Source organism: Salvelinus alpinus, chromosome 17, assembly GCF_045679555.1.
Source record: "Salvelinus alpinus chromosome 17, SLU_Salpinus.1, whole genome shotgun sequence".
NCBI classification, from domain to species: domain Eukaryota; kingdom Metazoa; phylum Chordata; class Actinopteri; order Salmoniformes; family Salmonidae; genus Salvelinus; species Salvelinus alpinus.
Window position 1 is genome coordinate 54991566 of NC_092102.1, and position 72089 is coordinate 55063654.

The 72089-nt window shown below is 43.6% G+C and overlaps 2 protein-coding genes across 2 annotated transcripts in view; one reads left to right on the forward strand and one right to left on the reverse strand.

Annotated features, from left to right (window-relative positions):
* Nucleotides 1-4761: 4761 nt before the first annotated feature.
* LOC139543179 (V-type proton ATPase subunit S1-like) lies at nt 4762-34136 on the reverse strand. The gene is made up of 10 exons (XM_071349443.1): nt 33874-34136; nt 20061-20187; nt 15622-15890; nt 15405-15445; nt 15129-15214; nt 13413-13574; nt 7601-7758; nt 7398-7448; nt 7060-7297; nt 4762-6785 (listed from the first exon to the last, which is right to left on the reverse strand). Exons 1-10 carry the CDS (start codon nt 34002-34004, stop codon nt 6576-6578), a joined length of 1473 nt encoding a protein of 490 aa, XP_071205544.1. The 5' UTR covers nt 34005-34136; the 3' UTR covers nt 4762-6575.
* A 33648-nt stretch (nt 34137-67784) lies between these two features.
* hsd17b10 (hydroxysteroid (17-beta) dehydrogenase 10) overlaps nt 67785-72089 on the forward strand; it is a 16903-nt gene continuing 12598 nt past the window's right edge. Inside the window, exons 1-3 of the mRNA XM_071349444.1 lie at nt 67785-67985; nt 69336-69500; nt 71801-71965. Of these exons, the coding sequence (XP_071205545.1) occupies nt 67962-67985; nt 69336-69500; nt 71801-71965 (354 nt within the window). The 5' untranslated portion in view covers nt 67785-67961. The remainder of the gene's footprint in view (nt 67986-69335; nt 69501-71800; nt 71966-72089) is intronic.

Below are 72089 nucleotides of genomic sequence, written 5' to 3' on the forward strand. Positions count from 1 at the left end.
CATTCTCCCGGCATCTCGCAAAGATTATCCAACCCCATAATTGGTTCTATTCCCGTAGCCATGTAAAATTATCCTGGTATTGTTACTGGTCCAATGTTCAATACTGTAGGTAATTGAATCGCCTTAGATTGTGCCCCTGTTACTCCACTGAATGTGATACCTTTTCCTGTCGCAAATTTAGCCAATTGTTCATCGTAAGGAATCAGTGATATTTGAGCGCCTGTATCTATTGGAAAGTTGTGAGACGTGACCTCCTACGTCTCCTTTCACAAACCGTCATCTCTATGAACCACTATTGATCGAACGGAGGCACTGCTATGTAAAATGTTCCTGTCCCGCTGCCTTCAAGAGGGTTTGTTGCTGCTCTTTTGACAAAGACAAACGCTTGTATAGCAGCATTTCCTCCAAAGGCAGCAGGTTCCATTAACACCCTACACTCCCTTTTCCAATGACCAACAGCACCACATCTAAAACAGGACTCTGTTGATTTTCCCTTGTCTTACTTGGGCCATTGAAACCACTGTTAGTGACTTTCACTATGGCAGCATTAACCACTCGTACAGCTGTGGAGTAAACTGAATTAGATTCTACTCTCAACGCTGCTTGCACTATGTCATCCCAGTGAGAATGCTGATCCACTACCCCTGCAACAGCCGTTTTGTTTCCAGGTTTCAAACCTGTCATCAAAGCTGACGTACAAATTCCTGCATTTGGATCATATCTGTCCCCATTGTCAGGTTAGTACGCAACGCATCATCCATCCGATCCAAATAATCCCCTATTCCTTCTTTCGCACCCCGAGTACAGTTACTAATTTTACTCGCATCTGGTCGAAACAAAAACATTCTCAACTGTAGTTAAGAATCCCTCAATTTCGTCATTTGCTGTCGCTGGGTCACACGCTTCTCGTCCTGGGGACCAAGCCGACGTTCGATATCCCTGGGCGAGTGTTGGCAACGTGGCAACAGCGAGCGTACAATATGATCGTAGTCACCAGCATGGAACACAAAAATTCTACCCTGTCTCCTCAAGAAACTGCTAAATTCCTGTCCCTCCCTTACTGAATCCGGTGCCTCTTTCGTCATACGACGTATTTGGCTCACGCTCAGTGGCTGATGGTGATGCTGTATCCGTACTTGGGGCTGCGTGTCATCTGGAATAGGGTCGTCCTCCCCTGGTACGATTTGTCCCGGATAATATGCAACTGGGGTGGTGTGTGTTCGTACGGGTCGCACCTCTATATTCACCTGGATCATGCTGATCAACTACCCGGGACCATTATGTCCGGACTCGTAATGTGCCTGTACCCTGCCTCTCGCAACCCATATAGTTCTTTTTCCTCTTTAAGAGAGGGGTATAATGGTGGCCCATCAGTTGCGACCTGTTTCACCTTGTAGCATTTGGCGAACGGCGGAGGAGTTGCAGTATATACTCCTCCACACGTATTCTGATACTGTTGAAGCGTAACCCTGAGTTGTTTAATTGGGTTTATTCCTCAAGGTCTTTCTCTAACTCTTGATTTAGGTTTTGACTCTTTTCTAGCTCATTAGCCAATTCCTGCTTCTGTTCATCTAATCTACGCCCATGCCCTTCGGATATGCCTCGCCGCAAAGTCTACAGGGAGAGCTTGAAAATTCAAGCCACTTTGGTGCTGCCATAGAGTTATATTACAAGTGCCCATCCAAGAAGGCTCAAGGTCATTGGCCACAGATAAAATGTCAAATCACATTATATCACGCGTAGCTTTCATTGGACTGATCATGTCAACATCATACTTTCAAAATCTTAGCTAGCAGGCTAGACAAGCAGTCATCATGAATCAAGTCGATAATCTACTGGCAAATCCTTTTCAATCCTTGTCATATGAAAATAAATTATAGATTAAACATATCAGTGGTCATCAGCCATTGGACATAAACATTACACAACAAGTTGGAAATCGAAAACTCAACAATGAATGGTTTGGAAGGAATCACTGGCTAACTGCAAGCGTTGCAAAGCAATCACTTGCCTGCTATTCAGTGGAGTGGGTGTGTGGTCCAAGTCTGGGTTTAAGGGTCTCATTTCCAAGCTTAAAGGATAAACATTCACACGCAACACCATGGGACATAACATGTTGAATACAGCAGGAGTGAATAAGAGGTTTTACATCTCTGTTAATTTACCAGTACATTTTATTCAGTGTGGACAGGCTCCCTGTTTGAAAGGGGACACTGTTTTGACACACCACCTGTGAGCTCCGTAGTTATTATTGCTCCAGGACAGGGAAAAAGACCGCTGGTCATTCCAACACCAGGCAAAACGCCGAGGAGGACAGCACTGCCGTTGATTTGGATCAAATTAGTTCATTAAAAGAGGTGGGTTAGGGTTTTGCATTGTAGTGAGTTTTCTATATTGTCAAATGCTCAACAATATAGGCTGAGATAATGTTGGAGCAAGGATGCAAAAACAATAACGGAGCTATAACGGTTTGTTGAGGCTATTATTATTATCCTAAAAGGTTGAATACATTGGCCATGCTCTCAATCCAACATGACTTCTGCCGTATTCAGGAAAATCTCATCTGGGAAATCTCAGACTTCAGTGAGTTCAAGACAACTGGGAACTGAAAAAAAAACAGTCATCCAACTCGGAATTCCCAAGTCAGGAACTCAGGCCTCTTTCTAGAGCTCTGACCTAAAGATCACTGACGTCATGTTTCAACCTTGTTTTTTTCAGAGTTCCCAGTTGTCTTGAAAGCAGCATAAATCCAGAGCATGCCAGACTTTGATGACAAAATTTGCCCACAAGGACCACCGTGCCACCTTCCTGTTCAAGTGAGCATAGCACAACAAGGTGAGTCCAATAATGTATTGTTTTGCTGCTCTATAAATGATGTAATATGCCAGGGAGATATGTATACTGTAGCTTAGAAAGTAATATTAAGTGTATGTTGTGTAGTAAGCTGTTAGTATCACATGTGCCTCACCCTAATCATTTGGTCCATTTCCCCCTCATAACTTAGCCTACTGTTCTGACTTGGTGGTGCACATCTAGCCTATAGCCTGTTTTAGAGAAATGCAATCATCGAATATAATCATTGTCTGCTTATAATTTATGTCCCGTTTAGTTATCCTACGGTTCTGACTTGGTGTGCAGGGAGAACACTGTAAGAACGGCCCATGTTCTGAATTCTGTCGCTGTACATTTCAAAAGTGCTGAACAAATAGTTATATTAACTACGTCCGTCCTAGCCTGCTCATTAATGTCTTAATCGAAATTATGGATTGCCTCTTATCGTCCCCTTATGCCATAGTTTGTACATCTCAATTGTCAGTAGAAACCACATTTGTTTAAGCACTTTAGCCATATCAGCTATGTTTATTAAAAGGCAGTAAATGAGGCTGAATGAACTGTGTCGCTGCCAGACAAGGCTCCACTGATAACCAGGTGTAGCAGAGGTAAGGATTCACTCCATGGTGCTGAAAGGAAAGCTCTGCTGTTGGGACAGCTTTATGTAGGCTCTAACAATTTGTGGGCACCGTTTTTGTCAACGTTACAGTGAAATGAATGTATTGTTTAGTGTTGTGTTGTATAGTGGCTTTGCTGGCATGCATCAAACATTTTTTGGGGGGAGTTAGCCCCAACAAGATTTACATGCTAAAATCGCCTCTGACTATTCCATATAAGGCACCCAGACTGTATGAAAGTTGCCCAGTATACCCTTAATCTGGTAATACATCACATCTAGTGATACATAACTTGCCATCTCTGTCATCTATTGTGACATTGTGGGAGGATAACCAACCTTCCAATTAATGGCAAAGCATTTCTTAGCAACTAGTAGCTACTCACTAGTAGTATTTCTCTCTCACAGACACAGTAGTATTTCTCGCTCACAGACAGTAGTATTTCTCTCTCACAGACACAGTAGTATTTCTCGCTCACAGACAGTAGTATTTCTCTCTCACAGACACAGTAGTATTTCTCGCTCACAGACAGTAGTATTTCTCTCTCACAGACACAGTAGTATTTCTCTCTCACAGACAGTAGTATTTCTCGCTCACAGACAGTAGTATTTCTCGCTCACAGACAGTAGTATTTCTCTCTCACAGACAGTAGTATTTCTCGCTCACAGACAGTAGTATTTCTCTCTCACAGACAGTAGTATTTCTCGCTCACAGACAGTAGTATTTCTCTCTCACAGACACAGTAGTATTTCTCGCTCACAGACAGTAGTATTTCTCTCTCACAGACACAGTAGTATTTCTCGCTCACAGACAGTAGTATTTCTCTCTCACAGACAGTAGTATTTCTCTCTCACAGACAGTAGTATTTCTCGCTCACAGACAGTAGTATTTCTCTCTCACAGACACAGTAGTATTTCTCGCTCACAGACAGTAGTATTTCTCTCTCACAGACACAGTAGTATTTCTCGCTCACAGACAGTAGTATTTCTCTCTCACAGACACAGTAGTATTTCTCTCTCACAGACAGTAGTATTTCTCGCTCACAGACAGTAGTATTTCTCTCTCACAGACACAGTAGTATTTCTCTCTCACAGACAGTAGTATTTCTCTCTCACAGACAGTAGTATTTCTCTCTCACAGACACAGTAGTATTTCTCGCTCACAGACAGTAGTATTTCTCTCTCACAGACACAGTAGTATTTCTCTCTCACAGACAGTAGTATTTCTCTCTCACAGACAGTAGTATTTCTCTCTCACAGACACACGTGTCCTGTATTCTCTCTCACACATACTAACGTTCACAGAGACTTAATTGACGTTGTTCATTCAAGGCTTTATTGGGGTTAATCACAGCGTGACACTACTAATAGTAGAATATATGAACCATATTTCAACGATATCATGACTCTGTCCAGGAAGACCAGACAAGCCTTCCTTTAACAACAACTCATATAAGCCACAGAACAACTTGAAATCAGTAAACACAAGGTAGGCCATCTAACCCTAACCTCTGACCCCCGTCTGGTTCGTCTCAACCTTTTCTCACATTAACATTTAACCCTTTAGTCCCTTGTTGGAGCCTGGAGTAACTCCTGGAGTAACTCCTGGTGATACTGCACACATTAAACAACCTTAGTGAAACCTAGGCCACGTCTCAGATGGCACGTCCCTATGGACGTCCCTATGGGCCCTGGTCAAAAGTAGTGCACCCTATTCCCTATGGGCCCTGGTCAAAAGTAGTGCACCCTATTCCCTATGGGCCCTGGTCAAAAGTAGTGCACCCTATTCCCTATGGGCCCTGGTCAAAAGTAGTGCACCCTATTCCCTATGGGCCCTGGTCAAAAGTAGTGCACCCTATTCCCTATGGGCCCTGGTCAAAAGTAGGGCACCCTATTCCCTATGGGCCCTGGTCAAAAGTAGTGCACCCTATTCCCTATGGGCCCTGGTCAAAAGTAGGGCACCCTATTCCCTATGGGCCCTGGTCAAAAGTAGGGCACTATACAGAACAGGGTGGCATTTCAGACGTGGCCCTAGTTAACCTATACGCTACTAACCTAGGCTACGATAAAGACACAATCACAAGGTCAAACACAATATATATATATATAGACACTGAGCGTACAGAACATTAGGAACACCTCCTTCCATGACAGACTGACCAGGTGAATCCAGGTGAAAGCTTATCGATGTCACCTGTTAAATCCACTTCAGTCAGTGTTTACAACATGGGCTGTACTCACTAAAAAACAGCATGTAATAACCTTCACACCAAAATGACTAAAGACCGGAATGATGGACAGACTGACACCCTTCAGTAACAGATTCCTCCCTTCTCTACCATAAATATTCATCCCTTCCCCCATCCATTCTTTCCTGATCCTTCCTTCCTGTTTGCTGAGCATTTTTGTTGGTAAATAAAGGAATGACAGGGAAAATGTAACGGAAATAACTACAAGTGTGTCTGCGTCTGTCTGTCTGACTGTGACTACGTCTGTCTGTCTGTCTGTGACTACGTCTGTCTGTCTGTCTGTGTGTCTGTGACTACGTGTCTGTCTGTCTGTGACTACGTGTCTGTCTGTCTGTGACTACGTGTCTGTCTGTCTGTGACTACGTGTCTGTCTGTCTGTGACTACGTGTCTGTCTGTCTGTGACTACGTGTCTGTCTGTCTGTGACTACGTCTGTCTGTCTGTCTGTGACTACGTCTGTCTGTCTGTCTGTGACTACGTCTGTCTGTCTGTCTGTGACTACGTCTGTCTGTCTGTCTGTCTGACTACGTCTGTCTGTCTGTCTGACTACGTCTGTCTGTCTGTCTGTGACTACGTCTGTCTGTCTGTCTGTGACTACGTCTGTCTGTCTGTGACTACGTCTGTCTGTCTGTGACTACGTCTGTATATGTCCGTCCGTCTGTGTGTCTGTCTGTATATGTCCGTCCGTCTCTGTGTCTGTCTGTCTATGTCCGTCCGTCTGTGTGTCTGTCTGTATATGTCCGTCCGTCTGTGTGTCTGTCTGTATATGTCCGTCCGTCTGTGTGTCTGTCTGTCTATGTCCGTCCGTCTGTGTGTCTGTCTCTATATGTCCGTCCGTCTGTGTGTCTGTCTGTATATGTCCGTCCGTCTGTGTGTGTGTTAGTCAGTCTGCGGTACGGAGATAGCAGGTCCCTTGGGGTCATCAAAGCGGTCCATGGTGTGTAGCTGCATGATCATATGGAGGCCGTAGGTCAGAACCAGAAGCATCAGTAGACTGGTCAGCAGTCCCATCCAGATACCGGGACTGAAGAACCCTGCACAGTCACTGGCATAGGAGAACTCTCCCCCTGCCACGTTGAAACCCTGGATCTAGAGAGAGAGAGAGATAGAGGGCGGGAGATAGAGAGAGAGAGAGAGATAGAGGGCGGGAGATAGAGGGCGGGGAGAGAGAGAGAGAGAGAGAGAGGGCGGGAGATAGAGGGCGGGGAGAGAGAGAGAGAGATAGAGGGCGGGGAGAGAGAGAGAGAGAGAGATAGAGGGGGGGAGGAGAGAGAGAGCAACAGTAGAAAGTGTTTCAACGGTCTGTTCGTATTGTACGGTCTGGTTTCAGACACACTGCATACACAGAAACACGGCCCCCTACCTGGAAGTCAGTGAATGAGACCCTCCACTGGTTAGCAGGGTCTTTGGAGGTGCGCGGTACCAGGACGGGGTATCTGAAGTTAGTGACTGACTGACAACGGTAGGAGTACTCAGCCGGTGCGTACACGTTACGGCTCCCGTTAAACGTTGCTTTCTGACCGTCGTATTCTATCTCCACGGCGTCTAGCGTGAACCAGCGGCGAGCTGACACCTTGTAGTGGCGCTGGGACATGGCAAACCTGGAGACACACACACCCAGACAGACAAGCACAGAATGAGTTCAAAAGAGTTTATGTATGTGTTTGTTTGTAACAGTGTGTGTGTGTCCAGTCAACTCACACTAGTTTGAAGGAGCGGTGTCCCAGGATATTCTCATAGTTTAGAACCAGACTGACAGAGAAAGGTGAAAGAAAAATATTTCAATAAAAATGGACAACATAATAATTAATTCCAATCATTTCCAAATTCAGCAAGGCTGCTGTTTCCATAGCTTCTAACAAAGGACTGTTCACAACTTCCTGTCCAGCTCTAAACCCTCTGACCTGGAGTGTGATTGGTTGCAGAGGGAGCCCTGGAGCCTAGGGGTCACGCCCTCTCCAAAGGTCAGAGAGGTGAGGTCGTGTCGTTCCCAGCGACCACCACGGAGCACGCTCACGGTCAGGTTCTCCGCCCACAGCATGATACAGCCGGCTCCGCCCTCCTGGGGAGAGAGAAGATCAGAAATAAATCATATATCAGGAAATCAACTCAAACAGCAGTACCCACGGCAGTACCCACGGCGGTACCCACGGCGGTACCCGCGGCGGTACCCACGGCAGTACCCACGGCAGTACCCACGGCAGTACCCACGGCAGTACCCACGGCAGTACCCACGGCAGTACCCACGGCAGTACCTACGGCAGTACCCACGGCAGTACCCACAGCAGTACCCACAGCAGTACCCACAGCAGTACCTACGGCAGTACCCACAGCAGTACCCACAGCAGTACCCACAGCAGTACCTACAGCAGTACCTACAGCAGTACCTACAGCAGTACCTACAGCAGTACCCACAGCAGTACCCACAGCAGTACCTACAGCAGTACCTACAGCGGTACCTACAGGATTAGGGTCATTGCTGACGATGGAGCAGCAAAGGATAGTGTGGGGATGCTATCTCAAAAAAGGAGGTTGTATTCACCAGTAATGACCTTTAGTACAGCAACTAGTGAAGGGGGTGTGGGGGAGAGAGAGTAGAGAGGAGATGGAGAGTAGAGGGGGGGGGGGGGGGGGTGGGAGGGGAAGGAGAGAGAGAAAAGGGAGAGAGGAGTGAGAGAAGAGAGAGAAAAGGGAGAGAGGAGTGAGAGAAGAGAGACAAAAGGGAGAGAGGAGTGAGAGACAAAAGCAGGAGAGAGAGGAGGGAGAGAGTGAGAGAGAGAGAGAGGAGGGGAAAAAGAAGAAGGGAGGGAGAGAGAGAGAGGAAAGTTCTCATCCTGGAACATACAAGGTCTGAGGTCATCTGCCTTTGGCCTAAAGAGCAGGAACCCAGACTTCATCTAAGAAATCAGAAATACAGACATTGTCGTCCTACAAGAAACCTGGTATAGAGGAGATGGACCCACTGGTTGTCCTCTAGGTTACAGAGAGCTGGTAGTCCCATCCACCACACTACCAGGTGGGTGGTATAGAGGAGACGGACCCACTGGTTGTCCTCTAGGTTACAGAGAGCTGGTAGTCCCATCCACCACACTACCAGGTGGGTGGTATAGAGGAGACGGACCCACTGGTTGCCCTCTAGGTTACAGAGAGCTGGTAGTCCCATCCACCACACTACCAGGTGGGTGGTATAGAGGAGACGGACCCACTGGTTGTTCTCTAGGTTACAGAGAGCTGGTAGTCCCATCCACCACACTACCAGGTGGGTGGTATAGAGGAGACGGACCCACTGGTTGTCCTCTAGGTTACAGAGAGCTGGTAGTCCCATCCACCACACTACCAGGTGGGTGGTATAGAGGAGACGGACCCACTGGTTGCCCTCTAGGTTACAGAGAGCTGGTAGTCCCATCCACCACACTACCAGGTGGGTGGTATAGAGGAGACGGACCCACTGGTTGTCCTCTAGGTTACAGAGAGCTGGTAGTCCCATCCACCACACTACCAGGTGGGTGGTATAGAGGAGACGGACCCACTGGTTGTCCTCTAGGTTTCAGAGAGCTGGTAGACCCATCTACAAAACATATTTTTTTGACAAAACAGGAACATTTTACATCTGGCTAGAAATGAATAAGGAAATGATCTCAACAGAGAAAAATATCCTCATGTGTGCTACCTATATCCCCCCACTAGAATCCCCATAATATAATGAAGACAGCTTCTCCATTCTGGAGGGGGAGATCAATCATTTCCAGGCCCAGGGACATGTACTAGTCTGTGGTGACCTAAATGCCAGAACTGGACAAGAACCTGACACCCTCAGCACACAGGGGGACAAACACCTACCTGGCGGTGACAACATTCACAACTGCTGCAGCTCTGTCGAACACTGGGTCTGTACATCGCCAATGGTAGGCTTCGAGGGGACTGTTACAGTAGGTACACCTATAGCTCATCTCTTGGCAGTAGTACAGTAGACTACTTTATCACTGACCTCAACCCAGAGTCCTATGGTAGGTACACCTACAGCTCATCGCCTTGGCAGCAGTACAGTAGACTACTTTATCACTGACCTCAACCCAGAGTCCTATGGTAGGTACACCTATAGCTCATCTCTTGGCAGTAGTACTGTAGACTACTTTATCACTGACCTCAACCCAGAGTCCTATGGTAGGTACACCTATAGCTCATCTCTTGGCAGTAGTACTGTAGACTACTTTATCACTGACCTCAACCCAGAGTCTCTCAGAGCGTTCACAGTCTGCCCACTGACACCCCTATCAGATCACAGCAAAACCACAGTCTACTCGAACAGAGCAATAATCAATCATGAGGCATCAAAGCCAAAGGAACAACATAATATTAAGAAATGCTTTAGACTGAAGGAAAGTAGTGTAGAAACCAACCAAAAAACAAGTAGGCAACAACAAATTCAATCCCTTTTAGACAACTTCCTGGACAAAATGTTTCACTGTAATAGTGAAGGTGTGAACTTGGCAGTAGAAAACCTAAACAGTATATTTGACTTCAGCTTCCCTATCAAATCTAAACATTTCAAACTACCTAAGAATATTAACAACGATGACAAATGGTTTGATGAAGAATGCAAAAACCTAAGAAAGAAATTGAGAAACCTGTCTAACCAAAAACAGAGAACCATAAAACCTGTCTACTCCTTCACTATGGTAAATCACTAAAACAATACAGAAATACACCACGCAAGAAGAAGGAACAGCACGTCAGAAATGTAATTGAAGAATCCATAGAATCTAACCACTTCTGGGAAAATTGGAAAACTCTAAACAAACACAAAGTTATCTATCCAAAACAGAGATGTGTGGATAAACCACTTCTCCAATCTTGTTGGCTCTATAACAAAGAACAAACAGCAAAAACATATACATGATCAAATACAAATCTTAGAATCAACTATTAAAGACTACCAGAACCCACTGGATTCTACAATTACCTTGAATGAACTACAGGACAAAATACAAACCCTCCAACCCAAAAAGGCCTGTGGTGTTGATGGTATCCTACATGAAATTATAAAATATCCAGACCACAAATTCCAATTGGCTATACTAAAACTCTTTAACATCATCCTTAGTTCTGGCATCTTCCCCAATATTTGGAACCAAGGACTGATCACCCCAATCCACAAAAGTGAAGACAAATTTGACCCCAATAACTACCGTGGGATATGTGTCAACAGCAACCGTGGGAAAATCCTCTGCATTATCATTAACAGACTCGTACATTTCCTCAGTGAAACAATGTACTGAGCAAATGTCAAATTGGCTTTTTACCAAATTACCTTATGACAGACCACGTATTCACACTGCACCCTAATTGACAAACAAACAAACCAAAACAAAGGCAAAGTCTTCTCATGCTTTGTTGATTTCAAAAAAGATCGACTCAATTTGGCTCGAGGGTCTGCTATACAAATTAATGTAAAGTGGTGTTGGGGGAAAAACATACGACATTATAAAATCCATTTATCAAACAACAAGTGTGCGGTTAAAATTGTCAGAAAACACACATTTCTTTCCACAGGGCCGTGAGGTGAGACAGGGATGCAGCTTATGCCCCACCCTCTATATTCCTAGTGTACAGTATACCCAGTGTATATTCCCAGTGTACGGTATACCCAGTGTATATTCCCAGTGTACGGTATACATTCCCAGTGTACGGTATACATTCCCAGTGTACGGTGTATATTCCCAGTGTACGGTATACTCGGTGTATATTCCCAGTGTACGGTATACTCGGTGCATATTCCCAGTGTACGGTATACTCGGTGCATATTCCCAGTGTACGGTATACTCGGTGCATATTCCCAGTGTACGGTATACTCGGTGCATATTCCCAGTGTACGGTATACTCGGTGCATATTCCCAGTGTACGGTATACTCGGTGCATATTCCTAGTGTACGGTATACTCGGTGTATATTCCTAATGTACGGTATTCTCAGTGTATATTCCTAATGTACGGTATACCCAGTGTATATTCCTAATGTACAGTATACCCAGTGTATATTCCTAATGTACAGTATACCCAGTGTATATTCCTAATGTACAGTATACCCAGTGTATATTCCTAATGTACAGTATACCCAGTGTATATTCCTAATGTACAGTATACCCAGTGTATATTCCTAATGTACAGTATACCCAGTGTATATTCCTAATGTACAGTATACCCAGTGTATATTCCTAATGTACAGTATACCCAGTGTATATTCCTAATGTACAGTATACCCAGTGTATATTCCTAATGTACAGTATACCCAGTGTATATTCCTAATGTACAGTATACCCAGTGTATATTCCTAATGTACAGTATACCCAGTGTATATTCCTAATGTACAGTATACCCAGTGTATATTCCTAATGTACAGTATACCCAGTGTATATTCCTAATGTACAGTATACCCAGTGTATATTCCTAATGTACAGTATACCCAGTGTATATTCCTAATGTACAGTATACCCAGTGTATATTTCCACACTATAAGATTGGAATAATAATGTGAAATGTCATAATTGACCGTATGAAAAGAGGTGTTTGAAAAGACTGACATTTCAGCCTGTTTTGGTTGGATGGAGGCCTGGTGACATCACTAGGCGGTAAATTCGTTAACTTCTCTAGGGTAGGGGGCAGCATTCGGAATTTTGGATGAAAAGCATGCCCAAATGAAACTGCCTGCTTCTCGTGTCCAGAAGATATGATATGCATATAACTGGTAGATTTGGATAGAAAACACTCTAAAGTTTCCAAAACTGTTAAAATAGTGTCTGTGAGTATAACAGAACTGATTTGGCAGGCGAAAACTCCATTCGGGAAGTAGTTTTTTTGGGGGTTTTGTAGTTTTCTATTCAATGCCATTACAGTATCCATTGACTTAGGACTCAAATTGCAGTTCCTATGCCTTCCACTAGATGTCAGCAGTCTTTAGAAATTGTTTCAGGCTTGTATTCTGAAAAATGAGGAAGTAAGAGCAGTCTGAATGAGTGGATCCTAAAGTGTCACAGAGCTTTTTCATGCGCACGACCGAGAGAGTGCCTTTCTTGTTTACCTTTTATATTGACGACGTTATTGTCCGGTTGAAATGTTATCGATTATTTAGGCTAAAAACAACCTGAAGATTGAATATAAACATCGTTTGACATGTTTCTATGAACTTTACGGATACAATTTGGATTTTTTGTCTGCCTGTTTTGACTGCGTTTGAGCCTGTGGATTACTGAAGAAAATGCGAACAAAACTGAGGTTTTTGGATATAAAGAGAGACTTTATCTAACAAAATTAAGCATTTTTTAAATCTGACACCGTGGTTGGATTCACAAGAAGTTAATCTTTAAACCTATGTGAAATATGTTATGTTTTCTGAATTTTTATAATGAGTATTTCTGTATTTGAATTTGGCGCCCAGCAGTTTCACTGGCTGTTGAAGAGGTGGGACGCTAACGTCTCATGTACACAAGAGAGGTTAATAGACCAAAAACAGCTAGTTTTCAGTTTCCCCACTCAGACCCCTCCTTGGAACATTCTTCTTGCTAAGAAGCTATTTTTGTTTCTTTTTGACCATTTTAAAAGAAAACAAAATCACAGTAAGGTACTTAATTGTTACCAAGAAATTATTTGATATTGAGATAAAAACGGCCGCATTGGACCTTTAAACACATTTAAACAAGTTAGAGAGAAACAGATCTTACCTTAAACTCAACTGGAGGGTAGACTCCTGTCTTCTCCTTGACTTGGTTCTCTCCTCTTTCTCTCTCCCGCTGTCTGTCCCTCTCCCTCTTTCTGTCTCCGTACTGCAATAGGGAGCGCCCTCCTCCCACACTAGCCTTCATATCCAGAGACGATGACACCTCCTAGGGAGACAGAGGTGGTAACCACACACCATAGAGACAGAGAGAGAGGTGGTAACCACACACCATAGAGACAGAGAGAGAGGTGGTAACCACACACCATAGAGACAGAGAGAGAGGTGGTAACCACACACCATAGACAGACAGAGGGCTCTGGATGGATAGCATGGACGGTTCCATTTGCAAGGACGCACGCACACACACACACACATACATTACATACATACATACATACATACAGGACCAGTCAAAAGTTTGGACACACCTACTCATTCCAGGGTTTTTCTTTATTTTTTACTATTTTCTACATTGTAGAATAATAGTGAAGACATCAACACTATGAAATAACACATGGAATCATGTAGTAACCAAAAAAAGTGTTAAACAAATCTAAATATATTTTACATTTAAGATTATTCAAAGTAGACACCCTTTGCTTTGACAGCTTTGCACACACTTAGCATTCTCTGCACGGGATAAGTTCATTAGAGTTACCAGTCTCAGAAAGTAGCAATTAACTGCACCTCAGATTGCAGCCCAAATAAATGCTTCACAGAGTTCAAGCAACAGACACATCTCAACATCAACTGTTCAGAGGCGACTGCTTGAATCAGGCCTTCATTGTCGAATTGCTGCAAAGAAACTGCTACTAAAGGACACCAATAATAAGAAGAGACTTGCTTGGGCCAAGAAACACGACCAGTGGACATTAGACCGGTGGAAATCTGTCCTTTGGTCTGATGAGTCCAAATTAGAGAATTTTGGTTCCAACCGCCGTGTCTTTGTGAGACGCAGAGTAGGTGAACGGATGATCCCTGCATGTGTGGTTCCCACCGTGAAGCATGGAGGAGGAGGTGTGATGATGTGGGGGTGCTTTGCTGGTGACACTGTCAGTGATTTATTTAGAATTCAAGGTACACTTAACCACAGCATTCTGCAGCGATACACCATCCCATCTGGTTTGTGCTAAGTGGGACTATCATTTGTTTTTCAACAGGACAATGACCCAACACACCTCCAGGCTGTGTAAGGGCTATTTGACCAAGAAGGAGAGTGATGGAGTGCTGCATCAGATGACCTGGCCTCCACAATCTCCCGACCTCAACCCAATTGAGATGGTTTGGGATGAGTCTGACCGTAGAGTGAAGGAGAAGCAGCCAACAAGTGCTCAGCATATGTGGGAACTCCTTCAAGACAGTTGGAAAAGCATTCCTCATGAAGCTGGTTGAGAGAATGCCAAGTGTGTGCAAAGCTGTCATCAAGGCAAAGGGTGGCTTCTTTGAAGAATCTCAAATATATTTATTTGTTTAACACTTTTTTGTTTACTACATGATTCCATGTGTGTTATTTCATAGTTTAGATGTCTTCACTATTATTCTACAATGTAGAAAATAGTAAAAATAAAGAAAAACCCTTGAATGAGTAGGTGTCCAAACTTTTGACTTGTCCTGTACGTCATAGACAGATTTACAGTTAGAAAGTTTAATAAATGTAAACTCTCTTTCCATATATATGACAAACAAATAAACACACAGACATGGATTAACACACACTTACCCGTGAGGGTCTCAATGCAGTGTAGATGGCAGTGTAGGGGACAGACTGGCTCTTCATAATGCTCATCACCTGTCCAATCACCTCATCTAACACACACTCAACAAGTTAGTCTTCAGCAATCTGCACCATACTGTAATAAGGAACACAGTGAATGTAGGTGATGTTTGTCCCAGCAGAGCCACCGTACAGTAGAACAGTAGAATACACTACCAGAACAGTAGACCGGTAAAACGGTAGACTGGTAAAACGGTAGCCCGGTAAAACGTTGGAACTCACCATTCCCATTGAGAACCTCCTTAGCAGACATCAGATCAGACCTGTTAGAAACCAAAATCAGGTAAACCACACCCATATCTGTATAAACCACACCCATATCTGTGTAAACCACACCCATATCTGTGTAAACCACACCCATATCTGTATAAACCACACCCATAAAAAACAGACCAGTGAGATAAGCAGAATCGTGTGTGTGTTATATATATATATATACCCGGTGCTGTAGGGTAGTCTGAAGACCAGCAGGGCGGGGGTAGAAGTGTTGAGTCGTAGCTGGCTGAGTGTCTCTGGTTCCATGAAGAGAGGAGAGGTGTCTAATTGGTCCTGGAGCTGACCGATCACAGCACTGGATGCTGGCCAGGCCACGGCAGGCAGGACCAATGGGGAAGGGCTGGAGAGGAGCGCCTCCTCGAGGTTAGGGAAGGCACTGTCCTGCTTGTTGCCAAACGCCCCTCCGTACATGGTGAAGTCCTCAATGCTCATCTGGGGGAGAGAGAGAGACGGGGAGAGTAAGAAGGAGAGAGCGAGAGCGAGAGCGAGATGGGGGGAGAGAGAGCGAGAGAGCGAGAGCGAGATGGGGGGAGAGAGCGAGATGGGGGGAGAGAGCGAGATGGGGGGAGAGAGCGAGATGGGGGGAGAGAGCGAGATGGGGGGAGAGAGCGAGAGAGAGATCCATCCACCAAACTACCAGGTGTGAAACAGGGAAGGGACTCAGGGGGAATGCTAATTTGGTATAGAGCAGACCTAACTCACTCCATTAAATTAATCAAAACAGGAACATTTTACATTTGGCTAGAAATTCAAAAGGAAATTATCTTAACAGAGAAAAATGTCCTCCTGTGTGCTACCTATATCCCCCCCACTAGAATCCCCATACTTTAATAAAGACAGCTTCTCCATCCTGGAGGGGGAAATCAATCATTTCCAGGCCCAGGGACATGTATTAGTCTGTGGCGACCTAAATGCCAGAACTGGACAAGAACCTGACACCCTCAGCACACAGGGGGACAAACACCTGCCTGCAGGTGACAGCATTCCCTCCCCCATATGCCCCCCTAGGCACAACTATGACAACATAACCAACAAAAACGGGTCACAACTCCTGCAGCTCTGTCGCACGCTGGGTATGTACATAGTCAATGGTAGGCTTCGAGGGGACTCCTATGGTAGGTTCACCTATAGCTCATCTCTTGGCAGTAGCACTGTAGACTACTTTATCACTGACCTCAACCCAGAGTCTCTCAGAGCGTTCACAGTCAGCCCACTGACACCCCTATCAGACCACAGCAAAATCACAGTCTACTTGAACAGAGCAATACTCAATCATGAGGCATCAAAGCCAAAGGAACTGAGTAACATTAAGAAATGCTATAGATGGAAGGAATGCAGTTTGGAAACCTACCAAAAAACAATTAGGCAACAGCAAATTCAATCCCTTTTAGACAACTTCCTGGGTAAAATGTTCCACTGCAATAGTGAAGGTGTAAACTTGGCAGTAGAAAATCTTAACAGTATATTTGACCTCTCAGCTTCCCTATCAAATCTAAAAATCTCAAATAGAAAACCGAAGAAAATGAACAACAATGACAAATGGTTTGATAAAGAATGCAAAAATCTAAGAAATAAATTGAGGAACCTGTCCAACCAAAAACATAGAGACCCGGAAAACCTGAGTCTACGCCTTCACTATGGCGAATCACTAAAACAATACAGAAATACACTACGGAAAAAGAAGGAACAGCACGTCAGAAATCAGCTCAATGTAATTGAAGACTCCATAGACTCTAACCAATTCTGGGAAAATTGGAAAACACTAAACAAACAACAACACGAAGAATTATCTATCCAAAATGGAGATGTATGGGTAAACCACTTCTCCAATCTTTTTGGCTCTATAACAAAGAATAAAGAACAAAAACATATACATGATCAAATACAAATCCTAGAATCAACTATTAAAGACTACCAGAACCCATTGGATTCTCCAATTACCTTGAATGAGTTACAGGACAAAATAAAAACCCTCAAACCCAAAAAGGCCTGTGGTGTTGATGGTATCCTTAATGAAATGATCAAATATACAGACAACAAATTCCAATTGGCTATACTAAAACTCTTTAACATCGTCCTTAGCTCTGGCATCTTCCCCAATATTTGGAACCAAGGACTGATCACCCCAATCCACAAAAGTGGAGACAAATTTGACCCCAATAACTACCGTGGAATATGCGTCAACAGTAACCTTGGGAAAATACTCTGCATTATCATTAACAGCAGACTCGTACATTTCCTCAATGAAAACAATGTACTGAGCAAATGTCAAATTGGCTTTTTACCAAATTACCGTACAACAGACCATGTATTCACCCTACACACCCTAATTGACAACCAAACAAACCAAAACAAAGGCAAAGTCTTCTCATGCTTTGTTGATTTCAAAAAAGCCTTCGACTCAATTTGGCATGAGGGTCTGCTATACAAATTGATGGAAAGTGGTGTTGGGGGTAAAACATACGACATTATAAAATCCATGTACACAAACAACAAGTGTGCGGTTAAAATTGGCAAAAAACACACACATTTCTTCACACAGGGTCGTGGGGTGAGACAGGGATGCAGCTTAAGCCCCACCCTCTTCAACATATATATCAACGAATTGGCGCGGGCACTAGAACAGTCTGCAGCACCCGGTCTCACCCTACTAGAATCCGAAGTCAAATGTCTACTGTTTGCTGATGATCTGGTGCTTCTGTCACCAACCAAGGAGGGCCTACAGCAGCACCTAGATCTTCTGCACAGATTCTGTCAGACCTGGGCCCTGACAGTAAATCTCAGTAAGACCAAAATAATGGTGTTCCAAAAAAGGTCCAGTCACCAGGACCACAAATTCCATCTAGACACCGTTGCCCTAGAGCACACAAAAAACTATACATACCTCGGCCTAAACCTCAGCACCACAGGTAACTTCCACAAAGCTGTGAACGATCTGAGAGACAAGGCAAGAAGGGCCTTCTATGCCATCAAAAGGAACATAAATTTCAACATACCAATTAGGATCTGGCTAAAAATACTTGAATCAGTCATAGAGCCCATTGCCCTTTATGGTTGTGAGGTCTGGGGTCCGCTCACCAACCAAGATTTCACAAAATGGGACAAACACCAAATTGAGACTCTGCATGCAGAATTCTGCAAAAATATCCTCCGTGTACAACGTAGAACACCAAATAATGCATGCAGAGCAGAATTAGGCCGATACCCACTAATTATCAAAATCCAGAAAAGAGCCGTTAAATTCTACAACCACCTAAAAGGAAGCGATTCCCAAACCTTCCATAACAAAGCCATCACCTACAGAGAGATGAACCTGGAGAAGAGTCCCCTAAGCAAGCTGGTCCTAGGGCTCTGTTCACAAACACAAACACACCCCACAGAGCCCCAGGACAACAGCACAATTAGACCCAACCAAATCATGAGAAAACAAAAAGATAATTACTTGACACATTGGAAAGAATTAACAAAAAAACAGAGCAAACTAGAATGCTATTTGGCCCTAAACAGAGAGTACACAGTGGCAGAATACCTGACCACTGTGACTGACCCAAACTTAAGGAAAGCTTTGACTATGTACAGACTCAGTGAGCATAGCCTTGCTATTGAGAAAGGCCGCCGTAGGCAGACATGGCTCTCAAGAGAAGACAGGCTATGTGCACACTGCCCACAAAATGAGGTGGAAACTGAGCTGCACTTCCTAACCTCCTGCCCAATGTATGACCATATTAGAGAGACATATTTCCCTCAGATTACACAGATCCACAAAGAATTCGAAAACAAATCCAATTTTGATAAACTCCCATATCTACTGGGTGAAATTCCACAGTGTGCCATCACAGCAGCAAGATTTGTGACCTGTTGCCACAAGAAAAGGGCAACCAGTGAAGAACAAACACCACTGTAAATACAACCCATATTTATGTTTATTTATTTTAACTTGTGTGCTTTAACCATTTGTACATTGTTACAACACTGCATATATATAATATGACATTTGTAATGTCTTTATTGTTTTGAAACTTCTGTATGTGTAATGTTTACTGTTCATTTTTATTGTTTATTTGACTTTTGTATATTACCTACCTCACTTGCTTTGGCAATGTTAACACATGTTTCCCATGCCAATAAAGCCCCTTGAATTGAATTGAAATTGAATTGAGAGAGAGAGAGAGCGAGAGAGAGAAAGAGCGAGAGAGACGGGGGGAGAGAGAGAGAGACGGGGGGAGAGAGAGAGAGACGGGGGAGAGAGAGAGAGAGACGGGGGGAGAGAGAGAGAGACGGGGGGAGAGAGAGAGAGACGGGGGGAGAGAGAGAGAGACGGGGGGAGAGAGAGAGAGACGGGGGGAGAGAGAGAGAGACGGGGGGAGAGAGAGAGAGACGGGGGGAGAGAGAGAGAGACGGGGGGAGAGAGAGAGAGACGGGGGGAGAGAGAGAGAGACGGGGGGAGTGAGAGAGAGACGGGGGGAGGGAGAGAGAGACGGGGGGAGTGAGAGAGAGACGGGGGGAGGGAGAGAGAGGGAGATACAGGGAGTCACACGGTAAAAGACATAGACTAACTAATATACGGGTTACTAAGGTAGGTTTGTCTGGTGTGTGTATTACCTTGTCCTGCAGGAAGAGCAGTACGTTCCGCGGGGCGGACCCCAGGGCGGTCTCTAGGTATGAGCTCAGCTGACTGATACCCACTATGTGACCAGCAGCAGGAACAGCCTGGGACGGCAGACTAGACCTGACATCGTTCAGGAGGGCCAGGAAAACAGGAAACAGGAAAAACTAAGAGGGCGTGCCTGACAAGCAAACCAATGTTACATTTCCAAAGTAAAAAGCAGCTCTTGGGTTAGTCTGATTAATCAGGCTGTAATACACCATTAGTCAGGGTTAGTCTGATTAATCAGCCTGTAATACACCATTAGTCAGGGTTAGTCTGATTAATCAGGCTGTAATACACCAAAATATATTTAAACTTATTCTACCGGTTTTCTGTCTGGTTTGTCCTTCAGCTGCTCTAAATTTTAAACACAAAATCCACAGGAAAGTATTGTTGATGTTACTTTTCAGAGAGCTGGTAGGGATATGGTACTGAGGTAAAACTTGTTTCATATTTGATATTCAAATAAAATGTTATTTGTCACATGCGCCGAATACAACAGGTGTAGTAGACCTTACAGTGAAATGCTGAATACAACAGGTGTAGTAGACCTTACAGTGAAATGCCGAATACAACAGGTGTAGTAGACCTCACAGTGAAATGCTGAATACAACAGGTGTAGTAGACCTCACAGTGAAATGCTGAATACAACAGGTGTAGTAGACCTCACAGTGAAATGCTGAATACAACAGGTGTAGTAGACCTCACAGTGAAATGCTGAATACAACAGGTGTAGTAGACCTCACAGTGAAATGCTGAATACAACAGGTGTAGTAGACCTCACAGTGAAATGCTGAATACAACAGGTGTAGTAGACCTCACAGTGAAATGCTGAATACAACAGGTGTAGTAGACCTCACAGTGAAATGCTGAATACAACAGGTGTAGTAGACCTTACAGTGAAATGCTGAATACAACAGGTGTAGTAGACCTTACAGTGAAATGCTGAATACAACAGGTGTAGTAGACCTCACAGTGAAATGCTGAATACAACAGGTGTAGTAGACCTTACAGTGAAATGCTGAATACAACAGGTGTAGACCTCACAGTGAAATACTGAATACAACAGGTGTAGTAGACCTCACAGTGAAATGCTGAATACAACAGGTGTAGTAGACCTTACAGTGAAATGCTGAATACAACAGGTGTAGTAGACCTCACAGTGAAATGCTGAATACAACAGGTGTAGTAGACCTCACAGTGAAATGCTGAATACAACAGGTGTAGTAGACCTCACAGTGAAATGCTGAATACAACAGGTGTAGTAGACCTTACAGTGAAATGCTGAATACAACAGGTGTAGTAGACCTCACAGTGAAATGCTGAATACAACAGGTGTAGTAGACCTCACAGTGAAATGCTGAATACAACAGGTGTAGTAGACCTCACAGTGAAATGCTGAATACAACAGGTGTAGTAGACCTTACAGTGAAATGCTGAATACAACAGGTGTAGTAGACCTCACAGTGAAATGCTGAATACAACAGGTGTAGTAGACCTCACAGTGAAATGCTGAATACAACAGGTGTAGTAGACCTCACAGTGAAATGCTGAATACAACAGGTGTAGTAGACCTCACAGTGAAATGCTGAATACAACAGGTGTAGTAGACCTTACAGTGAAATGCTGAATACAACAGGTGTAGTAGACCTCACAGTGAAATGCTGAATACAACAGGTGTAGTAGACCTCACAGTGAAATGCTGAATACAACAGGTGTAGTAGACCTCACAGTGAAATGCTGAATACAACAGGTGTAGTAGACCTTACAGTGAAATGCTGAATACAACAGGTGTAGTAGACCTCACAGTGAAATGCTGAATACAACAGGTGTAGTAGACCTCACAGTGAAATGCTGAATACAACAGGTGTAGTAGACCTCACAGTGAAATGCCGAATACAACAGGTGTAGTAGACCTCACAGTGAAATGCCGAATACAACAGGTGTAGTAGACCTCACAGTGAAATGCCGAATACAACAGGTGTAGTAGACCTCACAGTGAAATGCCGAATACAACAGGTGTAGTAGACCTTACAGTGAAATGCTGAATACAACAGGTGTAGACCTCACAGTGAAATACTGAATACAACAGGTGTACTAGACCTCACAGTGAAATGCTGAATACAACAGGTGTAGTAGACCTCACAGTGAAATGCTGAATACAACAGGTGTAGTAGACCTCACAGTGAAATGCTGAATACAACAGGTGTAGTAGACCTCACAGTGAAATGCTGAATACAACAGGTGTAGTAGACCTCACAGTGAAATGCTGAATACAACAGGTGTAGTAGACCTTACAGTGAAATGCTGAATACAACAGGTGTAGTAGACCTTACAGTGAAATGCTGAATACAACAGGTGTAGTAGACCTCACAGTGAAATGCTGAATACAACAGGTGTAGTAGACCTTACAGTGAAATGCTGAATACAACAGGTGTAGTAGACCTCACAGTGAAATGCTGAATACAACAGGTGTAGTAGACCTTACAGTGAAATGCTGAATACAACAGGTGTAGTAGACCTCACAGTGAAATGCTGAATACAACAGGTGTAGTAGACCTCAGTGAAATGCTGAATACAACAGGTGTAGTAGACCTTACAGTGAAATGCTGAATACAACAGGTGTAGTAGACCTTACAGTGAAATGCTGAATACAACAGGTGTAGTAGACCTTACAGTGAAATGCTGAATACAACAGGTGTAGTAGACCTTACAGTGAAATACTGAATACAACAGGTGTAGTAGACCTCACGGTGAAATGCTGAATACAACAGGTGTAGTAGACCTCACAGTGAGACGGGGGGAGAGAGAAAAATTATAATTAAACAGCAGCAGTAAAATAACAATAGCGAGGGTATATACAGGGGATACCGGTACAGAGTCAATGTACGGGGCCACCAGTTAACCGAGGTAATTGAGGTAATATGTACATGTATGTAGAGTTAAAGTGGCTATGCATAGATAATAAACAGAGTAGCAGCAGCGTAAAAGAGGGGTCTGGGTAGCCATTTGATTAGCTGTTCAGGAGTCTTATGGCTTGGGGGGTAGAAGCTGTTAAGAAGCCTTTTGGAACTAGACTTGGCGCTCGGTACCGCTTGCTGTGCGGTAGCAGAGAGAACAGTCTATGACTGGGGTGGCTGGTGTCTTTGACAATTTTTAGGGCCTTCCTCTGGTATAGAGGTCCTGGATGGCAGGAAGCTTGGCCCCGGTGATGTACTGGGCCGTATGCACTACCCTCTGTAGTGCCTTGCGGTCGGAGGCCGAGCAGTTGCCATACCAGGCAGTGATGCAACCAGTCAGGATGCTCTCGATGGTGCAGCTGTAGAACCTTTTGAGGATCTGAGGACCCATAGGCCTTGTCGTGCCCTCTTCACGACTGTCTTGGTGTGTTTGGACCATGTTAGTTTGATGGTGACGTGGACACCGAGGAACTTGAAGCTGTCCACCTGCTCCACTACAGCCCTGTTGATGTTAATGGAGGCGTGCACGGTCCTCCTTTTCCTGTAGTCCACAATCATCTTCTTTGTCTTGATCACGTTGAGGGAGAGGTTGTTGTCCTGGCACCACACAGCCAGGTCTCTGACCTCCTCCCTATAGGCTGTCTGGTCGTTGTTGGTGATCAGGCCTACCACTGTTGTCATCGGCAAACTTAATGATGGTGTTGTAGTCGTGCCTGGCCGTGCAGTCATGAGTGAACAGGGAGTACAGGAGGGGGCTGAGCACCCCTGAGGGGCCCCTGTGTTGATGATCAGCGAAGCGGATGTGTTGTTACCTACCCTTACCACCTGGGGGTGGCCCATCAGGAAGTCCAGGATCCAGTTGCAGAGGGAGGTGTTTAGTCCCAGGGTCCTTAGTGATGAGCTTTGTGGGCACTATGGTGTTGAACGCTGAGCTGTTGTCAATGAATAGCATTCTCACATAGGTGTTCCTTTTGTCCAGGTGGGAAAGGGCAGTGTGGAGTGCAATAGAGATGGCATCATCTGTGGATCTGTTGGGGCGGTATGCAAATTAGAGTGGGTCTAGGCTTTCTGGGATAATGGTGTTGTTGTGAGCCATGACCAGCCTTTCAAAGCACTTCATGTCAATATTGCACTACAGACGTGAGTACTACGGGTCGGTAGTCATTTAGGCAGGTTACCTTAGTGTTCTTGAGCACAGGGACTATGGTGTCTATCAACAATGACAAGCCACCGGGGTATGACAACTTGGATGGACAATTACTGAGGATAATAGCGGACGAGATTGCCCCATCTTCAATTTAAACCTACTAGAGAGCGTGTGCCCTCAAGCCTGGAGGGAAACTAAAGTCATTCTGCATTCCCAACAATAGTAACTGGGTTACCAACCCTTAGTAAACTTCTGAAAAAAATGGTGTTTCACCAGATACAATGCTATTTCACAGAAAAAACTAATTGACAAACTTTCAACACGCTTATAGAGAAGGACATTCAACAAGCACAGCACTTACACAAATGACGATTGGCTGAGAGAAATTGATGATAAAATGATTGTGGGGGCTGTCTTGTTAGACTTCAGTGCAGCTTTTGACATTATTGATCATAGTCTGCTGCTGGAAAAACACATGTGTTATGGCTTTACACCCCCTGCTATAATGTGGATAAAGAGTTACTTGTCTAACAGAACACAGAGGCTGTTATTTAATGGAAGACAATCCAACATAATCCAGGTAGAAACAGGAATTCCCCAGGACAGCTGTCTAGGCCCTTACTTTTTTCAATCTTTACTAATGAATTGCCATTGGCTTTGAGGAACAGTAAAGCCAGTGTGTATGTGGATGACTCAACACTATACACGCCAGCTACTACAGCGACTGAAATGACTGCAACACTTAACAAAGAGCTGCAGATGGTTTCAGAGTGGGTGGCAAGGAATAAGTTAGTCCTTAATATATTTCTAAAACTTAAAGCATTGTAATTGGAACAAAAGACTCAATAAACCCTAAACCTAAATCTTGTAATAAATAATGTGGAAATTGAGCATGTTAAGATGACTAAACTGCTTGGAGTAACCCTGGATTGTAAACTGTCATGGTCACAACAGTAGCTAAGATGGGGAGGAGTCTGTCCATAATAAAGCTCTGCTCTACCTTAATAGCACTATCAACAAGGCAGGTCCTACAGGCCCTAGTTTCTACCTTCTTAACAGCACTATCAACAAGGCAGGTCCTACAGGCCCGTGAATGTTGACCTTCTTAAAGGTCTTACTCACATCGGCTACGGAGAGCGTGATCACACAGTCGTCCGGAACAGCTGATGCTCTCATGCATGCTTCAGTGTTACTTGCCTCGAAGTGAGCATAGAAGTGATTTAGCTCGTCTGGTAGGCTCGTGTCACTGGGCAGCTCGCGGCTGTGCTTCCCTTTCTAGCCTGTAATAGTTTACAAGCCCTGCCACATCCGACGAGCGTCAGAGCCGGTGTAGTACGATTCAATCTTAGTCCTGTATTGACACTTTGCCTGTTTGATGGTTTGTCAGAGGGCATAGCGGGATCTCTTGCAGGCTTCCGTGTTAGAGTCCCGCTCCCTGAAAGCGTCAGCTTTATCCTTTAGCTCAGTGCGGATGTGGCTGTAATCCATGGCTTCTGGTTGGGATATGTACGTACGGTCACTATGGGGACGACGTCGTCGATGCACTTATTGATGAAGCTGATAACTGATGTGGTGTACACCTCAATGCCATCGGAAGAATCCCGGAGCATATTCCAGTTTGTGCTAGCAAAACAGTCCTGTAGCTTAGCATCTGCTTCACTTTCTTATTGACAGAGTCACTGGTGCTTCCTGCTTTAGTATTTGCTTGATAGCAGGAATCAGGAGGATAGAGTTATGGTCAGATTTGCCAAATAGAGGGAGAGGGAGAGCTTTGTATGAGTCTCTGTGTGTATCGTAAAGGAGATCTAGAGTTGTTTCCCCTCTGGTTGCACATTTAACATGCTGGTAGAAATTAGGTAAAACGGATGAGTTTCCCTGCATTAAAGTCCCCGGCCACTAGGAGCCACGTCTCAGGATGAGCGTTTTCCTGTTTGCTTATGGCCTTATACAGCTCATTGAGTGCAGTCTTAGTGCCAGCATTGGTTTGTGGTGGTAAATAGACAGCAACGAAAATACAGATGAAAACTCTTGATAAAGAGTGTGTGGTCTACAGCTTATCATGAGATACTCTACCTCAGGCGAGCAAAACCTTGAGACTTTCTTAGATTTTGTGCACCAGCTGTTGTTTACAAATATACATAGACCACCACCCCTTGTCTTAGCAGAGGCCGCGGTTCTACCCTGCCGAAAACACTTAAAACCCGCCAGCTGAATGTTAATCATGTCGTCGTTCAGCCACGACTCGGTGAAACATAAGATATTACCGTTTTAATGTCCCGTTGGTACGATATACGTGATCGTAGCTGGTCTATTTTATTATGGATTGATTGATTGATTGATTGATTGATTGTACGCTGGCTAATAGGACCGACGGTGAAGGTAGATTATCAGCGTCGGATCCTTACAAGGCACCCGGACCTTCATCCCCAATACCTCCGTCTCTTTCTCCTGCGAATGAGGGGGATGAGGGCCTTGTCGGGCATCTGAAATAAATCCTTCCCATCCGACTCGTTAAAGAAAAAGTACTCCAGTACGGGGTGAGTAATCGCTGTCCTGATATCTAGAAGCTCTTTTCGGTCATAAGACACAGTGGCAAAAAAACACAATTGGTTACGGGATCGTAAAACAGCAGCCATCTGCTTCAGCGCCATTGGTCCTCTCTCGTCAATATGACAATGGAAATGGTATCAGGGGTGGATGGAGAACAATCAACACATTTCAAATAAAATAACCATTTTAAATCACACAAATAAAGATGCTGATTGTTCTCCATTCTGATTCTGAGCCTTTTGTTAGTGTGGTGTTAATTTTTTAATTTAAATTTTAGTCATTTAGCAGACGCTCTTAAGCAGAGTGACTTACACGAGCAATTAGGGTGAAGTGCCTTGCTCAAGGGCACATTAACAGATATTTCACCTTGTTGGTTCGGTGATTCGAACCAACAATCTTTGGTTTACTGGCTCAATGTTCTTAGCCGCTAGGCGACCTGCGACCCGGTTTTTCTTTTTTCAGTGTATGAGACTCACGACGGAGAGTTAGATAAGGTGCAAGAGTTCAATCTTGGTTTCATCAGACCAACAACAACAACAAAAAGGCACCTAAAGACATTCAGACCAGGAGAAACAAGATTCTCTGGTCTGATGAAACCAAGATTTAACCCTTTGGCCTGAATGCAAAGCATCACGACTGGAGGAAACCTGGCACCATCCCTACGGTGAAGCATGGTGGTGGCAGCAGTATCATGCTGTGGGGATGTTTTACAGGGACTGGGAGACTAGTCAGGATCGAGGGAAAGATGAATGGAGCAAAGAACAGAGATTTTGTAACAAAGTAATGTGCTGAAGCGTACAAATTCCTATTCTTCTACTCTGACATTGTAACTGAGAAGAATGGGATAAGTGATGCTTTTAAAATCCTAATTTTATCTCAGCAGCCTTTTTATGAGAGAACAATGGTTTAATTTATGCTGGTCAGTCAATCGACTGCTCTTTCTTCTGCCAGCCTCTAGCTGACTCGACGTTTAACCCGTCAACTTCTAGTGAATCTTTGTTCTCATTTCAACAATTTGCTACCTGTGATGTTCCAGACGACTTGTACAAGACTTAGGTTTTAAAAAATCCACTGAGGCTGATATGCTTGGTCCATCCCTAGTTATAAATGATGTGGTTAACGGATAAAAGGTAACATTGTGCTGACCTCTTCATTGACCTGTCAAAGGCTTTCGATACTGTTGATCACTCACTGCTAATTCAGAGGCTTTTCTCAACTGGCCAAGACCAGGCTGCATGTAACTGGTTTAAAAATGACTTGACATATAAAACTCTATGTGTATCTACTGATGGTGTTAAATCCGGTTGTCTGGACATTACAAAAGGTGTCCCACATGGGTAAATTCTGAGTCCTGTACTTTTTACATTAACAATACTGACTTGTCAGCAAACAACTGTAACCTGCACTTGTATGTTGATGACACTTATGTACGCCCCTCTGGTTGACCAGGCTCTCTGAACTAAAGGCTACCTTCATTGTATTACAGAAAAACTTTATTGACCTGAAATGAGTATTGAATGCAGGTAAAACTAAGTACAGGGCCTTCAGGAAGTATTCAACCCCTTGAATTATTCCACATGTTGTTGTGTTACAGCCTGAAAATCAAAATGTAATAAATCATTTTTTTCTCATCTACACACATCAATACCCCATAATGACAAAGTGAAAACATGTTTAGAAATGAAAGACAATCCCCGGCTGACAAAATTTCATGACCGCCACAGTCGAAGCTTGTTTTTTCCCCCAGTTGTCTTGAATGCACTGAAGTTGGAGATTTCCCAGAGTTCCCAGTTGTCTTGAATGCACTGAAGTTGGAGATTTCCCAGAGTTCCCAGTTGTTGTGAGATCAGCATCAAGCTTCATCACCGTGTCACACACCACTTTGCAGTGAGCTGGAGGCAGTATGCATTTTGAAAACATATCCTTGTTTGAAACCTGAACGTTTTTATCTTGCTTTTAAGTAGCCTATTAGATCTCTTCTCTTTCTAAATTTCTACCAGATATTTTCATCTCTGTCTCGTGAAGCAGCTCAGTGCCCTTTTGACAATAGTGTTTTCCTGCTAATTGCATTATGGAACAAACATTCGCGCGGCCTACTGCCTTGCGTGCATTGCTGCATTTATAAATGTGAAGAAATAGTTTATCAACATCTTAAGATAAACGTTCTGATCGGTTTCATCAGACAACATTATCTTTATGTAGACTAGGCCTACTGGTTATATGAATCTGGGATCCATCGGCCAAACAACTGTGCCAGAGACTGTTGGAATTGGCTATTTCTTTCTCGATGAGCTGACCAATATAATAGGTAGCCTAAACTTTTCATACTATAGTAGATTGACATCGGCTAGTGATTTTGCTGTTATTTACTCATCTTCTTGGCTGAGGAAAAGTAAATGTGAAAAGTTATTTGAACATATTCAAAGTGCACATCAGAATTCGGTAAGAAGGACGGCACATAGTTGCATTCTCGACTTGTGATTTCTGTCATTCTGAGCACCGTGGGTGGACTTGCATGTGATTTCTGTCATTCTGAGCACCGTGGGTGGACTTGCATGTGATTTCTGTCATTCTGAGCACCGTGGGTGGACATGCATGTGATTTGTCATTCTGAGCACCGTGGGTGGACATGCATGTGATTTGTCATTCTGAGCACCGTGGGTGGACATGTGATTTCTGTCATTCTGAGCACCGTGGGTGGACATGCATGTGATTTCTGTCATTCTGAGCACCGTGGGTGGACATGCATGTGATTTCTGTCATTCTGAGCACCGTGGGTGGACATGCATGTGATTTCTGTCATTCTGAGCACCGCGGGTGGACTTGCATGTGATTTCTGTCATTCTGAGCACCGTGGGTGGACATGCATGTAATTTCTGTCATTCTGAGCACCGTGGGTGGACATGCATGTGATTTCTGTCATTCTGAGCACCGTGGGTGGACATGCATGTGATTTCTGTCATTCTGAGCACCGTGGGTGGACTTGCATGTGATTTCTGTCATTCTGAGCACCGTGGGTGGACTTGCATGTGATTTCTGTCATTCTGAGCACCGCGGGTGGACATGCATGTGATTTCTGTCATTCTGAGCACCGCGGGTGGACTTGCATGTGATTTCTGTCATTCTGAGCACCGCGGGTGGACTTGCATGTGATTTCTGTCATTCTGAGCACCGCGGGTGGACTTGCATGTGATTTCTGTCATTCTGAGCACCGTGGGTGGACTTGCATGTGATTTCTGTCATTCTGAGCACCGTGGGTGGACTTGCATGTGATTTCTGTCATTCTGAGCACCGTGGGTGGACATGCATGTGACTTCTGTCATTCTGAGCACCGTGGGTGGACATGCATGTGATTTCTGTCATTCTGAGCACCGCGGGGGGACTTGCATGTGATTTCTGTCATTCTGAGCACAATGGGTGGACATGCATGTGATTTCTGTCATTCTGAGCACCGCGGGTGGACTTGCATGTGATTTCTGTCATTCTGAGCACCGTGGGTGGACATGCATGTGATTTCTGTCATTCTGAGCACCGCGGGTGGACTTGCATGTGATTTCTGTCATTCTGAGCACCGTGGGTGGACATGCATGTGATTTCTGTCATTCTGAGCACCGTGGGTGGACATGCATGTGATTTCTGTCATTCTGAGCACCGCGGGTGGACATGTGATTTCTGTCATTCTGAGCACCGTGGGTGGACATGCATGTGATCTGTCATTCTGAGCACCGTGGGTGGACATGCATGTGATTTCTGTCATTCTGAGCACCGCGGGTGGACTTGCATGTGATTTCTGTCATTCTGAGCACAATGGGTGGACATGCATGTGATTTCTGTCATTCTGAGCACCGCGGGTGGACTTGCATGTGATTTCTGTCATTCTGAGCACCGTGGGTGGACATGCATGTGATTTCTGTCATTCTGAGCACCGCGGGTGGACTTGCATGTGATTTCTGTCATTCTGAGCACCGTGGGTGGACATGCATGTGATTTCTGTCATTCTGAGCACCGTGGGTGGACATGCATGTGATTTCTGTCATTCTGAGCACCGTGGGTGGACTTGCATGTGATTTCTGTCATTCTGAGCACCGTGGGTGGACTTGCATGTGATTTCTGTCATTCTGAGCACCGCGGGTGGACATGCATGTGATTTCTGTCATTCTGAGCACCGCGGGTGGACTTGCATGTGATTTCTGTCATTCTGAGCACCGCGGGTGGACTTGCATGTGATTTCTGTCATTCTGAGCACCGCGGGTGGACTTGCATGTGATTTCTGTCATTCTGAGCACCGTGGGTGGACTTGCATGTGATTTCTGTCATTCTGAGCACCGTGGGTGGACTTGCATGTGATTTCTGTCATTCTGAGCACCGTGGGTGGACATGCATGTGACTTCTGTCATTCTGAGCACCGTGGGTGGACATGCATGTGATTTCTGTCATTCTGAGCACCGCGGGGGGACTTGCATGTGATTTCTGTCATTCTGAGCACAATGGGTGGACATGCATGTGATTTCTGTCATTCTGAGCACCGCGGGTGGACTTGCATGTGATTTCTGTCATTCTGAGCACCGTGGGTGGACATGCATGTGATTTCTGTCATTCTGAGCACCGCGGGTGGACTTGCATGTGATTTCTGTCATTCTGAGCACCGTGGGTGGACATGCATGTGATTTCTGTCATTCTGAGCACCGTGGGTGGACATGCATGTGATTTCTGTCATTCTGAGCACCGCGGGTGGACATGTGATTTCTGTCATTCTGAGCACCGTGGGTGGACATGCATGTGATCTGTCATTCTGAGCACCGTGGGTGGACATGCATGTGATTTCTGTCATTCTGAGCACCGCGGGTGGACTTGCATGTGATTTCTGTCATTCTGAGCACAATGGGTGGACATGCATGTGATTTCTGTCATTCTGAGCACCGCGGGTGGACTTGCATGTGATTTCTGTCATTCTGAGCACCGTGGGTGGACATGCATGTGATTTCTGTCATTCTGAGCACCGCGGGTGGACTTGCATGTGATTTCTGTCATTCTGAGCACCGTGGGTGGACATGCATGTGATTTCTGTCATTCTGAGCACCGTGGGTGGACATGCATGTGATTTCTGTCATTCTGAGCACCGTGGGTGGACATGCATGTGATTTCTGTCATTCTGAGCACCGTGGGTGGACATGCATGTGATTTCTGTCATTCTGAGCACCGTGGGTGGACATGCATGTGATTTCTGTCATTCTGAGCACCGTGGGTGGACATGCATGTGATTTCTGTCATTCTGAGCACCGTGGGTGGATGCTCTAATAAGGTTATGCACCCAATGCATATGGGTCCGATAAATTTCTCAAACGTCCGGCAAATTAAAATGTTGCCAGTTAAATATCCGCCGTCACATTTTTCCTAACGGAGACACTGGAAGAGTGGTATTCAGTGAAGTGTTGTGTTTGCCCCAAACATAATGCTTTCTATTCAGAACATAAAAGTTCATTTCTTTGCCACATTTTTGGCAGTTTTACTTTAGTGCCTTCTTGCAAATAGGACGCATGTTTTGGAATATTTGTATTCTGTACAGGCCTTCCTTATCTTCACTCTGTCATTTAGGTTAGTGTTGTGTATTAACTACAATATTGTTGATCCATCCTCAGTTCTCCTATCACAGCCATTAAACTCTGTAACTGTTTTAAAGTCACCCCTGGCCTCATTTCCTTCTTCTCCGGCAACTGAGTTAGGAAGGACACCTGTATCTTTGTAGTGACTGGGTTTATTGATTCACCATCCAAAGTGTAATTAATAACTTCACCAAAAAAAATTGTTGTTACCAATAGTTTCCCTTCTGGTAAAAAATGCACTGCTTGACTGAGGGATCTTACAGATAATTGTATGTGTGGGGTACAGAGATGAGGTAGTCATAAAAAAAATAATGTTAAACACTATTATTGCACACAGAGTATTGTGTGTAAGCCAGTGACACAAAATCGCAATTTAATACATTCAGGCTGTAACACAACAAAATCTGGAAAAGGTAAAAGGGTGTGAATACTTTCTGAAAGCCATTGCTCCTCCTCCTTTTGATCCGACTGGCTATTCCTCAGCCTCGAACCTAATGCTTCAATATAGCCTAAATATTTGTCATTTAACTTTTTAAATGTATTTAAAGGTGCAATATGCAGATATAATGTGAACGTCTAGCAACCCAAAGGTTGTGTTCAAATCTCATCATGGACAACTTTAGCAATTTTGCTAATTAGTAACTTTTCAACTACTTAGCATGTTCGCTAACCCTTTCCCTAACCCTAAAACTTTAACCTAACTTCTAACCTTAACCACTGACCTAGCTAATGTTAGCCACCTATGCTAACGTTAGCCAAAACCAATTGGAATTCGTAACATATCATACGAAATGGATGATGGACATCAACAAATTAATAAATACCATACGAAACATATCATACTAATATGGAGTGTCTCGGATTTACCTAAAGAATCATACGAAATGTTCTGAGACCAGGTTGGGTACGCATTGCTTATTGGTTGTGTGTGGTGCATCGGCACAGAAACATGTTGGTGGAAAATGTGCATATATTTAACATAAGTATAAATATAGCGTCAAAATATAATTTCCCCCTAGCTGATAATTGTTTGCAGCCGGCTATGATAGTAGTGTAATGAGAGAGGCAGGGAGAGTGACCTGGTTTGTGGTGGTCGGTGAGTCCTCAACCTTCTGGCCCATAACACTGTGGCATCGACAGTGCCATAAAACCATGCTGAAGGGGTGAAGTCGATAACCACGTCTATAAACACAGGGCTGTGTGGTAGCAATCATCATTTTTTAGTTAATTTTATGAGGGGAGAGGGTGTGCAATTTTTTTTACAGTACAAGGGGAGGGTCATGTGAAAATATTGTTAATGTTTGTGTTTTTTTTAATGATACTTCGAGTAACATTTTTAATTTCCCTTACTGGCTAGTGGCTTCACAGATGAATTGCCAAATAGAAGGTGGTTTGATAGCGAGCGAATAGGACAAGATCCCCGCTAGGAATATGAATGACAAGATGTCAACCAGCTTGCACGGTTACAAACGCATCCCCAGACCAAAACCACACACACGGCTCTTACCCTTCACTCGTCCATAGCATCAGCGGCACCTGTTCGTCGCAGGTCCCGGCGGAGAAGGTGCACAACACGGCCAGAAACACAGTCACACAACCCCGACCCGATGTCATCCTCATCCTCCGCTCAGCCGCCATCTTGAGATGCTCCAGGTTCTCGCTGGGTACTGGTTGTCACTAGTTATCACAGCCACAGAGTAAAAATGGGCTATATCACATGTTGTTGCTTATTGTCTTAATTTTAGGTTAGTATTGGGCATACGGTTAGCAGTGTGGCTCAATTTAGGGTTAAAATCCCCTTTTGGGAATAGGCGGGGTTTATGTATGACGTTGTGTTTGTGGTAACTAGTGACGACCCTGCGCACCGCGGAACCGGCAGTGCTTATTAAAAAAACCTGTAGAAGCTAAATCAATGGATACAGAGGGACTTATCTTTAAAAGGAAGAGTCCTAATAACCAAGGCTGACGGTATCTCTAGGCTAACATATGGCGCACTATCTTTATATATTTACGGTAAAATAAGCAAGGAGATAGACCAGATGCTTTTCAACTTTCTGTGAAGAAACCGTAGGAAAACTGTTGTAATGAACACTCATGCGTATGGTGGGCTGAATTTTCTGGACTTTACTACCTTAATACTTTTAAGATCGATTGGATTAAACAATTCCTAAGAAGACCCACTTATATCTGGAATTTTATTCCTCATCATGTCTTCTCTACTTTTGGTGGCCTTAATTCATGTTGGTTTGCGATTATAATATTGACAAAGTTCCAGTGAAAAGTTCTGCTTTTCATCAGCAGGTTTTCTTGTCATGGTCCTTAATTTATAAGCATAACTTTTCTCCACACAGATATTCGATATGGAATAATCGGGATATATTGTATACAAATACTTCTTTGTTTTTAGAATATTGGTTCCGAAATAATATCTTATTGGTGAGCCAACTGGTAAATGCAGAGTTTTTTTTTACTTAGTTATAAGGAATTCTTATCACTTTACAAGGTCCCTGTAACACCTAAAGAGTTTGCAATTGTTTTAGATGCCATTCCCTCAGGTGTTGCTTTATTATTCAGGAACCTGACCCTCAGAGCCTACCTTCCGTTGACCCTGTTGACTCATCAGTAGGAAAGATTTGTTTCTCTTTTGGTCCATTCAACAAGAGAGCGATACGAACCTTGTTTCAGCAGGATGTTGTCATGCCTTATTGGAATGGATTTATTGATAATATCTGTTGGTAAAAGGTTTGGATGTTGCCACACACATACCTACTTGTTAACAAAATTAAGGAAGTTTCCTTTAAAATGATTCATAAATATTATCCTGCCAACCACTATATGAAGACGTTTTAAGAAAAACATAAACTCAAGTTGTACATTTTGTAATGACCACCCAGAAACAGTGTTGCATCTTTTTTGGCATTGTATTCATGTAAGGAATCTGTGGCAAGACATCAGTAGATTTATAATTGAACAGATTTAGGAAGATTTTACACTATTATGGAGAGATGTACTGCTTGGATTCTTTACCTACGATAGAAATAAGTTTTTTTTAAATTATGTAATTAATTTCATTATTCTTTTGGCCAAATTTCATATTTACAAATGTAAATTTACAAACAAAACACCACATTTTCTTACCTAACAAAAATAAATGTAACTATATTTTAAGACAATGAAATACTCTACTAACAAAACAGCTGTTAGATTTACAAGTGTCTGTATGTCCCTTAAGGTCCTTGTGTAATGTGATATTGTACCCCCTAGCGCTCCGGCGCTCCGGTGTTGTGCCTGCAGACTTGAAATGCTTCCTACTGGGTATCACGGTCGTGTCGCTGGCAGTAGCTACATGGCAATTTTTTTCTCACGTAATTTTATTTCAAGTAGAAGAGCAGCCTACACAATAAATAACTAACATTGACAACCATCTAGATTTCACCTTGATACATACAGTCTACTACTCAACGGGGAGGGCATGAACAGCGACACCACCACCAGGACACAGTGCCATTCGCTCCCGCTTGACGACCACTACTATCCGGTAACGGTGTGGGAAGTAGTTACATAGCCAATATCAGGATAACAGTCACAGGAAGCACATGCATACAACACATGAGGAAACAGTACACCTATTATCAGTACCTTTAATCCAAAAATAACAATCATTCGTTTTAGAACTGAAAATATACAAAACTAGCAGTAAAATACAACTCAGACTCATCCTCTGGCTTCAAAAACAGAAGTCCAAACTCTCGTGGTACCGTAGCTCAATGTATGGTAGCTGGCGGTAAGAAACGGAAGAAAAAAACACAGCACAACAAAACCGTCTAACCCAGGGATCATCAACTAGATTCAGCCACGCGCCAATGTTTTTCTTGAGCAGATGGTTGGGGGCCGGAACATAATTAAGCAATAAGGCCTGGGGGGTGGGGGGGGGGGGTGGTATATGGCCAAGGGCAGTTCTTATGCACGACGCAATGCAAAGTGCCTGGATACATCCCTTAGCGTGGTATATTGGACATATACCACAAACCCCCGACGTGCCTTATTGCTATTATAAACTGGTTACCAACGTAATTAGAGCAGTAAAAATAAATGTTTTCTCATACTTATACCACGGCTGTCAGCCAATCAGCTGTCAACCACCCAGTTACCGCCATGTACTAGACTGGAGTACAACTCCCTTACACTGCTTGAAATACCCTACCATTTAACTCTCACAACTTTAACTCTCACAACAGAACAATTTACCCAACATACTCCACTATTTAAATCTATCTAGTCCTACCTCAGGCCAACAACCTGAAAGGATGGGACACCACCACTGAACACACCCTGTAACTCTTCTGATGTCAAGTCTCTCACACCCAAATACCTCTCTGCAGCTGCCACCACAACTTCAATTTTCTGTGACTTACGTTCCATCCCTGCAGTACAATTGATAACAATAGCTATATATGCTAAAAGTCTAATCTTATTGAAACATACAGTGGGGAGAACAAGTATTTGATACACTGCCGATTTTGCAGATTTTCCTACTTACAAAGCATGTGGAGGTCTGTAATTTTTATCATAGGTACACTTCAACTGTGAGAGACGGAATCTAAAACAAAAATCCAGAAAATCACATTGTATGATTTTTAAGTAATTAATTTGCATTTTATTGCATGACATAAGTATTTGATACATCAGAAAAGCAGACCTTAATATTTGGTACAGAAACCTTTGTTTGCAATTACAGAGATCATACGTTTCCTGTAGTTCTTGACCAGGTTTGCACACACTGCAGCAGGGATTTTGGCCCACTCCTCCATACAGACCTTCTCCAGATCCTTCAGGTTTCGGGGCTGTCGCTGGGCAATACGGACTTTCAGCTCCCTCCAAAGATTTTCTATTGGGTTCAGGTCTGGAGATTGGCTAGGCCACTCCAGGACCTTGAGATGCTTCTTACGGAGCCACTCCTTAGTTGCCCTGGCTGTGTGTTTTGGGTTGTTGTCATGCTGGAAGACCCAGCCACGACCCATCTTCAATGCTCTTACTGAGGGAAGGAGGTTGTTGGCCAAGATCTCGCGATACATGGCCCCATCCATCCTCCCCTCAATACGGTGAAGTCGCCCTGTCCCCTTTGCAGAAAAGCATCCCCAAAGAATGATGTTTCCACCTCCATGCTTCACGGTTGGGATGGTGTTCTTGGGGTTGTACTCATCCTTCTTCTTCCTCCAAACACGGCGAGTGGAGTTTAGACCAAAAAGCTCTATTTTTGTCTCATCAGACCACATGACCTTCTCCCATTCCTCCTTTGGATCATCCAGATGGTCATTGGCAAACTTCAGACAGGCCTGGACATGCGCTGGCTTGAGCAGGGGGACCTTGCGTGCGCTGCAGGATTTTAATCCATGACGGCGTAGTGTGTTACTAATGGTTTTCTTTGAGACTGTGGTCCCAGCTCTCTTCAGGTCATTGACCAGGTCCTGCAGTGTAGTTCTGGGCTGATCCCTCACCTTCCTCATGATCATTGATGCCCCACGAGGTGAGATCTTGCATGGAGCCCCAGACCAAGGGTGATTGACCGTCATCTTGAACTTCTTCCATTTTCTAATAATTGCGCCAACAGTTGTTGCCTTCTCACCAAGCTGCTTGCCTATTGTCCTGTAGCCCATCCCAGCCTTGTGCAGGTCTACAATTTTATCCCTGATGTCCTTACACAGCTCTCTGGTCTTGGCCATTGTGGAGAGGTTGGAGTCTGTTTGATTGAGTGTGTGGACAAGTGTCTTTTATACAGGTAACGAGTTCAAACAGGTGAAGTTAATACAGGTAATGAGTGGAGAACAGGAGGGCTTCTTAAAGAAAAACTAACAGGTCTGTGAGAGCCGGAATTCTTACTGGTTGGTAGGTGATCAAATACTTATGTCATGCAATAAAATGCAAATTAATTACTTAAAAATCATACAATGTGATTTTCTGGATTTTTGTTTTAGATTCCGTCTCTCACAGTTGAAGTGTACCTATGATAAAAATTACAGACCACTACATGCTTTGTAAGTAGGAAAACCTGCAAAATCGGCAGTGTATCAAATACTTGTTCTCCCCACTGTATATCACTTGTTGGTTTATATCTCTGTTCTGGTACAGATCTACTACTACACCACTCCTCTCAGGATCCATCCCTCTGTTCTGGTACAGATCTACTACTACACCACTCCTCTCAGGATCCCTCCCTCTGTTCTGGTACAGATCTACTACTACACCACTCCTCTCAGGATCCCTCCCTCTTGACCCATCTTCCTCTACTTTCTTCACTGCCTCAGCATAGGTCAACTTCTGCATTACTCCAACCCTGGAAACCTCAACCTGCCTCTCTCACACGGGACATGTCTGATCCCCAGCCCCATCGGCACCCCTGCAGTTAACACATACCACTACTTTCCCCAATGCTACACATTCCTTTGTCTCATTCCCTTCTGCACACTTCTCACACCTAGGAACCTCACTCCTACACACTGCTGCTACATAGGAACCTTCCTCCTACACACTGCTGCCACATAGGAACCTTCCTCCTTCACACTGCTGCCATATTGGAACCTTCCTCCTTCACACTGCTGCCACATAGGATCCTTCCTCCTTCACACTGCTGCCACCTGTCCATCAGCTGGACACCTGTAACAACGTAATGTATTCGGCACAAAAGCTCGTACAGGTTAACTCCTATATCCTAACATCACTTTGTCGGGAAAAGACTCAACATCACAACTATAACGCAATGTAATAAAGTAATTACTTTTCAAATAAGTTACCTTACATGTTATATTGGCTGATAATATGTTAGCTACGCTGGCCTTACGAACCACATAGCATATCATTGCAGCAGTATGTACCGGTATGTTAGCTAGCTACCTAACGTTAGTTGGCTACTTATACATAAAACGTGCCAACTGTAGGCTATCTAACTAACTACCCAACGTTCATTGACTTGATTTTTAGCTTAATGGTATAGTCGTTGTGCATTCTCAATGGACATTCGGGTGGTTTGTAAACTCGCTCTGGCTATCTACTCCGATTTCAGAGCACTGAGAGCAGAAAAATGAATTTACGAGCGCTCAACACCGGTTGAACGGCCGGTGTCAGTTAACGTCCGGCAAAAAGGCTTAAGTAAATTGTTGCCAGCAACAGTTAGTCACCAACGCTCTGGATATCATGAAAACGGCCTAACCAGCTGTGCTAGGGCGAGTAAAATGGTCAGAGTGGTCACTCTCATTTGTGTCTGGAAGTAGCTAGCAAGCTAGTGTTAGGATTTATGTTTATGCATAATAGCCTGTTAGCATATTGGTTGAAGAGGAATATTGTTTTGTTACACACATGCACGCACACCCCCCTCTGTATAGTGTGTGTAAGTGTAAGGAATGACCAACACAGGCCATAAAAGTTGTGGACAGTCTGGAGAGGGGAAGGGTGCAGCTCTCTAGACCAACCAAGAGTTTAGAATACTGGACAATACCATATTGGTCTCCCGGGTGGCGCAGTGGTCTAGAGCACTGCATCGCAGTGCTAGCTGCGCCACCAGAGTCTCTGGGTTCACGCCCAGGCTCTGTCGCAGCCGGCCGCAACCGGGAGGTCCGTGGGGCGACGCACAATTGGCATAGCGTCGTCCGGGTTAGGGAGGGTTTGGCCGGTAGGGATATCCTTGTCTCAGTATGTAAAATGTAATAAAATGTATGCACTCTACTGTAAGTCGCTCTGGATAAGAGCGTCTGCTAAATGACTAAAATGTAAATATTAGGAACTGTTTTAGTGTAGAATCGACAGACCCAAGACGGAGCTAATCTACCCAGCAACCAGAGGTGGACAAAGGAACGCGCCAAGGGGCCAGCAAAGGGGGGGCAGAGTCTAAACATTTACATTTAACATTTAAGTCATTTAGCAGACGCTCTTATCCAGAGCGACTTACAAGTTGGTGCATTCACCTTATGATATCCAGTGGATAACCAAGCCCAGCCTCTACTGTGATAGGCTAACAGACGCGTTGAAACGACGTCATCACGGTATAAGAACAGCTGTTTACGTACTTCTTGCCAGTTCTCTGTTCATCCTGCGCGGTGAAACAGCGAACCCGTATATACGAAAATTGCATTTGCCATTCATTGTTTGCGGTAATTAAACATAATTAAAGAAAGTTAGCAGACCTTGCATTTTATTTTATCCTGACACCGGATGTGTTACACGCAGCGTTCACACTAGCCAACATTAGTTTGGGTGCTTGACTGCTGTTGTAAGGTCAAAACGCTCAAATCTGCCCGAGCATCCAGTGTGCGCTCTGAATTTACAAACGGACAATCTGACAAAGCTCTGAATTTATGAGCACACTCTGGCACTCCAGATTGAATTTAAAAACACACCTGTTGTCGTAAAATGTCTAACTAGTAATTTGCTATGCTAACTAGCTAACAAGAGGTTGCAACAGCATCATTTTTTTTTTTTTTTCACCTTTATTTAACCAGGTAGGCAAATTGAGAACACGTTCTCATTTACAATTGCGACCTGGCCAAGATAAAGCAAAGCAGTTCGACACATACAACAACACATAGTTACACATGGAGTAAAACAAACATACAGTCAATAATACAGTGAAAAATAAGTCTATATACAATGTGAGCAAGTGAGGTGAGATAAGGGAGGTGAAGGCAAACAAAATATATAAAATATATATATAAATAAATAAAAATATAAAAAAGGCCATGGTGGCGAAGTAAATACAATATAGCAAGTAAAACAAAACCACTGGAATGGTTGGTTTGCAGTGGAAGAAAGTGTAAAGTAGAGATAGAAATAATGGGGTGCAAAGGAGCAAAATAAATAAATAAATACAGTAGGTAAAGAGGTAGTTGTTTGGGCTAAATTATAGATGGGCTATGTACAGGTGCAGTAATCTATGAGCTGCTCTGACAGCTGGTGCTTAAAGCTAGTGAGGGAGATAAGTGTTTCCAGTTTCAGAGATTTTTGTAGTTCGTTCCAGTCATTGGCAGCAGAGAACTGGAAGGAGAGGCGGCCAAAGGAAGAATTGGTTTTGGGGGTGACCAGAGAGATATACCTGCTGGAGCGCGTGCTACAGGTAGGTGCTGCTATGGTGACCAGCGAGCTGAGATAAGGGGGGACTTTACCTAGCAGGGTCTTGTAGATGACCTGGAGCCAGTGGGTTTGGCGACGAGTATGAAGCGAGGGCCAGCCAACGAGAGTGTACAGGTCGCAGTGGTGGGTAGTATATGGGGCTTTGGTGACAAAACGGATGGCACTGTGATAGACTGCATCCAATTTATTGAGTAGGGTTTTGGAGGCTATTTTGTAAATGACATCACCGAAGTCGAGGATTGGTAGGATGGTCAGTTTTACAAGGGTATGTTTGGCAGCATGAGTGAAGGATGCTTTGTTGCGGAATAGGAAGCCAATTCTAGATTTAACTTTGGATTGGAGATGTTTGATGTGAGTCTGGAAGGAGAGTTTACAGTCTAACCAGACACCTAGGTATTTGTAGTTGTCCACATATTCTAAGTCAGAGCCGTCCAGAGTAGTGATGTTGGACAGGCGGGCAGGTGCAGGCAGCGATCGGTTGAAGAGCATGCATTTAGTTTTACTTGTATTTAAGAGCAATTGGAGGCCACGGAAGGAGAGTTGTATGGCATTGAAGCTCGCCTGGAGGGTTGTTAACACAGTGTCAAAAGAAGGGCCAGAAGTATACAGAATAGTGTCGTCTGCATAGAGGTGGATCAGAGAATCACCAGCAGCAAGAGCGACATCATTGATGTATACAGAGAAGAGAGTCGGTCCAAGAATTGAACCCTGTGGCACCCCCATAGAGACTGCCAGAGGCCCGGACAACAGACCCTCCGATTTGACACACTGAACTCGATCAGAGAAGTAGTTGGTGAACCAGGCGAGGCAATCATTAGAGAAACCACGGCTGTCGAGTCTGCCGATGAGGATGTGGTGATTGACAGAGTCAAAAGCCTTGGCCAGGTCAATGAATACGGCTGCACAGTATTGTTTCCTATCGATGGCGGTTAAGATATCGTTTATGACCTTGAGCGTGGCTGAGGTGCACCCATGACCAGCTCTGAAACCAGATTGCATAGCGGAGAAGGTATGGTGGGATTCGAAATGGTCGGTAATCTGTTTGTTGACTTGGCTTTCGAAGACCTTAGAAAGGCAGGGTAGGATAGATATAGGTCTGTAGCTGTTAGGGTCAAGAGTGTCCCCCCCTTTGAAGAGGGGGATAACCGCAGCTGCTTTCCAATCTTTGGGAATCTCAGACGACACGAAAGAGAGGTTGAAAAGGCTAGTAATAGGGGTGGCAACAATTTCAGCAGATAGTTTTAGAAAGAAAGGGTCCAGATTATCTAGCCCGGCTGATTTGTAAGGGTCCAGATTTTGCAGCTCTTTCAGAACATCAGCTGACTGTATTTGGGAGAAAGAGAAATGGGGAAGGCTTGGGCGAGTAGCAGAGGGGAGGGCAGTGCTGTTGACCGGGGTAGGGGTAGCCAGGTGGAAAGCATGGCCAGCCGTAGAAAAATGCTTATTGAAATTCTCAATTATAGTGGATTTGTCGGTGGTGACAGTGTTTCCTATCTTCAGTGCAGTTGGAAGCTGGGAGGAGGTGTTCTTATTCTCCATGGACTTTACAGTGTCCCAGAACTTTTTTGAATTTGTGTTGCAGGAAGCAAATTTCTGCTTGAAAAAGCTAGCCTTGGCTTTTCTAACTGCCTGTGTATATTGGTTTCTAGCTTCCCTGAAAAGTTGCATATCACGGGGGCTGTTCGATGCTAATGCAGAACGCCATAGGATGTTTTTCTGTTGGTTAAGGGCAGTCAGGTCAGGAGAGAACCAAGGGCTATATCTGTTCCTGGTTCTAAATTTCTTGAATGGGGCATGCTTATTCAAGATGGTGAGGAAGGCATTTAAAAAAAATATCCAGGCATCCTCTACTGACGGGATGAGATCAATATCCTTCCAGGATACCTCGGCCAGGTCGATTAGAAATGAACTAATAGTATGTAGTATATACTCATTAAGTATGTAGTATACAGTATGTTAGTATGGGCATTCGAACACAGCTATGGAGTCTGTCAGGCCAGCATAGTTGTGGCAGTTGTCAATCAAAGCATTTGCTTCCTGCATAATGACATTGGATGAAGCCTGAGCATTGCTAGCTGAGGTGTTAGCCATAAAATGTATCTTTCTATCAGCGCGCTGTGACATTTAGAAAAATACAATCTTAAATCTTCAATGATCTGGTTGTTTCTAGCAAGCAAAATATTAATTTGGTAATTCAAAATAATACACTTTGAACTATCTTTCAAAAGTACGAAGCGTATGCTCAAGCTGGCTTCGTGGAGCCCACCCGGATCCCGGATAGCACCTCCGGTTCCTTTTTTAAAATGTATATTTAAAAACAGTTTTTTATTAACAACAAATCAATACAGGAAGTACATGTGGGGACACAAGAACTTATAAATAACATACAGACACTTATAACTCCAACAGCTGTTCTGTATATACAGACATACAGACACTTATAACTCCAACAGCTGTTCTGTATATACAGACATACAGACACTTATAACTCCAACAGCTGTTCTGTATATACAGACGTACAGACACTTATAACTCCAACAGCTGTTCTGTATATACAGACATACAGACACTTATAACTCCAACAGCTGTTCTGTATATACAGACATACAGACACTTATAACTCCAACAGCTGTTCTGTATATACAGACATACAGACACTTATAACTCCAACAGCTGTTCTGTATATACAGACATACAGACACTTATAACTCTAACAGCTGTTCTGTATATACAGACATACAGACACTTATAACTCCAACAGCTGTTCTGTATATACAGACATACAGACACTTATAACTCCAACAGCTGTTCTGTATATACAGACGTACAGACACTTATAACTCCAACAGCTGTTCTGTATATACAGACATACAGACACTTATAACTCCAACAGCTGTTCTGTATATACAGACGTACAGACACTTATAACTCCAACAGCTGTTCTGTATATACAGACATACAGACACTTATAACTCCAACAGCTGTTCTGTATATACAGACATACAGACACTTATAACTCCAACAGCTGTTCTGTATATACAGACATACAGACACTTATAACTCCAACAGCTGTTCTGTATATACAGACATACAGACACTTATAACTCCAACAGCTGTTCTGTATATACAGACGTACAGACACTTATAACTCCAACAGCTGTTCTGTATATACAGACATACAGACACTTATAACTCCAACAGCTGTTCTGTATATACAGACATACAGACACTTATAACTCCAACAGCTGTTCTGTATATACAGACATACAGACACTTATAACTCCAACAGCTGTTCTGTATATACAGACATACAGACACTTATAACTCCAACAGCTGTTCTGTATATACAGACATACAGACACTTATAACTCCAACAGCTGTTCTGTATATACAGACATACAGACACTTATAACTCCAACAGCTGTTCTGTATATACAGACATACAGACACTTATAACTCCAACAGCTGTTCTGTATATACAGACATACAGACACTTATAACTCCAACAGCTGTTCTGTATATACAGACATACAGACACTTATAACTCCAACAGCTGTTCTGTATATACAGACACTTATAACTCCAACAGCTGTTCTGTATATACAGACATACAGACACTTATAACTCCAACAGCTGTTCTGTATATACAGACATACAGACACTTATAACTCCAACAGCTGTTCTGTATATACAGACATACAGACACTTATAACTCCAACAGCTGTTCTGTATATACAGACATACAGACACTTATAACTCCAACAGCTGTTCTGTATATACAGACATACAGACACTTATAACTCCAACAGCTGTTCTGTATATACAGACATACAGACACTTATAACTCCAACAGCTGTTCTGTATATACAGACATACAGACACTTATAACTCCAACAGCTGTTCTGTATATACAGACATACAGACACTTATAACTCCAACAGCTGTTCTGTATATACAGACATACAGACACTTATAACTCCAACAGCTGTTCTGTATATACAGACATACAGACACTTATAACTCCAACAGCTGTTCTGTATATACAGACATACAGACACTTATAACTCCAACAGCTGTTCTGTATATACAGACACTTATAACTCCAACAGCTGTTCTGTATATACAGACATACAGACACTTATAACTCCAACAGCTGTTCTGTATATACAGACATACAGACACTTATAACTCCAACAGCTGTTCTGTATATACAGACATACAGACACTTATAACTCCAACAGCTGTTCTGTATATACAGACATACAGACACTTATAACTCCAACAGCTGTTCTGTATATACAGACATACAGACACTTATAACTCCAACAGCTGTTCTGTATATACAGACATACAGACACTTATAACTCCAACAGCTGTTCTGTATATACAGACATACAGACACTTATAACTCCAACAGCTGTTCTGTATATACAGACATACAGACACTTATAACTCCAACAGCTGTTCTGTATATACAGACATACAGACACTTATAACTCCAACAGCTGTTCTGTATATACAGACATACAGACACTTATAACTCCAACAGCTGTTCTGTATATACAGACATACAGACACTTATAACTCCAACAGCTGTTCTGTATATACAGACATACAGACACTTATAACTCCAACAGCTGTTCTGTATATACAGACATACAGACACTTATAACTCCAACAGCTGTTCTGTATATACAGACATACAGACACTTATAACTCCAACAGCTGTTCTGTATATACAGACATACAGACACTTATAACTCCAACAGCTGTTCTGTATATACAGACATACAGACACTTATAACTCCAACAGCTGTTCTGTATATACAGACATACAGACACTTATAACTCCAACAGCTGTTCTGTATATACAGACATACAGACACTTATAACTCCAACAGCTGTTCTGTATATACAGACATACAGACACTTATAACTCCAACAGCTGTTCTGTATATACAGACATACAGACACTTATAACTCCAACAGCTGTTCTGTATATACAGACATACAGACACTTATAACTCCAACAGCTGTTCTGTATATACAGACATACAGACACTAGTCTACCTGCCTCCAAGGCCTAACGCTCTAACCACTAGTCTACCTGCCTCCAGGGCCTAACGCTCTAACCACTAGGCTACCTGCTGCCAGGGCCTAACGCTCTAACCACTAGGCTACCTGCCTCCAAGGCCTAACGCTCTAACCACTAGGCTACCTGCCTCCAAGGCCTAACGCTCTAACCACTAGTCTACCTGCCTCCAGGGCCTAACGCTCTAACCACTAGTCTACCTGCCTCCAAGGCCTAACGCTCTAACCACTAGGCTACCTGCCTCCAAGGCCTAACGCTCTAACAACTAGTCTACCTGCCTCCAGGGCCTAACGCTCTAACCACTAGGCTACCTGCTGCCAGGGCCTAACGCTCTAACCACTAGGCTACCTGCCTCCAAGGCCTAACGCTCTAACCACTAGGCTACCTGCCTCCAAGGCCTAACGCTCTAACCACTAGGCTACCTGCCGCCAAGGCCTAACGCTCTAACCACTAGTCTACCTGCCGCCAAGGCCTAACGCTCTAACCACTAGTCTACCTGCCTCCAAGGCCTAACGCTCTAACCACTAGTCTACCTGCCGCCAAGGCCTAACGCTCTAACCACTAGTCTACCTGCCTCCAGGGCCTAACGCTCTAACCACTAGTCTACCTGCCTCCAAGGCCTAACGCTCTAACCACTAGTCTACCTGCCGCCAAGGCCTAACGCTCTAACCACTAGGCTACCTGCCTCCAGGGCCTAACGCTCTAACCACTAGTCTACCTGCCTCCAGGGCCTAACGCTCTAACCACTAGGCTACCTGCCTCCAAGGCCTAACGCTCTAACCACTAGTCTACCTGCCTCCAGGGCCTAACGCTCTAACCACTAGGCTACCTGCCTCCAAGGCTGAGAGTATCTCTAGGCTAACAAATGCCGCTCCATCTTTATATCTTGTTGGTAAAATAAGCAAGGAGATAAGGGAAAAGTTTGGATGTCACACATACCTACATATTACCCAAATTAAGGAAGTTTCTTTAAAATGATTCATAAATATTATCCTGCCAACCACTATATGAAGACGTTTTAAGAAAAACATAAACTCAAGTTGTACATTTTGTAATGACCACCCAGAAACAGTGTTGCATCTTTTTTGGCATTGTATTCATGTAAGGAATCTGTGGCAAGACATCAGTAGATTTATAATTGAACAGATTTAGGAAGATTTTACACTATTATGGAGAGATGTACTGCTTGGATTTTTTACCTACGATAGAAATAAGCTGAAACAATTTTATGTAATTAATTTCATTAGTCTTTTGGCCAAATTTCATGTTTACAAATGTAAATTTACAAATAAAACACCACATTTTCTTACCTTACAAAACAAAATTGAACTATATTTTAAGACAATGAAATACTCTACTAACAGAACAGCTGTTGGAGTTATAAGTGTCTGTATGTCTGTATATACAGAACAGCTGTTGGAGTTATAAGTGTCTGTATGTCTGTATATACAGAACAGCTGTTGGAGTTATAAGTGTCTGTATGTCTGTATATACAGAACAGCTGTTGGAGTTATAAGTGTCTGTATGTCTGTATATACAGAACAGCTGTTGGAGTTATAAGTGTCTGTATGTCTGTATATACAGAACAGCTGTTGGAGTTATAAGTGTCTGTATGTCTGTATATACAGAACAGCTGTTGGAGTTATAAGTGTCTGTATGTCTGTATATACAGAACAGCTGTTGGAGTTATAAGTGTCTGTATGTCTGTATATACAGAACAGCTGTTGGAGTTATAAGTGTCTGTATGTCTGTATATACAGAACAGCTGTTGGAGTTATAAGTGTCTGTATGTCTGTATATACAGAACAGCTGTTGGAGTTATAAGTGTCTGTATGTCTGTATATACAGAACAGCTGTTGGAGTTATAAGTGTCTGTATGTCTGTATATACAGAACAGCTGTTGGAGTTATAAGTGTCTGTATGTCTGTATATACAGAACAGCTGTTGGAGTTATAAGTGTCTGTATGTCTGTATATACAGAACAGCTGTTGGAGTTATAAGTGTCTGTATGTCTGTATATACAGAACAGCTGTTGGAGTTATAAGTGTCTGTATGTCTGTATATACAGAACAGCTGTTGGAGTTATAAGTGTCTGTATGTCTGTATATACAGAACAGCTGTTGGAGTTATAAGTGTCTGTATGTCTGTATATACAGAACAGCTGTTGGAGTTATAAGTGTCTGTATGTCTGTATATACAGAACAGCTGTTGGAGTTATAAGTGTCTGTATGTCTGTATATACAGAACAGCTGTTGGAGTTATAAGTGTCTGTATGTCTGTATATACAGAACAGCTGTTGGAGTTATAAGTGTCTGTATGTCTGTATATACAGAACAGCTGTTGGAGTTATAAGTGTCTGTATGTCTGTATATACAGAACAGCTGTTGGAGTTATAAGTGTCTGTATGTCTGTATATACAGAACAGCTGTTGGAGTTATAAGTGTCTGTATGTCTGTATATACAGAACAGCTGTTGGAGTTATAAGTGTCTGTATGTCTGTATATACAGAACAGCTGTTGGAGTTATAAGTGTCTGTATATACAGAACAGCTGTTGGAGTTATAAGTGTCTGTATGTCTGTATATACAGAACAGCTGTTGGAGTTATAAGTGTCTGTATGTCTGTATATACAGAACAGCTGTTGGAGTTATAAGTGTCTGTATGTCTGTATATACAGAACAGCTGTTGGAGTTATAAGTGTCTGTATGTCTGTATATACAGAACAGCTGTTGGAGTTATAAGTGTCTGTATGTCTGTATATACAGAACAGCTGTTGGAGTTATAAGTGTCTGTATGTCTGTATATACAGAACAGCTGTTGGAGTTATAAGTGTCTGTATGTCTGTATATACAGAACAGCTGTTGGAGTTATAAGTGTCTGTATGTCTGTATATACAGAACAGCTGTTGGAGTTATAAGTGTCTGTATGTCTGTATATACAGAACAGCTGTTGGAGTTATAAGTGTCTGTATGTCTGTATATACAGAACAGCTGTTGGAGTTATAAGTGTCTGTATGTCTGTATATACAGAACAGCTGTTGGAGTTATAAGTGTCTGTATATACAGAACAGCTGTTGGAGTTATAAGTGTCTGTATGTCTGTATATACAGAACAGCTGTTGGAGTTATAAGTGTCTGTATGTCTGTATATACAGAACAGCTGTTGGAGTTATAAGTGTCTGTATGTCTGTATATACAGAACAGCTGTTGGAGTTATAAGTGTCTGTATGTCTGTATATACAGAACAGCTGTTGGAGTTATAAGTGTCTGTATGTCTGTATATACAGAACAGCTGTTGGAGTTATAAGTGTCTGTATGTCTGTATATACAGAACAGCTGTTGGAGTTATAAGTGTCTGTATGTCTGTATATACAGAACAGCTGTTGGAGTTATAAGTGTCTGTATGTCTGTATATACAGAACAGCTGTTGGAGTTATAAGTGTCTGTATGTCTGTATATACAGAACAGCTGTTGGAGTTATAAGTGTCTGTATGTCTGTATATACAGAACAGCTGTTGGAGTTATAAGTGTCTGTATGTCTGTATATACAGAACAGCTGTTGGAGTTATAAGTGTCTGTATATACAGAACAGCTGTTGGAGTTATAAGTGTCTGTATGTCTGTATATACAGAACAGCTGTTGGAGTTATAAGTGTCTGTATGTCTGTATATACAGAACAGCTGTTGGAGTTATAAGTGTCTGTATGTCTGTATATACAGAACAGCTGTTGGAGTTATAAGTGTCTGTATGTCTGTATATACAGAACAGCTGTTGGAGTTATAAGTGTCTGTATGTCTGTATATACAGAACAGCTGTTGGAGTTATAAGTGTCTGTATGTCTGTATATACAGAACAGCTGTTGGAGTTATAAGTGTCTGTATGTCTGTATATACAGAACAGCTGTTGGAGTTATAAGTGTCTGTATGTCTGTATATACAGAACAGCTGTTGGAGTTATAAGTGTCTGTATGTCTGTATATACAGAACAGCTGTTGGAGTTATAAGTGTCTGTACGTCTGTATATACAGAACAGCTGTTGGAGTTATAAGTGTCTGTATGTCTGTATATACAGAACAGCTGTTGGAGTTATAAGTGTCTGTATGTCTGTATATACAGAACAGCTGTTGGAGTTATAAGTGTCTGTATGTCTGTATATACAGAACAGCTGTTGGAGTTATAAGTGTCTGTATGTCTGTATATACAGAACAGCTGTTGGAGTTATAAGTGTCTGTACGTCTGTATATACAGAACAGCTGTTGGAGTTATAAGTGTCTGTATGTCTGTATATACAGAACAGCTGTTGGAGTTATAAGTGTCTGTACGTCTGTATATACAGAACAGCTGTTGGAGTTATAAGTGTCTGTATGTCTGTATATACAGAACAGCTGTTGGAGTTATAAGTGTCTGTATGTCTGTATATACAGAACAGCTGTTAGAGTTATAAGTGTCTGTATGTCTGTATATACAGAACAGCTGTTGGAGTTATAAGTGTCTGTATGTCTGTATATACAGAACAGCTGTTGGAGTTATAAGTGTCTGTATGTCTGTATATACAGAACAGCTGTTGGAGTTATAAGTGTCTGTATGTCTGTATATACAGAACAGCTGTTGGAGTTATAAGTGTCTGTACGTCTGTATATACAGAACAGCTGTTGGAGTTATAAGTGTCTGTATGTCTGTATATACAGAACAGCTGTTGGAGTTATAAGTGTCTGTATGTCTGTATATACAGAACAGCTGTTGGAGTTATAAGTGTCTGTATGTTATTTATAAGTTCTTGTGTCCCCACATGTACTTCCTGTATTGATTTGTTGTTAATAAAAAACTGTTTTTAAATATACATTTTAAAAAAGGAACCGGAGGTGCTATCCGGGATCCGGGTGGGCTCCACGAAGCCAGCTTGAGCATACGCTTCGTACTTTTGAAAGATAGTTCAAAGTGTATTATTTTGAATTACCAAATTAATATTTTGCTTGCTAGAAACAACCAGATCATTGAAGATTTAAGATTGTATTTTTCTAAATGTCACAGCGCGCTGATAGAAAGATACATTTTATGGCTAACACCTCAGCTAGCAATGCTCAGGCTTCATCCAATGTCATTATGCAGGAAGCAAATGCTTTGATTGACAACTGCCACAACTATGCTGGCCTGACAGACTCCATAGCTGTGTTCGAATGCCCATACTAACATACTGTATACTACATACTTAATGAGTATATACTACATACTATTAGTTCATTTCTAATCGACCTGGCCGAGGTATCCTGGAAGGATATTGATCTCATCCCGTCAGTAGAGGATGCCTGGATATTTTTTTTAAATGCCTTCCTCACCATCTTGAATAAGCATGCCCCATTCAAGAAATTTAGAACCAGGAACAGATATAGCCCTTGGTTCTCTCCTGACCTGACTGCCCTTAACCAACAGAAAAACATCCTATGGCGTTCTGCATTAGCATCGAACAGCCCCCGTGATATGCAACTTTTCAGGGAAGCTAGAAACCAATATACACAGGCAGTTAGAAAAGCCAAGGCTAGCTTTTTCAAGCAGAAATTTGCTTCCTGCAACACAAATTCAAAAAAGTTCTGGGACACTGTAAAGTCCATGGAGAATAAGAACACCTCCTCCCAGCTTCCAACTGCACTGAAGATAGGAAACACTGTCACCACCGACAAATCCACTATAATTGAGAATTTCAATAAGCATTTTTCTACGGCTGGCCATGCTTTCCACCTGGCTACCCCTACCCCGGTCAACAGCACTGCCCTCCCCTCTGCTACTCGCCCAAGCCTTCCCCATTTCTCTTTCTCCCAAATACAGTCAGCTGATGTTCTGAAAGAGCTGCAAAATCTGGACCCTTACAAATCAGCCGGGCTAGATAATCTGGACCCTTTCTTTCTAAAACTATCTGCTGAAATTGTTGCCACCCCTATTACTAGCCTTTTCAACCTCTCTTTCGTGTCGTCTGAGATTCCCAAAGATTGGAAAGCAGCTGCGGTTATCCCCCTCTTCAAAGGGGGGGACACTCTTGACCCTAACAGCTACAGACCTATATCTATCCTACCCTGCCTTTCTAAGGTCTTCGAAAGCCAAGTCAACAAACAGATTACCGACCATTTCGAATCCCACCATACCTTCTCCGCTATGCAATCTGGTTTCAGAGCTGGTCATGGGTGCACCTCAGCCACGCTCAAGGTCATAAACGATATCTTAACCGCCATCGATAGGAAACAATACTGTGCAGCCGTATTCATTGACCTGGCCAAGGCTTTTGACTCTGTCAATCACCACATCCTCATCGGCAGACTCGACAGCCGTGGTTTCTCTAATGATTGCCTCGCCTGGTTCACCAACTACTTCTCTGATCGAGTTCAGTGTGTCAAATCGGAGGGTCTGTTGTCCGGGCCTCTGGCAGTCTCTATGGGGGTGCCACAGGGTTCAATTCTTGGACCGACTCTCTTCTCTGTATACATCAATGATGTCGCTCTTGCTGCTGGTGATTCTCTGATCCACCTCTATGCAGACGACACTATTCTGTATACTTCTGGCCCTTCTTTTGACACTGTGTTAACAACCCTCCAGGCGAGCTTCAATGCCATACAACTCTCCTTCCGTGGCCTCCAATTGCTCTTAAATACAAGTAAAACTAAATGCATGCTCTTCAACCGATCGCTGCCTGCACCTGCCCGCCTGTCCAACATCACTACTCTGGACGGCTCTGACTTAGAATATGTGGACAACTACAAATACCTAGGTGTCTGGTTAGACTGTAAACTCTCCTTCCAGACTCACATCAAACATCTCCAATCCAAAGTTAAATCTAGAATTGGCTTCCTATTCCGCAACAAAGCATCCTTCACTCATGCTGCCAAACATACCCTTGTAAAACTGACCATCCTACCAATCCTCGACTTCGGTGATGTCATTTACAAAATAGCCTCCAAAACCCTACTCAATAAATTGGATGCAGTCTATCACAGTGCCATCCGTTTTGTCACCAAAGCCCCATATACTACCCACCACTGCGACCTGTACACTCTCGTTGGCTGGCCCTCGCTTCATACTCGTCGCCAAACCCACTGGCTCCAGGTCATCTACAAGACCCTGCTAGGTAAAGTCCCCCCTTATCTCAGCTCGCTGGTCACCATAGCAGCACCTACCTGTAGCACGCGCTCCAGCAGGTATATCTCTCTGGTCACCCCCAAAACCAATTCTTCCTTTGGCCGCCTCTCCTTCCAGTTCTCTGCTGCCAATGACTGGAACGAACTACAAAAATCTCTGAAACTGGAAACACTTATCTCCCTCACTAGCTTTAAGCACCAGCTGTCAGAGCAGCTCATAGATTACTGCACCTGTACATAGCCCATCTATAATTTAGCCCAAACAACTACCTCTTTACCTACTGTATTTATTTATTTATTTTGCTCCTTTGCACCCCATTATTTCTATCTCTACTTTACACTTTCTTCCACTGCAAACCAACCATTCCAGTGGTTTTGTTTTACTTGCTATATTGTATTTACTTCGCCACCATGGCCTTTTTTATATTTTTATTTATTTATATATATATTTTATATATTTTGTTTGCCTTCACCTCCCTTATCTCACCTCACTTGCTCACATTGTATATAGACTTATTTTTCACTGTATTATTGACTGTATGTTTGTTTTACTCCATGTGTAACTATGTGTTGTTGTATGTGTCGAACTGCTTTGCTTTATCTTGGCCAGGTCGCAATTGTAAATGAGAACGTGTTCTCAATTTGCCTACCTGGTTAAATAAAGGTGAAAAAAAAAAAAAATGATGCTGTTGCAACCTCTTGTTAGCTAGTTAGCATAGCAAATTACTAGTTAGACATTTTACGACAACAGGTGTGTTTTTAAATTCAATCTGGAGTGCCAGAGTGTGCTCATAAATTCAGAGCTTTGTCAGATTGTCCGTTTGTAAATTCAGAGCGCACACTGGATGCTCGGGCAGATTTGAGCGTTTTGACCTTACAACAGCAGTCAAGCACCCAAACTAATGTTGGCTAGTGTGAACGCTGCGTGTAACACATCCGGTGTCAGGATAAAATAAAATGCAAGGTCTGCTAACTTTCTTTAATTATGTTTAATTACCGCAAACAATGAATGGCAAATGCAATTTTCGTATATACGGGTTCGCTGTTTCACCGCGCAGGATGAACAGAGAACTGGCAAGAAGTACGTAAACAGCTGTTCTTATACCGTGATGACGTCGTTTCAACGCGTCTGTTAGCCTATCACAGTAGAGGCTGGGCTTGGTTATCCACTGGATATCATAAGGTGAATGCACCAACTTGTAAGTCGCTCTGGATAAGAGCGTCTGCTAAATGACTTAAATGTTAAATGTAAATGTTTAGACTCTGCCCCCCCTTTGCTGGCCCCTTGGCGCGTTCCTTTGTCCACCTCTGGTTGCTGGGTAGATTAGCTCCGTCTTGGGTCTGTCGATTCTACACTAAAACAGTTCCTAATATGGTATTGTCCAGTATTCTAAACTCTTGGTTGGTCTAGAGAGCTGCACCCTTCCCCTCTCCAGACTGTCCACAACTTTTATGGCCTGTGTTGGTCATTCCTTACACTTACACACACTATACAGAGGGGGGTGTGCGTGCATGTGTGTAACAAAACAATATTCCTCTTCAACCAATATGCTAACAGGCTATTATGCATAAACATAAATCCTAACACTAGCTTGCTAGCTACTTCCAGACACAAATGAGAGTGACCACTCTGACCATTTTACTCGCCCTAGCACAGCTGGTTAGGCCGTTTTCATGATATCCAGAGCGTTGGTGACTAACTGTTGCTGGCAACAATTTACTTAAGCCTTTTTGCCGGACGTTAACTGACACCGGCCGTTCAACCGGTGTTGAGCGCTCGTAAATTCATTTTTCTGCTCTCAGTGCTCTGAAATCGGAGTAGATAGCCAGAGCGAGTTTACAAACCACCCGAATGTCCATTGAGAATGCACAACGACTATACCATTAAGCTAAAAATCAAGTCAATGAACGTTGGGTAGTTAGTTAGATAGCCTACAGTTGGCACGTTTTATGTATAAGTAGCCAACTAACGTTAGGTAGCTAGCTAACATACCGGTACATACTGCTGCAATGATATGCTATGTGGTTCGTAAGGCCAGCGTAGCTAACATATTATCAGCCAATATAACATGTAAGGTAACTTATTTGAAAAGTAATTACTTTATTACATTGCGTTATAGTTGTGATGTTGAGTCTTTTCCCGACAAAGTGATGTTAGGATATAGGAGTTAACCTGTACGAGCTTTTGTGCCGAATACATTACGTTGTTACAGGTGTCCAGCTGATGGACAGGTGGCAGCAGTGTGAAGGAGGAAGGATCCTATGTGGCAGCAGTGTGAAGGAGGAAGGTTCCAATGTGGCAGCAGTGTGAAGGAGGAAGGTTCCTATGTGGCAGCAGTGTGTAGGAGGAAGGTTCCTATGTAGCAGCAGTGTGTAGGAGTGAGGTTCCTAGGTGTGAGAAGTGTGCAGAAGGGAATGAGACAAAGGAATGTGTAGCATTGGGGAAAGTAGTGGTATGTGTTAACTGCAGGGGTGCCGATGGGGCTGGGGATCAGACATGTCCCGTGTGAGAGAGGCAGGTTGAGGTTTCCAGGGTTGGAGTAATGCAGAAGTTGACCTATGCTGAGGCAGTGAAGAAAGTAGAGGAAGATGGGTCAAGAGGGAGGGATCCTGAGAGGAGTGGTGTAGTAGTAGATCTGTACCAGAACAGAGGGAGGGATCCTGAGAGGAGTGGTGTAGTAGTAGATCTGTACCAGAACAGAGGGATGGATCCTGAGAGGAGTGGTGTAGTAGTAGATCTGTACCAGAACAGAGATATAAACCAACAAGTGATATACAGTGGGGAGAACAAGTATTTGATACACTGCCGATTTTGCAGGTTTTCCTACTTACAAAGCATGTAGTGGTCTGTAATTTTTATCATAGGTACACTTCAACTGTGAGAGACGGAATCTAAAACAAAAATCCAGAAAATCACATTGTATGATTTTTAAGTAATTAATTTGCATTTTATTGCATGACATAAGTATTTGATCACCTACCAACCAGTAAGAATTCCGGCTCTCACAGACCTGTTAGTTTTTCTTTAAGAAGCCCTCCTGTTCTCCACTCATTACCTGTATTAACTTCACCTGTTTGAACTCGTTACCTGTATAAAAGACACTTGTCCACACACTCAATCAAACAGACTCCAACCTCTCCACAATGGCCAAGACCAGAGAGCTGTGTAAGGACATCAGGGATAAAATTGTAGACCTGCACAAGGCTGGGATGGGCTACAGGACAATAGGCAAGCAGCTTGGTGAGAAGGCAACAACTGTTGGCGCAATTATTAGAAAATGGAAGAAGTTCAAGATGACGGTCAATCACCCTTGGTCTGGGGCTCCATGCAAGATCTCACCTCGTGGGGCATCAATGATCATGAGGAAGGTGAGGGATCAGCCCAGAACTACAAGGCAGGACCTGGTCAATGACCTGAAGAGAGCTGGGACCACAGTCTCAAAGAAAACCATTAGTAACACACTACGCCGTCATGGATTAAAATCCTGCAGCGCACGCAAGGTCCCCCTGCTCAAGCCAGCGCATGTCCAGGCCTGTCTGAAGTTTGCCAATGACCATCTGGATGATCCAAAGGAGGAATGGGAGAAGGTCATGTGGTCTGATGAGACAAAAATAGAGCTTTTTGGTCTAAACTCCACTCGCCGTGTTTGGAGGAAGAAGAAGGATGAGTACAACCCCAAGAACACCATCCCAACCGTGAAGCATGGAGGTGGAAACATCATTCTTTGGGGATGCTTTTCTGCAAAGGGGACAGGGCGACTTCACCGTATTGAGGGGAGGATGGATGGGGCCATGTATCGCGAGATCTTGGCCAACAACCTCCTTCCCTCAGTAAGAGCATTGAAGATGGGTCGTGGCTGGGTCTTCCAGCATGACAACAACCCAAAACACACAGCCAGGGCAACTAAGGAGTGGCTCCGTAAGAAGCATCTCAAGGTCCTGGAGTGGCCTAGCCAATCTCCAGACCTGAACCCAATAGAAAATCTTTGGAGGGAGCTGAAAGTCCGTATTGCCCAGCGACAGCCCCGAAACCTGAAGGATCTGGAGAAGGTCTGTATGGAGGAGTGGGCCAAAATCCCTGCTGCAGTGTGTGCAAACCTGGTCAAGAACTACAGGAAACGTATGATCTCTGTAATTGCAAACAAAGGTTTCTGTACCAAATATTAAGGTCTGCTTTTCTGATGTATCAAATACTTATGTCATGCAATAAAATGCAAATTAATTACTTAAAAATCATACAATGTGATTTTCTGGATTTTAGATTCCGTCTCTCACAGTTGAAGTGTACCTATGATAAAAATTACAGACCTCCACATGCTTTGTAAGTAGGAAAATCTGCAAAATCGGCAGTGTATCAAATACTTGTTCTCCCCACTGTATGTTTCAATAAGATTAGACTTTTAGCATATATAGCTATTGTTATCAATTGTACTGCAGGGATGGAACGTAAGTCACAGAAAATTGAAGTTGTGGTGGCAGCTGCAGAGAGGTATTTGGGTGTGAGAGACTTGACATCAGAAGAGTTACAGGGTGTGTTCAGTGGTGGTGTCCCATCCTTTCAGGTTGTTGGCCTGAGGTAGGACTAGATAGATTTAAATAGTGGAGTATGTTGGGTAAATTGTTCTGTTGTGAGAGTTAAAGTTGTGAGAGTTAAATGGTAGGGTATTTCAAGCAGTGTAAGGGAGTTGTACTCCAGTCTAGTACAAGGCGGTAACTGGGTGGTTGACAGCTGATTGGCTGACAGCCGTGGTATAAGTATGAGAAAACATTTATTTTTACTGCTCTAATTACGTTGGTAACCAGTTTATAATAGCAATAAGGCACGTCGGGGGTTTGTGGTATATGTCCAATATACCACGCTAAGGGATGTATCCAGGCACTTTGCATTGCGTCGTGCATAAGAACTGCCCTTGGCCATATACCACCCCCCCCCCCCACCCCCCAGGCCTTATTGCTTAATTATGTTCCGGCCCCCAACCATCTGCTCAAGAAAAACATTGGCGCGTGGCTGAATCTAGTTGATGATCCCTGGGTTAGACGGTTTTGTTGTGCTGTGTTTTTTTCTTCCGTTTCTTACCGCCAGCTACCATACATTGAGCTACGGTACCACGAGAGTTTGGACTTCTGTTTTTGAAGCCAGAGGATGAGTCTGAGTTGTATTTTACTGCTAGTTTTGTATATTTTCAGTTCTAAAACGAATGATTGTTATTTTTGGATTAAAGGTACTGATAATAGGTGTACTGTTTCCTCATGTGTTGTATGCATGTGCTTCCTGTGACTGTTATCCTGATATTGGCTATGTAACTACTTCCCACACCGTTACCGGATAGTAGTGGTCGTCAAGCGGGAGCGAATGGCACTGTGTCCTGGTGGTGGTGTCGCTGTTCATGCCCTCCCCGTTGAGTAGTAGACTGTATGTATCAAGGTGAAATCTAGATGGTTGTCAATGTTAGTTATTTATTGTGTAGGCTGCTCTTCTACTTGAAATAAAATTACGTGAGAAAAAAATTGCCATGTAGCTACTGCCAGCGACACGACCGTGATACCCAGTAGGAAGCATTTCAAGTCTGCAGGCACAACACCGGAGCGCCGGAGCGCTAGGGGGTACAATATCACATTACACAAGGACCTTAAGGGACATACAGACACTTGTAAATCTAACAGCTGTTTTGTTAGTAGAGTATTTCATTGTCTTAAAATATAGTTACATTTATTTTTGTTAGGTAAGAAAATGTGGTGTTTTGTTTGTAAATTTACATTTGTAAATATGAAATTTGGCCAAAAGAATAATGAAATTAATTACATAATTTAAAAAAAACTTATTTCTATCGTAGGTAAAGAATCCAAGCAGTACATCTCTCCATAATAGTGTAAAATCTTCCTAAATCTGTTCAATTATAAATCTACTGATGTCTTGCCACAGATTCCTTACATGAATACAATGCCAAAAAAGATGCAACACTGTTTCTGGGTGGTCATTACAAAATGTACAACTTGAGTTTATGTTTTTCTTAAAACGTCTTCATATAGTGGTTGGCAGGATAATATTTATGAATCATTTTAAAGAAACTTCCTTAATTTGGGTAATATGTAGGTATGTGTGACATCCAAACTTTTCCCTTATCTCCTTGCTTATTTTACCAACAAGATATAAAGATGGAGCGGCATTTGTTAGCCTAGAGATACTCTCAGCCTTGGAGGCAGGTAGCCTAGTGGTTAGAGCGTTAGGCCCTGGAGGCAGGTAGACTAGTGGTTAGAGCGTTAGGCCTTGGAGGCAGGTAGCCTAGTGGTTAGAGCGTTAGGCCCTGGAGGCAGGTAGACTAGTGGTTAGAGCGTTAGGCCCTGGAGGCAGGTAGCCTAGTGGTTAGAGCGTTAGGCCTTGGCGGCAGGTAGACTAGTGGTTAGAGCGTTAGGCCTTGGAGGCAGGTAGACTAGTGGTTAGAGCGTTAGGCCCTGGAGGCAGGTAGACTAGTGGTTAGAGCGTTAGGCCTTGGCGGCAGGTAGACTAGTGGTTAGAGCGTTAGGCCTTGGCGGCAGGTAGACTAGTGGTTAGAGCGTTAGGCCTTGGAGGCAGGTAGACTAGTGGTTAGAGCGTTAGGCCTTGGCGGCAGGTAGCCTAGTGGTTAGAGCGTTAGGCCTTGGAGGCAGGTAGCCTAATGGTTAGAGCGTTAGGCCTTGGAGGCAGGTAGCCTAGTGGTTAGAGCGTTAGGCCCTGGCAGCAGGTAGCCTAGTGGTTAGAGCGTTAGGCCCTGGAGGCAGGTAGACTAGTTGTTAGAGCGTTAGGCCTTGGAGGCAGGTAGCCTAGTGGTTAGAGCGTTAGGCCTTGGAGGCAGGTAGACTAGTGGTTAGAGCGTTAGGCCCTGGAGGCAGGTAGACTAGTGGTTAGAGCGTTAGGCCCTGGAGGCAGGTAGCCTAGTGGTTAGAGCGTTAGGCCTTGGAGGCAGGTAGCCTAGTGGTTAGAGCGTTAGGCCCTGGCAGCAGGTAGCCTAGTGGTTAGAGCGTTAGGCCCTGGAGGCAGGTAGACTAGTGGTTAGAGCGTTAGGCCTTGGAGGCAGGTAGACTAGTGGTTAGAGCGTTAGGCCCTGGAGGCAGGTAGACTAGTGGTTAGAGCGTTAGGCCCTGGAGGCAGGTAGACTAGTGGTTAGAGCGTTAGGCCCTGGAGGCAGGTAGACTAGTAGTTAGAGCGTTAGGCCCTGGCAGCAGGTAGCCTAGTGGTTAGAGCGTTAGGCCCTGGAGGCAGGTAGCCTAGTGGTTAGAGCGTTAGGCCCTGGAGGCAGGTAGACTAGTGGTTAGAGCGTTAGGCCTTGGAGGCAGGTAGACTAGTGGTTAGAGCGTTAGGCCCTGGAGGCAGGTAGCCTAGTGGTTAGAGCGTTAGGCCCTGGCAGCAGGTAGCCTAGTGGTTAGAGCGTTAGGCCTTGGAGGCAGGTAAACTAGTGGTTAGAGCGTTAGGCCTTGGAGGCAGGTAGCCTAGTGGTTAGAGCGTTAGGCCCTGGCAGCAGGTAGCCTAGTGGTTAGAGCGTTAGGCCCTGGAGGCAGGTAGACTAGTGGTTAGAGCGTTAGGCCTTGGAGGCAGGTAGCCTAGTGGTTAGAGCGTTAGGCCTTGGAGGCAGGTAGACTAGTGGTTAGAGCGTTAGACCCTGGCAGCAGGTAGCCTAGTGGTTAGAGCGTTAGGCCCTGGAGGCAGGTAGACTAGTGGTTAGAGCGTTAGGCCTTGGAGGCAGGTAGACTAGTGGTTAGAGCGTTAGGCCCTGGCGGCAGGTAGCCTAGTGGTTAGAGCGTTAGGCCCTGGCAGCAGGTAGCCTAGTGGTCAGAGCGTTAGGCCCTGGAGGCAGGTAGCCTAGTGGTTAGAGCGTTAGGCCCTGGCAGCAGGTAGCCTAGTGGTCAGAGCGTTAGGCCCTGGAGGCAGGTAGACTAGTGGTTAGGCCCTGGCGGCAGGTAGCCTAGTGGTTAGAGCGTTAGGCCTTGGAGGCAGGTAGACTAGTGGTTAGAGCGTTAGGCCTTGGAGGCAGGTAGACTAGTGGTTAGAGCGTTAGGCCTTGGAGGCAGGTAGACTAGTGGTTAGAGCGTTAGGCCTTGGAGGCAGGTAGACTAGTGGTTAGAGCGTTAGGCCTTGGAGGCAGGTAGACTAGTGGTTAGAGCGTTAGGCCTTGGAGGCAGGTAGCCTAGTGGTTAGAGCGTTAGGCCTTGAAGGCAGGTAGACTAGTGGTTAGAGCGTTAGGCCTTGGAGGCAGGTAGACTAGTGGTTAGAGCGTTAGGCCTTGGAGGCAGGTAGCCTAGTGGTTAGAGCGTTAGGCCAGTAACTGAAAGGTTACTGGATCGAATTCCCAAGCTGACAAGGTAAAAATCCGTCGTTCTGCCCCTGAGCAAGGCAGTTAACCCACTGTTCCCCGGGCCCCAAAAACATGGATGTCGATTAAGGCAGCCCCCCGCACCTCTCTGATTCAGAGGGGTTTGGTTAAATGCGGAAGTTACATTTCAGTTCTAGAACTGACTAGGTATCCCCCTTTCCCTACGGGTACTCTTCCTTTTAAAGATAAGTCCCTCTGGAGCCATTGATTTCTTCTGGGGTTTTTTAATAAGAGGGTTAAAATTTAGTAAGCCTCTAGACTTCTGATCCTTAATAATGGTTATGCCTAAATATGTACGTTCTTCTTTCACTGGAATCCCATAATATGAGGGTGTCACACATATTAATTAATTAATAAAAACAGATACGGTGAGATAGGACAACCTGGCCTAATTCCTCTCTTTAACAAAAATCTAGGTGAGGTGCGTGTTTCAGTTTGATAGAGCTGTTACCATTCGTATATAGAGTCGTAATAGCCTTACAGAAAAAATCCCCAAAGCCAAGTCTCTCAAGGGAGTGGAAGAGAAACTGATGCTCTACTGTGTCAAATGCTTTATAAAAATCTAAAAAATAATATGAAGCTTTCCTCTGTTATTAGGTCTAATACTAGTCTGACATTGTGAGAAATATGTGTGTTCCTCATGAAGCCAGACTGTGTTCCATCAGTGATTGCAGCCAGGACTTCTTTAATTATTTTTGCAAGTAGTAAGGCTAATATCTTATAGTCATTATTAAGAAGACAAAATGGACGCCAGTTATGAATGAGCATCACTTCTTCTTTAGGCTTTAGGTATCAGTGTTATTAACCCCTGAGTCACTGTAGGAGGGAGAACATTGTTTTTAATACTCTAAAAATAATTCAAGTAGGGAGCTACTTGTTCAGAAAATAACTTGTACAATTCTGACGTAATTCCATCAATAACTGTGGATTTATTGTCCTTTAGATAGTTGATAGACTCGATAATCTCTTCAACTATGATGGGTTCATCACACTGTTTAGAACATTAGTCAGTGAGTCAAAAAAATATCTGTGGATTCCTGAGAGTATGTAAAGCCATACAATTTCCTGTAAAGATTGCTACAGTAGTTAGCGATTAATTTTTGGTCATCTGTAATAACACCATCAATGTTTAATTTGTGGATAGTGTTATTTGTAGAGTGACATTTCTCAAGTTTAAAGAAATAGGATGAATTCTGTTCTCCTTCCTCAAGACATGTTTTACTAGATCTAATAAAGGCTCCTTCTGCTTTTAATCTACATATATTATTTAGTTTATTTAATCTACATATATTATTTAGTTTATTTAATCTATATATATTATTTAGTTTATTTAATCTACATATATTATTTAGTTTATTTAATCTACATATATTATTTAGTTTATTTAATCTATATATATTATTTAGTTTATTTAATCTATACACTCTTGGCATTCTCTCAACCAGCTTCACCTGGTATGCTTTTCCAACAGTGTTGAAGGAGTTCCCACATATGCTGAGAACTTGTTGGCTGCTTTTCCTTCACTCTGCGGTCCAACTCAGGAGGTGTGTTTTGGGTCATTGTCCTGTTGAAAAACAAATGATAGTCCCTCTAAGTGCAAACCAGATGGGATGGCGTATCACTGCAGAATGCTGTGGTAGCCATGCTGGTTAAGTGTGCCTTGAATTTTAAATAAATCACTGACAGTGTCACCAGCAAAGCACCCCCACACATCACACCTCCTCCTCCATGCTTCACGGTGGGAACCACACATGCAGAGATCATTCGTTCACCTACTCTGCGTCTCACAAAGACACAGCGGTTGGAACCAAAAATCTCAAATTTGGACTCATCAGACCAAAGGACAGATTACCACCGGTCTAATGGCCATTGATCGTGTTTCTTGGCCCAAGCAAGTCTCTTCTTATTATTGGTGTCCTTTAGTAGTGGTTTCTTTGCAGCATTTCAACCATGAAGGCCTGATTCACGCAGTCTCCTCTGAACAGTTGATGTTGAGATGTGTATTTTACTTGAACTCTGTGAAGCATTTATTTGGGCTGCAATCTGAGGTGCATTTAACTCTAATGAAGTTACCCTCTGCAGCAGAGGTAACTCTGCGTCTTCCTTTCCTGTGACGGTCCTCATGAGAGCCAGTTTCATCATAGCGCTTGATGTTTTTTTGCGACTGCACTTTAAATTTTCTGCACTGACTGACCTTCATGTCTTAAAGTAATGATGGACTGTCGTTCCTCTTTGCTTATTTGAGCTGTTCTTGCCATAATATGGACTTGGGCCATCTTCTGTATACCACCCCTACCTTGTCACAACACAACTGATTGGCTCAAATGCATTAAGAAGGAAACTAGGCACACCTGTTAAAACCTGTCTAGCCCCAGCGTTCCGCTAGCGGAACTCCTCCCACATTCCACTGAAAAGGCAGAGCGCGAAATTCAAAAGATATTTTTTAGAAATATTTAACTTTCACACATTAACAAGTCCAATACAGCAAATGAAAGATACACATCTTGTGAATCCAGTCAACATGTCCGATTTTTAAAATGTTTTACAGCGAAAACACCACATATATTTATGTTAGCTCACCACCAAATACAAAAAAGCACAGACATTTTTCACAGCACAGGTAGCATGCACGAAACTAACCAAACTAACCAAGAACCAACCAAACTAACCAAGAAACAACTTCATCAGATGACAGTCCTATAACATGTTACACAATAAATCTATGTTTTGTTCGAAAAATGTGCATATTTGAGGTATAAATCAGTTTTACATTGCAGCTACCATCACAGCTACCATCAAAAATAGCACCGAAGCAGCCAGAGTAATTATAGAGACCAACGTGAAATACCTAAATACTCATCATAAAACATTTCTGAAAAATACATGGTGTACAGCAAATTAAAGACAAACATCTTGTGAATCCAGCCAATATTTCCGATTTTTTAAGTGTTTTACAGCGAAAACACAATATAGCATTATATTAGCTTACTACAAAAGCCTACCACACAACCGCATTCATTCATCAAGGCACGTTAGCGATAGCAATAGGCACGTTAGCGTTAGCGAATAAACCAGCAAAATATATTAATTTTCACTAACCTTCATAAACCTTCATCAGATGACAGTCCTATAACATCAGGTAATACATACACTTATGTTTTGTTCGAAAATGTGCATATTTAGAGCTGAAATCAGTGGTTATACATTGTGCTAACGTAGCATCTTTTTCCCAGAATGTGCGGATATTTCTATTAGACTCTCACCTATTCTGACCAAATAACTATTCATAAACATTACAAAAAAATACATGTTGTATAGGAAATGATAGATACACTAGTTCTTAATGCAATCGCAGTGTTAGAATTCTAAAAATAACTTCATTACGACATAAGGCTTACGTTATGGCGAGATAGTGCCCAAAACCTGGGCGCAAAACTAATAGTACACAGTTCGACAGATATATGAAATAGCATCATAAAATGGGTCCTACTTTTGATGAGCTTCCATCAGAATGTTGTACAAGAGGTCCTTTGTCGGGAACAATCGTTGTTTGGTTTTAGAACGTCCTTTGTCCCTCTTGAATTAGCAAGCACATTCGCCAAGTGGCGCGAAGCTCTCCTTCCTGAACAAAAGCACACAACGCAACACGCCTAACGTCCCGAATAAATTTCAATAATCTAATAAAACTATATTGAAAAAACATACTTTACGATGATATTGTCACATGTATCAAATAAAATCAAAGCCGGAGATAGTAGTCGCCTATAACAACATCTTTCCAGAAGGCAAATCCAGGTCCATCCTCGCGCCTTCCAGAAAACAGGAAATGGGTGACACGTCATTCCAAGAGGATTTATTCCACCTCAGACCAAGATAAACACCCCATTTCTTCTCTCACTGCCTCTTGACATCTAGTGGAAGGTGTATGACGTGCATGTATACTAATACGTATCATGCCCATTTATAGGCAGGCCCTAGAACAGAGCATCGTGTTCAGACTTTCCACTTCCTGGTCAGGAAGTTTGCTGCCAAACGAGTTCTGTTTTACTCACAGATATAATTCAAACGGTTTTAGAAACTAGAGAGTGTTTTATATCCAATAGTCATAATAATATGCATATTGTACGAGCAAGAATTGAGTACGAGGCCGTTTAAATTGGGCACGATTTTCCCCCAAAGTGAAAACAGCGCCCTCTGTCCTCAACAGGTTTTAATATAAATGCATTCCAGATGACTACCTCATGAAGCTGGTTGAGAGAATGCCAAGAGTGTGCAAAGCTGTCATCAAGGCAAAGGGTGGCTACTTAGAAGAATCTCAAATATAAAATAGAATGTAGAAAATAGCAGCCTTATTCTAAAATGTTATTAAATTATTAAAAATAATTTAATCAATTTTATAATAAGGCTGTAACATAACAAAATGGGGAAAATGTCAAGGGGTCTGAATACTTTCTGAATGCACTGTACATTGTAATATTGTTGTATGGTGGTATTATACATGTTGTATTGTAGATATGTAGTGGAATAATAATTTTATATGATGTACTGTTTTATCTTTTGTTTTATGTGTAATGTTAGTGCCTTAATGTGTTTGGACCTGCTGCTGCCTTGGCAGGAACTAATGGGGATCCATAATAAACCCCAGGAAGAGTAGCTGCTGCCTTGGCAGTAACTAATGGGGATCCATAATAAACCACAGGAAGAGTAGCTGCTGCCTTGGCAGGAACTATTGGGGATCCATAATAAACCACAGGAAGAGTAGCTGCTGCCTTGGCAGGAACTATTGGGGATCCATAATAAACCCCAGGAAGAGTAGCTGCTGCCTTGGCAGGAACTAATGGGGATCCATAATAAACCCCAGGAAGAGTAGCTGCTGCCTTGGCAGGAACTAATGGGGCTCCATAATAAACCCCAGGAAGAGTAGCTGCTGCCTTGGCAGGAACTAATGGGGATCCATAATAAACCCCAGGAAGAGTAGCTGCTGCCTTGGCAGGAACTAATGGGGATCCATAATAAACCCCAGGAAGAGTAGCTGCTGCCTTGGCAGGAACTAATGGGGATCCATAATAAACCCCAGGAAGAGTAGCTGCTGCCTTGACAGGAACTAATGGGGATCCATAATATACCCCAGGAAGAGTAGCTGCTGCCTTGACAGGAACTAATGGGGATCCATAATATACCCCAGGAAGAGTAGCTGCTGCCTTGACAGGAACTAATGGGGATCCATAATATACCCCAGGAAGAGTAGCTGCTGCCTTGACAGGAACGAATGGAGATCCATAATAAATCCCAGGAAGAGTAGCTGCTGCCTTGACAGGAACTAATGGGGATCCATAATATACTTCAGGAAGAGTAGCTGCCAAACTCAGTAAAATGGTTGAAATTGTTGTATGTTGCGTTTATATTATTGTTCAGTGTATTTTCCCTGGTTGACACAGAAAGTGATATCACAACTGTGGAATTCAAGCGAATTGATCCCAGACCACCTCTCGAGATGGTCTCAGTTCGGTTTGCTTCAGGGACTCTTTTGAGGATCTAAGTTCCTCTGGAGTGTTCACACTGTACAAAAAATTCAGTGTACCGCACTGAGTTCTCAAGAATTGTATGAAAGGGACCAAGTGTGAAAACACCCTTATATAGATCATTAATAAATACAGACTATTGACATTTTTCTTTTATTACGTGGGGGACTTTTATTTCGAAAATGGGTGAAATTCCGTGACCCGGCAGTAGTTTTTGCGTTGCTGGCGAGACATTGATGGAAAGTGTTTGACTTTGGGAAATCACCTTTCCAGTCAGTCTGTTGTATGTACAGTTTCAAAGGGTGACTTTTATTTTGAAGGTGAACCACCGAATACACTATTGTTGCTCACGACACGGTGGTAACGGCGTCCGGGTGAGCAGAGCTCGGAGACATGGCGAACATTAGAAGTATCAAGGTTAGTAGCTATCTATGGCAGAAAGCTGGTCAGTTACGATTCTTTGGTGTTTTCAATTTCTGTCACATCAGAAGGTATATGTTAGCGGGGGTTTAGCTCTAGAGTTGAGGAGGATACTGTAGTTTGTCAGTTGGACTCATTGTCAGGTTTATTTTGTGTTGCTAGCTAATGCCAGTGTGCACAGCACCTTCCCTCAATCGCGGTTGCCTTGGTTGACACATTGACGTACAGTCCGACTGTATGAAGGTTATTTGGTGCAGGTTAGGTTTGCATGTTGTGCGCTGCAAAGCGAGTTAGCTTGCCAGTTATGGAAGGCTATAAATCAGGTTTACATCCAATTGGCGACAGACTTTCATGCGAATATTCTAGAATCCACAAAGAAAATATGGGCATTTTCAAATGGACTTCCGCGCGTGATGACGTAGTGCGCACAATGTACTTTTTCGTTTAAGTTATGTTATTTATTTATTTCACCTTTATTTAACTAGGCAAGTCAGTTAAGAACAAATTCTTATTTACAATGAGACCTACCCCGGGCCAAACCCGGACGACGCTGGGCCAATTGTGAGCCTCCCACATCATGACAAGCGACCTAAGACGGCAACACAACATGACAACACAGTAGCAACACATGACAACAACATGACAACACAAAACATGGTACAAACATTATTGGGCACAGACAACAGCACAAAGGGCAAGAAGGTAGAGACAACAATACATGACTTGAAGCAGTACCTTATGGTCTTGCCAACAGCTCTCAGATAGGCTACAGTGGGGGTAGGCTAGTCTACATGACATTATTAACAATGTCCAGAGGACCAGAGGGACCTACTGGGTACAGAACTTAAAGCATGTCTGACATGTATTGAGGTGCACAATCTTGGATTGATTTAAAAACCAATAGAATAATCTTTTTAAATTAATTCTAAAACTGACAGCCAGTGCAGAGACCTTAAAACCGGTGTAATGTGAGCTCTCCACCTGGTCTTGGTCAGTACCTGTGATATCAATTATAATATCTAAATGAGAGAGCAGCAGTGTGATTCACATCAATGTAGATATCAATTATAATATCTAAATGAGAGAGCAGCAGTGTGATTCACATCAATGTAGATATCAATTATAATATATTTAGTCACCGTAATGCTGGTCATCCAACAAGGGTACAGTAAAAACTCCAATAACTTTTAACAGATTATGATACACATGACGTTTTAACCATTGGTTTTCTTTGAGAATTATCTACCCAAAATAACATTGTACCCATTGGTCAAAATGTGTTTTTGATTGGACACCCTAGTGTGTCTGTCTGTCTGTCCCCCCTGACCTAAACCATGTCACCCCCAGGGTATGGTTGGCCTGGTGACAGGCGGAGCGTCAGGGCTGGGCCGGGCTACCGTGGAGCGGTTGGTGCAGCAGGGGGCGTGTGCCGTGATTCTGGACCTTCCCTCTTCAGACGGACACGCCCTGGCAGCCAGCCTCGGAGAACGCTGCACCTTCGCCCCCGCTGACGTGAGTCTGACCTTTCACCCCTAACCAATATTCCCTCTAAGTGGCGCACCTCCTCCAGGACTGCAGAAGAAATACCACGCTGAGACCCAGGAGATTGAACTAAACGGAGTTCACCCCATAGCACTACATAGATCAATGTTTATGTGATGGAATCAACATTATATCAGCCCCTTTTCAATATAACAAACCAAAACAAATCACTTTACAGGATTGAGTCTGTGATTTTGTTGTAGGCAAAGCCAGAGCACAACGGCCTACAGTAGTCATTGAACACCTCATATAGACTGCTGTAGGCCTTCATTGAACACCTCATATAGACTGCTGTAGGCCTTCATTGAACACCTCATATAGACTGCTGTAGGCCTTCATTGAACACCTCATATAGACTGCTGTAGGCCTTCATTGAACACCTCATATAGACTGCTGTAGGCCTTCATTGAACACCTCATATAGACTGCTGTAGGCCTTCATTGAACACCTCATATAGACTACTGTAGGCCTTCATTGAACACCTCATATAGACTACTGTAGATTGTCATTGAACACCTCATATAGACTACTGTAGATCGTCATTGAACACCTCATATAGACTACTGTAGATCGTCATTGAACACCTCATATAGACTACTGAGGCCTTCATTGAACACCTCATATAGACTACTGTAGGCCTTCATTGAACACCTCATATAGACTGCTGTAGGCCTTCATTGAACACCTCATATAGACTACTGTAGGCCTTCATTGAACACCTCATATAGACTACTGTAGATTGTCATTGAACACCTCATATAGACTACTGTAGATCGTCATTGAACACCTCATATAGACTGCTGTAGGCCTTCACTGAACACCTCATATAGACTACTGTAGGCCTTCACTGAACACCTCATATAGACTACTGTAGGCCTTCATTGAACACCTCATATAGACTACTGTAGATCGTCATTGAACACCTCATATAGACTACTGTAGATCGTCATTGAACACCTCATATAGACTACTGAGGCCTTCACTGAACACTACATTAGAGGGAACATTGCTCTGTCTTAACCCTAGCTCTAACCCAAATCTCTCTCTCACCCCTACTGTTTACTTTACCCCCTACTCTGTACCCCCTACCCCCTGCTCTGTACTCCGTGCCCCCTGCTCTGTACCCCCTGCTCTGTACCCCCTGCTCAGTACCCCCTGCTCTGTACCCCCTGCTCTGTACCCCCTGCTCTGTACCCCCTGCCCTGTACCCCCTGCTCTGTACCCCTTGCTCTTTACCCCCTGCCCCCTGCCCTGTACCCCCTGCCCTGTACCCCTTGCCCTGTACCCCTTGCTCGTTACCCCCTGCCCCCTGCCCTGTACCCCCTGCCCTGTACCCCCTGCTCTGTACCCCTTGCCCTGTACCCCTTGCTCGTTACCCCCTGCCCCCTGCTCTGTACCCCCTGCTCTTTACCCCTTGCCCTGTACCCCCTGCCCTGTACCCCTTGCTCTTTGCCCCCTGCTCTGTACCCCCTGCCCCCTTGCCCGGTAGCCCTTGCCCTGTAGCCCTTGCCCTGTACCCCCTTGCTCTTTGCCCCCTGCTCTGTACCCCCTGCTCTGTACCCCCTACCCCCTGCTCTGTACCCCCTACCCCCTGCTCTGTACCCCCTGCTCTGTACCCCCTGCTCTGTACCCCCTTGCTCTTTACCCCCTGCTCTGTACCCCCTTGCTCTTTACCCCCTGCTCTGTACCCCCTGCTCTGTACCCCCTGCTCTGTACCCCCTGCTCTGTACCCCCTACCCCCTGCTCTGTACCCCCTTGCTCTTTACCCCCTGCCCCCTGCTCTGTACCCCCTACCCCCTGCTCTGTACCCCCTGCTCTGTACCCCCTGCTCTGTACCCCCTACCCCCTGCTCTGTACCCCCTGCCCCCTGCTCTGTACCCCCTGCTCTGTACCCCCTACCCCCTGCTCTGTACCCCCTGCTCTGTACCCCCTGCTCTGTACCCCCTACCCCCTGCTCTGTACCCTCTGCCCCCTGCTCTTGGACCCCACCCTTACTCTTGAACCCCCCCTCTCATTTACAACTGCGACCTGGCCAAGATAAAGCAAAGCAGTGTGACACAAACTGCACAGAGTTACACATGGAATAAACAAGAGTACAGTCTTACCTTTTACCCCTACTCTGTGACCCCTACTCTTGGACCCCCTACTATTTGACCCCCCTAAGCTGTGACCCCTACCCTTTAACCCCTACTCCTCTTTCAGGAGTACTTTGCTCAGGACAGTTTGGGAAACGTCTAACCCCTGCCCCTCTGTGTGTCCTGGTTGTCTAGGTAACGTCGGAGGCAGATGTGCGTTCTGCGGTGGAGCTGGCCCGGCAGCGCTTTGGGAAGCTGGACCTGGCGGTGAACTGTGCTGGCATCGCCGTTGCCGTCAAGACTTATAACTTCAAAAAGGATGTTCCCCACAGTCTAGAAGACTTCACTAGAGTTATCACTGTAAGACATTGTCTACTGCTTACTGAACCTACTGTCAGACTGTTTATTAGAAATGAATGTAGCATACACCACATTACCAACAGTATGAGGACACCTGCTTGTCTAACATCTCATTCCAGAATCA

Coding starts and splice junctions, on each gene's coding strand:
- LOC139543179 (XM_071349443.1), bottom strand. CDS start 34,004: ATGGCGGCTGAGCGGAGGATGAGGATGACATCGGGTCGGGGTTGTGTG. Junction 20,188..33,873: donor ATGCTATGGACGAGTGAAGG/GTAAGAGCCGTG, acceptor GAACGATGTCAG/GTCTAGTCTGCCGTCCCAGG. Junction 6,786..7,059: donor TCTCATTCACTGACTTCCAG/GTAGGGGGCCGT, acceptor CTCTCTCTCTAG/ATCCAGGGTTTCAACGTGGC.